At 41.5% G+C, this 72,089-nt stretch overlaps 1 protein-coding gene across 4 annotated transcripts; it reads left to right on the forward strand.

Annotated features, from left to right (window-relative positions):
* The first annotated feature begins 7,395 nt into the window (after positions 1-7,395).
* asph (aspartate beta-hydroxylase) lies at positions 7,396-38,279 on the forward strand. 4 transcript variants are annotated; one of them, XM_034105333.2, is made up of 12 exons: positions 7,396-7,555; positions 16,974-17,132; positions 18,034-18,078; positions 19,404-19,472; positions 26,580-26,669; positions 28,974-29,039; positions 29,343-29,431; positions 29,572-29,637; positions 29,740-30,580; positions 31,036-31,080; positions 31,220-31,264; positions 36,099-38,279. In XM_034105333.2, exons 1-12 carry the CDS (start codon positions 7,513-7,515, stop codon positions 36,104-36,106), a joined length of 1,566 nt encoding a protein of 521 aa, XP_033961224.1. In that variant the 5' UTR covers positions 7,396-7,512; the 3' UTR covers positions 36,107-38,279. The 4 variants fall into 4 exon arrangements, with proteins under 4 accessions (XP_033961224.1, XP_033961223.1, XP_033961225.1 ...); XM_034105332.2 differs by lacking the exon at positions 7,396-7,555 and adding an exon at positions 15,463-15,674; XM_034105334.2 differs by lacking the exons at positions 7,396-7,555; positions 18,034-18,078 and adding an exon at positions 15,463-15,674.
* Positions 38,280-72,089: the final 33,810 nt, after the last annotated feature.

Below are 72,089 nucleotides of genomic sequence, written 5' to 3' on the forward strand. Positions count from 1 at the left end.
ACACACTGTTATTTACTCACCAATAACACACAATTATCCTTGCTTTTATTTATTGGTTTAATTCCATAATCTCGGTCTTTTTTGGTGTTCGTCAGGAACTGAATTTCAAAATAAAAATAACCGGAAACAGACATAGGCCTATAAGGGCCATTTCGAGCATCATTGCGATTGTCAACATTTTTGAGTTTAGGATGGCCGAAGACACTACACTACCCATAATCCCCAGCTATCGTTTAGGACTACAGTCCCCGTGATTACTCTTCAAGGTCTGGGATTGGATGTTGGAGTGGCAGTGTGCCAAGGTTACGCAGCGTCAAACAGCTGTTTGAAATGGAACGAAACCACGCCAGACTATCCAAAACTGGAATCGAACGCCCCCCAGAACTACACACTACACTATTGTGTTTCGCAAAATGTTCTATGGGACGTCTCTCCTGAACGTTTTCGTTTTTCCCACAATTAGAAGTTGCCAGTATTAAACACATTGGTGTTATCAAATGTAAAACATATAATTAATAAATGGGTGAAAATCACTGTCCATAATGCGCAGCATCAATATGTAGCATTAATATATACCCACATGACAGCTCATTGATACTTTGTAATTCTACTCCACTACAATTCAGAGGTTAACCTGGTATTTTTACTCCACTACACTTATTTGAGTTACTTTGCAGATTCTAATTAATGATGTGAAATATAAACAACCCTTAAATCAGACTTTAGTTACACCTGAGTACAACACGTTCTCACTCCCATCCCGTCACATATTGATGGACGGTCAGGGCCCCTCCCCGTCGCTATATTACGTACAGGGTACCCCTTGCCCGTCAGGCTTCTACGGACAGGGCGTCCCATAGACCTTCATTGCGGACAGCGGACCCCTTGACCGTCGTCAGGCTTCTACGGGCAGGGCGTCCCATAGACCTTCATAATGCCTATTTTAAGGTTCATTTGGCCATTAAAATGCGTTTTGATGTCATTTTATGCGAGTAATGAGTTTTTATTTCTGATTATTTGTGCAGTAGGCTACATGTACATGATGTTTAGTTTGCTAGTTATGACGAAGATTACTTCATGAATGTGTACACATTCATGGTTGCTAAGGTGGTTGCTATGGACGCTGCAACAGCTCCCAGACCACGTGATCAACAACAATGGCCGACCTTCGTGTTATTCTCGGTGGAAAATGCCTATTTTAAGGTTCATTTGGCCATTAAAATGCGTTTTGATGTCATTTTATGCGAGTAATGAGTTTTTATTTCTGATTATTTGTGCAGTACATGTACATGATGTTTAGTTTGCTAGTTATGACGAAGATTACTTCATGAATGTGTACACATGAATGCTAACGGTTTTTTGGTGGAAATGTGTTTTTTCACAGCAAAGTCACCCTCTGTACTTGGATTTATTGGGAGAATCTAAAGGCAAGAACATCCTAAATATTCATTTAGGTCTTTATTGTAGACCTTTAGTGTTGACGTCTGTGAGGAAAATACATGGGGCTCAGAGCCTCGTATTTTTTAAATCTTTTTTTCCTTCTAATTTGTTATTCTTTTCAAAATAACACACTGTTATTTACTCACCAATAACACACAATTATCCTTGCTTTTATTTATTGGTTTAATTCCATAATCTCTGTCTTTTTTGGTGTTCGTCAGGAACTGAATTTCAAAATAAAAATAACCGGAAACAGACGTAGGCCTATAAGGGCCATTTCGAGCATCATTGCGATTGTCAACATTTTTGAGTTTAGGATGGTCGAAGACACTACACTACCCATAATCCCCAGCTATCGTTTAGGACTACAGTCCCCGTGATTACTCTTCAAGGTCTGGGATTGGATGTTGGAGTGGCAGTGTGCCAAGGTTACGCAGCGTCAAACAGCTGTTTGAAATGGAACGAAACCACGCCAGACTATCCAAAACTGGAATCGAACGCCCCCCAGAACTACACACTACACTATTGTGTTTCGCAAAATGTTCTATGGGACGTCTCTCCTGAACGTTTTCGTTTTTCCCACAATTAGAAGTTGCCAGTATTAAACACATTGGTGTTATCAAATGTAAAACATATAATTAATAAATGGGTGAAAATCGCTGTCCATAATGCGCAGCATCAATATATAGCATTAATATATACCCACATGACAGCTCATTGATACTTTGTAATTCTACTCCACTACAATTCAGAGGTTAACCTGGTATTTTTACTCCACTACACTTATTTGAGTTACTTTGCAGATTCTGATTAATGATGTGAAATATAAACAACCCTTAAATCAGACTTTAGTTACACCTGAGTACAACACGTTCTCACTCCCATCCCGTCACATATTGATGGACGGTCAGGGCCCCTCCCCGTCGCTATATTACGTACAGGGTACCCCTTGCCCGTCAGGCTTCTACGGACAGGGCGTCCCATAGACCTTCATTGCGGACAGCGGACCCCTTGACCGTCGTCAGGCTTCTATGGGCAGGGCGTCCCATAGACCTTCATAATGCCTATTTTAAGGTTCATTTGGCTATTAAAATGCATTTTGATGTCATTTTATGCGAGTAATGAGTTTTTATTTCTGATTATTTGTGCAGTAGGCTACATGTACATGATGTTTAGTTTGCTAGTTATGACGAAGATTACTTCATGAATGTGTACACATTCATGGTTGCTAAGGTGGTTGCTATGGACGCTGCAACAGCTCCCAGACCACGTGATCAACAACAATGGCCGACCTTCGTGTTATTCTCGGTGGAAAATGCCTATTTTAAGGTTCATTTGGCCATTAAAATGCGTTTTGATGTCATTTTATGCGAGTAATGAGTTTTTATTTCTGATTATTTGTGCAGTACATGTACATGATGTTTAGTTTGCTAGTTATGACGAAGATTACTTCATGAATGTGTACACATGAATGCTAACGGTTTTTTGGTGGAAATGTGTTTTTTCACAGCAAAGTCACCCTCTGTACTTGGATTTATTGGGAGAATCTAAAGGCAAGAACATCCTAAATATTCATTTAGGTCTTTATTGTAGACCTTTAGTGTTGCCGTCTGTGAGGAAAATACATGGGGCTCAGAGCCTCGTATTTTTTAAATCTTTTTTTCCTTCTAATTTGTTATTCTTTTCAAAATAACACACTGTTATTTACTCACCAATAACACACAATTATCCTTGCTTTTATTTATTGGTTTAATTCCATAATCTCGGTCTTTTTTGGCGTTCGTCAGGAACTGAATTTCAAAATAAAAATAACCGGAAACAGACGTAGGCCTATAAAGGACATTTCGAGCATCATTGCGATTGTCAACATTTTTCAGTTTAGGATGGTCGAAGACACTACACTACCCATAATCCCCAGCTATCGTTTAGGACTACAGTCCCCATGATTACTCTTCAAGGTCTGGGATTGGATGTTGGAGTGGCAGTGCGCCAAGGTTACGCAGCGTCAAACAGCTGTTTGAATTGGAACGAAACCACGCCAGATTATCCAAAACTGGAATCGAACGCCCCCCAGAACTACACACTACACTATTGTGTTTTGCAAAATGTTCTATGGGACGTCTCTCCTGAACATTTTTGTTTTTCCCACAATTAGAAGTTGCCAGTATTAAACACATTGGTGTTATCAAATGTAAAACATATAATTAATAAATGGGTGAAAATCGCTGTCCATAATGCGCAGCATCAATATATAGCATTAATATATACCCACATGACAGCTCATTGATACTTTGTAATTCTACTCCACTACAATTCAGAGGTTAACCTGGTATTTTTACTCCACTACACTTATTTGAGTTACTTTGCAGATTCTGATTAATGATGTGAAATATAAACAACCCTTAAATCAGACTTTAGTTACACCTGAGTAAAATTCAGGTAAGTTGATTGTCAAGTGCCAACAATCAGGAGAGATTTGATAGTTGGTGCTTGAGAAGACTAAACATGTATCTGCAATTGACATTAATGGAAACAAGTAATAAAGTATATTAATTACTCGTTATTCTCTACTAATAGTTAATTAAAGACTATATATTATGGCTATTTTGCACATCCCTTTCAAGATTTCAAGATTTTAAAGGTTTCTTGACATATCATATACACAACTACGGTGTAGTTATGCAATGAATGAAAAACTTGGGTCACAGGTTCCTCAACAGTGCATTACAAGACATCTATCAATATGTGTGTACCTCCACCATTAAACTGTCATATTCTGCACATTTCTTATTCAATCTACATCTATCTACATCTATCTACATACAGTATCTTGTTGATTTTTTACATTTTATATTTCTATCACAGACCTTCTACTTTCCCCCTATGAAAGTATGTACTCTTAATATTTTTTTAATCAAATATAACACATAAAAACAATAATTCAATATCGTGCTTTAACCACTAGGCGGTGCACCCAAGGTGCACACAGCCATAATAACTTTGTATTATTAGTGTAGTACAACATCTGAAGATGTGTAGTTTTATGCATGCTTTCACATCATTTTACAGCATATTGCTATACTATTTCAGACTCAGTATTTACATTCTTACATTCAAAATTCAATCCAATTCAAATCAGTAATATCTTTAAAAACTACAAGTCCTTTTATATCAGCTGTGCACCGTTATGGTGTAAATATAATCTATGAATTATATCAAATGTAAAAGTCAGCCGAATTAGTGTTGATACTGCAAGGAGACGTATTGTGTGAAGAGAAATTGAAGATGTTTTTTAATTGTTGATAAATGTATGATCCACGTCAAGTATTCAGTTTCGGCGGCATTTCTTCAGTTTTTCCAAAGGTCTTCTCATCAGGGCGCTATAAATAAAGAACTACGGCAGATCTGTAATATTTAATGCAGCCGAACCGTGTATTACAATGCCGTTATGTGATGACTTTCAAAGAGAAAAGCAAGAGCACTCCGAATTAAGTATTATTTTTATTCTTTTAAAATGTTTTCCGGATTTCATATAATATAAACACCAAATCCCAGCATGCATTGCGGCTAAAACATCCAATCAGCATTGCTGAGGATCTTGGGTAATCGCTCGAAATGCCTACGTCTGTTTCCGGTTATTTTTATTTTGAAATTCAGTTCCTGACGAACGCCAAAAAAGACCGACATTATGGAATTAAACCAATAAATAAAAGCAAGGATAATTGTGTGTTATTGGTGAGTAAATAACAGTGTGTTATTTTGAAAATAATAACAAATTAGAAGGAAAAAAATATTTTAAAAATACGAGGCTCTGAGCCCCATGTATTTTCCTCACAGACGGCAACACTAAAGGTCTAAAATAAAGACCTAAATGAATATTTGGGATGTTCTTGCCTTTAGATTCTCCCAATAAGTCCAAGTACAGAGGGTGACTTTGCTGTGAAAAAACACATTTCCACCAAAAACACGTTAGCAACCATGTGTACACATTCATGAAGTAATCTTCGTCATAACTAGCAAACTAAACATCATGTACATGTACTGCACAAATAATCAGAAATAAAAACTCATTATTCGCATAAAATGACATCAAAACGCATTTTAATGGCCAAATGAACCTTAAAATAGGCATTTTCCACCGAGAATAACACGAAGATTGGCCATTGTTGTTGATCACGTGGTCTGGGAGCTGTTGCAGCGTCCATAGCAACCACCTTAGCAACCATGAATGTGTACACATTCATGAAGTAATCTTCGTCATAACTAGCAAACATCATGTACATGTAGCCTACTGCACAAATAATCAGAAATAAAAACTCATTACTCGCATAAAATGACATCAAAACGCATTTTAATGGCCAAATGAACCTTAAAATAGACATTATGAAGGTCTATGGGACGCCCTGCCCGTAGAAGCCTGACGACGGTCAAGGGGTCCGCTGTCCGCAATGAAGGTCTATGGGACGCCCTACCCGTAGAAGCCTGACGGGCAAGGGGTACCCTGTACGTAATATAGCGACGGGGAGGGGCCCTGACCGTCCGTCAATATGTGACGGGATGGGAGTGAGAACGTGTTGCGCGCACACACACACACACACACACACACACACACACACACACACACACACACACACACACACACACACACACACACACACACACACACACACACACACACACACACACACACACACACACACACACACACACACACACACACACACACACACACACACACACACACACACACAACACACACACCCGTCCAGGTGTTTAGATCACTCCTCATTTAGAGCCATACAGTATGTGAGAACCCCCCCCCCCTCTCATGCATACCCCCTGGGCAAGGAGTCTGTGTGAGCTGACCATATGTGAGATAACAAAATGGTCAGAGCTCTGTATTCTCCAACATATCACACATCAACTGAAGCCATCCAAATGACTGGAAGACAACCAGCTTTGGAAAACTATAACTTAACCATGCTTACAGAAAAAGAATAAATCGTGTCCCAATCGAAGAAAATGACCGTACTTTAAGAAAAACAATCAGGGTAAGGTAGATTATAGTTGACAATCAGAACTTAATTCCTTTATTCGTCCCACAGAGGGAGAAATGTTCTTTGTTATGGCAGTATAGATAGACAAATAATGAAAAGAACACATTATATAAAAAGCCATGTTGAAAATAAAATAATAATAAACAAATAAAAAATCTTTATAGCGGGAAATATTTTTGAGAGAGTAGGAAAAGCTAAGGAGTAAGTAATAAAGTGAATGACGGCAGATTTGAATGTTGCTGCCCCTGGGGCCAGGTGAATGTGTTCAGACCATAGACTGTATAGGTTCAGACCCATGAAGACAGACCCATGAAGACAACCCAGCCGCCGGTAATGTTATCAGCAACCATGGGAAGCCTAAATGTGTGCAGTGAAGATTTGGATATGTTGAAGTTTGCAGGAAACTGTTTCACCATATGTCTTTTTTAGTATACATCTAATGGAAAGTTATCTTATAGTAGTGTACAGTATAGTATTTTTCATTACAACATCCCAAAGACAATTTGAACTTCGCCTAACTTAAACCATAGCCGATACTGCATGCCAATATTAAAATTAGTTTGACGATAGGAGGGTTATTGCCCTGTCAAACTATCTTGTTACGTTGTGACATGTTTGTGCGTGGATTCTGATGTTTAAATAAACATTAGTGTGGAGAGAGAAAGGGTCTTCCATCTTGCCACGTTCCAGAGGAGCGGGAGGGGGGGGGCAGGGCAGAGATAAGACCCATGGGTCGGAAGTAGATGGGCGGGACTTGGACTCTCTATCCACACGATTGAATAAGTGAGACGCCTCTTCACATCGACTGGTTCAATAAATCTCCTGCTCCGCCCATTTGTGTTGACCGGGTCTTTCATTGGTTTAGAGAGCTGTCAGTCCCGAGGTTGACGGGTGGCGCTTGGTTTTATGCTGCAGAAGATTTTTTTGTATTTCTTTTCACTGCTAGAAGTAGAGCCTCCGGCCGCTGTTGTGCTCTCCCTCAGACGTCTATCTGCCCTGCGAACTGATATCCGCCATGGCTGCTAAGAAAAACGCTAAAGTGAACGCGAAGCCCAAAGGTAAGTTGCTTTTGTTGTTCGCGCAGGGTACTGGTGGGAAGATGCTGCAGCCGTCCGCTCTCACTGCAGACCTCTGAAGTGAATCTGTTAGCAAGCTGTTCTTTCATTCAGGGCCCTGGTCCTGCTAGCTAGCTTCGTCTACCTTTAGGAACTGTTAACGACGTGCTAGCTGCTCCGTGCGAGTGAAACGGTTTAACGGGAACGTCACTTAAGCTGGGTTTATGGAGCACGTAAACACTGTCTCTAAGCTTCCTGTTATTAATGCGTCCACAAATTAACGTAACATTAACCGTACAGGGCTGCTACGTCACAGATTAGAGTTTACCAACGTTAGCTCTGCCTACTTCTTTCAAACTGAGTTCTGTATTAGCAAGACAAGCTAGCAGGGTCCCGCCTCCCTACTGAGCACACTCTCCCTGGGTCTGCTGCAGCCTGCCGGGAGAGTGGGCCACACTGCCGGGCTGACACCGGGACGTTAGGCCCCTCAGCTCCAGCAGTGGGACCAGTTGAGCCAGCATTGCGAGTCTGTGTGCCCCCCGGGCACCACGCCCCCAGTGTAGGACGAGTCACTCTTCTAAATGCTCACGTGTCAGTATGAGAGGCTTCGGTGGTGTAGCATATACGTCGGTTGTGTAGCATATACGTGGCTCTTTGGGGGTCCCCATTGTACCCCCGTATATGCACTCTTTCTGTTCTGCTGTTCTTGGGTAGAATATTGTACACCGTTCTAAATACAGTGAATCTTTAATTACCTTGCACGTATCTTAAGTCCATAACAGACTCGTCATGTCGCAGTTTATTCCCATTATAGTATCCCTTTTAAACACCGGCTGCAGACATATTGTGTAAAAGCTCCTTAGGAGGGGTTCCATTTTTGCATTCTTATTGTACTTACCGTGCTGATGTACTGTGTGTGTAGATGAGTTCATACTTAATTCAAGAGGCTAGTATGGCCAACTTGGTACACTATGTCCTGTAGCCACACAGGACTGTAAAGTCCTCCTATACTACAATACAAGGTGACTATCCGGATACTACAGCAGTACTATGCAAAGCACAAATAAAATATTAAAAAGTTAGTTATATTATTATATAACAAATCATGGTTTGTGAAAACATTTGGCTGCATGTGTTGACGACGTGCAGCGCGCTCCACAGCACACTCAGATACACGGGCTCATTATGGCACACCGACGGTAACACAGTGCTAATGTATTCACAGTTTGCTGTTTGACTGATTGTAGCTTTATCTCAGATGTCATAACGTCTCCTGTTGTAGCGGATCAAAGGGCAGTGTTGGTTGGAAACATCCAGGGAACAAAATGTTCAGTTTTCCGTCTTCTCACTGGCCACGCCCCCTCACTTGGAGCACAATGAAACCAGCAGCAACACCAACGCTCGTGTGTGATATATTAAATTAAACTTGTATGTACGTGTGTGTGTGACACACAATTCAAGGACGATTAACGCAAGTATTCACGTGGAAGCTTAAAGTCCTAAATTTGGTTCATATCTAGTCTTGTTGCTGCACATGGGAAAATCGCTGTTCTGGGGCAGTAGTGGGTTAACTAACCCACTACTGAGAACGAAAGGCCTATGATGCATGTGTTTATTTGAGTTATACCATTTGATCCAACACAGAAAGTGGCTTATCAAATATTGGCTTTGGCTCTAACGGAACATCTTGATGGAGTATAAACATTGAATTGTATGCCAGGTGTTTTTGAACATCCCAACAAACCGTTTAGCGACATTCTTCTTGAATATCTGTAGATGTGCTGATTTTATGCTTCATTGAATCCATTGATCTGTGAGAATACAGGAAGGATGGGATTTGAATCATTAGTAGATATTTGCACTTTAGTCAAATCTTAGCTTTATTTGTCTTAGCCGATTTAACCTTTGGCTTTTACCTTGTTACATCTTTCTTTATTTTCTACTTTATACATCAATTAAATCCCTCAGGCTCCCCACCCCCCTCCAAAGGCCTTGCTGTGGCTAAGAGGTGCACAGCTGAAAGGGTACAATCCTGATCTATCAGTCTTGGATTGATGTGTGATGCTGTGTCGTGTTCTTGGCATGTGCAAGAGTGTGTTTTTAATGTAATCATTTAGATGGAAACATCCCCATGTGTTGGCTTGGTGCTACAGTTTTTGCAAATGAAGAGGTACAATTATACACGAGAATTTTTATGGATTTTATTAGGGATGCTCCGATCGCCAATTTGTGGCCGGAATCAGTATCGTCCGATCGAGTGGGTGGGGCCTATAAGGATCTTCCATTTAAAGTGATGTTTAAAACTCAGCTAATGGGGCTCATTCACTGGAGCTTCCACAAACAACAACCAACATAATTATTACATTCAAATGAAGTAAATGATTCAAGTTTACATTAACTTTGGATAATAACACGGGAGAGATGAGTGGAAGCGCTCTCTTTCCCTCTCTCCCTCTCTCTTCCCCCTCTCTCTCCTGACAGCCTGTCAGTATCTCATGCAGCTCACTGATCCAGTAATGAGTGACCCAACAGTGAAGAATAAATATATTTATAACTATTTTCAATCAATGTTTATTTATATAGCCCAATATCACAAATGTTACATTTGTCTCAGTGGACTTCACAGTTTGTACAGAATATCAGTATGACAATACAACACCCTCTGTCCTTAGACCCTCTGTCCTTAGACCCTCTATCCTTAGACCCTCTGTCCTTAGACCCTCATATCGTACAAGGAAAAACTTTCGGAGAAAATCCACAGTTTAAAGGGGAACATGGGAGAAACCTCAGGGAGAGCAACAGAGGAGGGATCCCTCTCCAGGACGGACAGACGTGCAATAGATGCCGTGTGTAAATTGAAAAGATCATACATTTGCAACATAGGTAGTCCAGATGTTTGGAAATGCATGTGTGTATAATAGGAAGATGAATCCACGAGGATATCCATCCAGGACTTATGATCCAGGACCACAGCCACGACTCAAGATCCAGGGCTCGCGATCCAGGACACAGGACCGCAGGATCATCCATGACTCCGGATCCCGGCGTATATAGACACCAAAAAGAAAGACATGTGGGGAAGCTGGGTTAATGGGAACATGAGAGAACACAGGTACAGACAGAGAGAAGGAAGAAGTAAGATGTCCCCCGACAAACTAAGCCTATATCAGCAAAACTAGGGGCTGAATCTAATCAGCCCTAACTATAAGCTTTATCTCTGCCTCCACAATGAGTTCTGAGCCACACAGAGAATACGCTGAGCAGAGAGGCTTCCATTAGTTTGAAGAAAGTGTGCACGTGCTTGCACAGTTGTGACTTGGCTGCTGTGGTCCTAATGAAGTGTGTAGAAGAACAGAGTGGTATGTTATTGCATGGTGTTTCAGGTGGTGCATGACTTCTTACTTTGTGTGTGAGATGTGTTGTTCATATTAGACTGAGCCAGTGTTGGTTTGTAAAGGTACTCTGTTTGATACAGTGGGAGTTTAGCATTCATTCATGTTTATGAAATCAGTAGACTTGTCGAGCATTCCTTGTCAAATTGAGCCATACTAATTAATCTAGTTTTATGTATTTATTAGTTGCTTGCTGTTGGACACATTTAAACTGAGAAAATAACAAAAACTTTTAATTATTATTCTCCTTTCCATCACTATACCAAGACCTGAATGTGTAAACCTGTCTTTCTTGTTGTGTCAAATATGTCACTATACAGGTGTTTCAGAAATAAACAGCCCTGAGGTTTACCTTGTAGCTCGAGTAACATTTCTCTGGTCGACTTCATCAGAAAGCATTGTATGCGAACTAGGGGTTTAACAGTTCACATAAGTCACGGTTCGGTTCATACCTCGGTTTGGGGGTCACGGTTCGGTACGGGTTCGGAACAACAAGAAAAAGCTAAAAAAGTCCCAAATGCATAATTACAGGTTTGTTATTTATGTTTGAACAGTAGTGCAAGTTTCAGTTTAAAAATATGGAACTCTGACATTTTGAATAATTAACTGTATTAAACAGTTAAAAACAAACCATACACACTCAGATGGCCATATTATCTATAATGGCTGATGTCAAACAAAAAGGTTTCATCAAGCTGTAAAACTAAAAAGAATGTCTTGAAAATATTACATCATAAATAATAACGTGTTTCAAGAGCGCAAAGTCGTTGAAAAACATATGCCAAAAGCTTCAGTTATTTATTTTGGTCTCTCGGCTCTCATGTCTCTCTTGGCTTCTTAAAAACAGCGGGGATCAGCTGTTGAACTGCTGTTGTCTTTTGCCGGGCTCCGGTGAGTGGCAAATCTGGGTGATGCCTTCTGATATGATTTAGCATGTTTGGCGTGTGTTCCCATTAGCATACCGCACCGCTGTCTAACAACGCCGACACACCGTCCTCGTCCGATCCACCACTCGTCCGATCCACCACTCGCACTCCATCGTTATTGTAGTCCACAGGGAACCCGAAATGTTCCCACACAGCTGATTTAAAAGAAGCAGTGTGGGTTCTAGCCAAGCCCCCAGGGAGTGCGCCGGACTCAGATGAAAATATTCGTGCTGGCCAAACGGCAGTACTACACTTCCGTTTGGTTGCCAGGCCCGGAAACACTTTTTCCCATTGACTTACATGGGGAAAGAGTGGTCTGTAAATCGTTGGATAATTTTTTAAAAACTAAATAAACTATCCAGTATGAACACTTGTATAGCCCTTATTAAAAACATTAGTTCCTCAAGTTGTAATAATGTGCTAATAACGTTATTCTGAGAGTTATATCCCTCGACATTATGAACGCGCATCTAACCCACGGGGCCGCGCCGCCCGGCATGTTCATGTTACGTGTCCCGACCAATCAGAGCACACTGTGCTCACAGGGAGGGTGGGGGCTGGAGCTAGTGAAATTCAGTGAATACACGTAGTTTACAGAGATGCTGTTTGAGAAACCAATGTGAGTTGCGTTTGTCTTTACCCATGGATGCACAATAAGAACGGACCCATATCGTCTTACTGCCATCCCACGGAGCTGTAATAATGGATATATTGCACATGTTTGCTGTAATTCATTAAATAAAGTTAATATTACTTATTATTATAAGTGTGTGTGTATATATATATATATATATATATATATATATATATATATATTAGGGGTGTAACGGTACACGTGTGTACCGAACGAATATAACGTTAAACGTAAAAAATTGAGAACGTGAACAACTTCTTGGAAGTAATCTCAGGTGCTGCGTCGCAGCATTCAGAGTAATTTGCTCCCATTGGGCTCATCGCGTCATAGAGCGAGCAAGTCATTTCATTGGATGAGAGGGCATGCTATGAGAGCTGGTCAGAGGGATGCGTTCAAATGTAGTCAGTAATTTGAGGAACTGTCGAAAATGAATGGCGAACGCAGATAAAGTTGAGCTCGAAAATCCTCCAGCATCATTGAAGTCTCCGGTTTGGGAACATTTTGGTTTCGCAGTTACATACAAGGATGACGGACAAAGACAGGTGGACCGAACCAAAGCTGTTTGTCGGCATTGTTCAACTAAAATTGGTTACGCGGCTGGCAATACATCAAACTTGCACACTCTTGAAAAGGCATCACCCGAACGTGAATATCACCGGTACCAAAAGACTGAAGTGCAAACCCAACTCCCGCTAGCATTTGCGCCTCCACCACCCGCAAAAACTTCAGACCGAGCCAAAGCTATTACAAACGCCAAATATCCTTATGTTGCCATGTTAGCAAAGCGCTACCTGGCTGTATCTGCTACCTCTGTCCCTAGCGAGAGGGTTTTCTCCACAGCAGGAGACATTGCTAGTGCCAGCAGATCTGCCCTTTCCGCAAGCAATGTGGACAAGTTCATTTTTCTTTAAACAACATGAAAATACAATGACAAGCAAGTCATAATGTCAAACTGGCTGCTTAGGTACTAGTACAGTTCAAATACAGATAATTTCAGTTCATCGAAATGCTGCACCTTAATGTTCATTTGATTATATTTTGTATTTATTTGAGTGAATATTCACAGTTTAATAATAATTAAAAACCCAAAACTAATAGTTTATGTTTTGTGAGTACTTGTACAGTAAAGTTCAAATATAGATTATTTCAGTTCATCGAAATGCTGCACCTTAATGTTTATTTTATTATATTTTGTATTTATTTGAGTGAATACATTATTCACAGTTTAATAATAATACAAAAATATATATATGTTTTTGTTTTGTGAAAAAAAATTCTGCTGAACCGAACCGTGACCAAAAAACCGAGGTACGTACCGAACCGAAATGTTTGTGAACCGTTACACCCCTAATATATATATATATATATATATATATATATATATATATATATTTATTATTATATATATATATATATATATTAGGGCTGTCAAGTTAACGCGGTAATGCAAACAAATAAATAACGCCACTAATTATTTTAACGCATACGTATTTTTTTCCTCGGCCGCCCCGTAGTTTCAGAGCGCATGGAGTTTAAAATACCATCTACAAGCTAATGCTGACAGCCCCGCTCCTGCTGCCCGCTTGCGGCAGACCACACTTCCACGCTCACCGGCAGGCACCGACTGGCTATTTGGAGGACCGGGAGGGTGTGTGTATGTGTGGCCTGAGCGAGAGAGAGACCTTACGTGCATTGTTGTTGTTAGCATCTGGTGCTAGCTAGCTGCGCTAACGGATATAAGGAGCTGTTTAAATGAAAACAGAGGAGCGACTTTTCGCCACAACTGCGCTGAGCACTTTTACATTACATTACATTGCATTTAGCTGACGCTTTTATCCAAAGCGACTTACAATAAGTACACTTGACTTTATGCAGGCAGCCAGACAACGGGACATTGTACGAAAAGTCAGCACACTCAGCACGGATAGTGCAACATGATTGCAGCGTCCAGACAGCTCCCGTTCGAGCATATGCCTTGAGTTGCACATAGCTCCAACGATCCAGCACACACATACACACACGCACACACACACACACACACACACACACACACACACACACACACACACACACACACACACACACACACACACACACTATTGTATTAGAGAGGTTCCAGGTTGTTGTGTTTAATATTCATGAGAATTATTTGTCATTGTTCAAATGATAATAAACATTAGCATAAAGCATATTTGTCCACTCATATGTTGATAAGATTAAAAACTTGAAAAATATTCCTCTAAGGTACATTTAGAACAGATAAAAAATGTGCGATTAACTACAATCATGCGATTAAATATTTGAATCGACTGACAGCCCTAATATATATATATATATATATATATATATATATATATATATATATATACACTCTACAAACAGGCGAACACCTACCAGTTTCACCCACTGTCCTCTGGTTTGTATCCCGTTAATAGTTCTGGTCGTAAAGAACCGGGTGATTTGCTACCGTAATTTCTCGTTTGGAATATGAGGAAATTAACTGCGGTCTGGTTCTCCCTGCTTACACGCGGTTTGATTGGCTAGCGCTTCTGTCAGATTTGCATAAACGTGATTTGATTGGCTGACGCTTCCAGCTCAGCTTCAAAAGTTGAACATTGCTCAACTTTTGAATCCTGGAAATCTTCGCTTCGCTCCCCCACAATGCAGTTCGGCAAAAAGCGAGGCAAAGTGACGTCATCCCCATTCAAAGTCAATGGGCAGAGAAGCGGTGGAAGATTCTTCTGAAGCTGCTGTGTGGACGTACCGTTAGAACTGATATACTGACGGTGACATTCCTAGGTAGAACTGGAAATCAATTTATTTGGTTTTATTTGACTGTAAAAAGTTCTGGTGCTGGGCAGCCTGTCCCTCCCTCCCTTTTTGTCAGGGCCAGCTGGTCCAACAGCACTATATATAGCTGACTTTGACCTCCAGAGCTGAATTGGGCTCATAGAAAAAAGTGACGAGTACAGGGATAACTGACAGATGAGCAGGAGAAAGAAAGGCAGTCAGACAGAGAGAAGACGACGCAGAGCTGTTAGCTGTCTTTGCTGCCAGTTTGCGTTTATTCAGTTAGTGTGCAGTGATGGGGGATCCTGCCATCCTGCTTGAGTCAGTTACATCTCCTGTTGTCACGGCGATCCCCACGTTGATAGCTGGGGTAACGCAAGGTGAGGGCAACTTTTGTTCAAGGGCTTCTAAGGAGGTTTCTTCGATGGCTGAAGTTCAATGTGGGGGGGCCTGGCGGTTGGTTATAGTTGATGGATTCAGTTAGGAACATATTGCCGTTTTAACTTGAACTTTCTCATGTGGACGTCTGTCTCTTTAGCCCAGTGGGTATTAGTCAGTAGACTACACAATATTTGGATGGTAATATGTAACCAAATAATGGGTTAACATTTAGGTTAGTTATGATATTTAAGTAGTATGCTTTCAAATTGTACATGTTGTACATTACTTATGGGTCCATCTGATCGTATTATTTTTGATGAACTTTAATTGTAATGATGGAATAATAAAGAAGTGTTAATGTGTTAATGCAAAATACCAGAGTCCCTCTACTTATGTGTTCTAAAGCAGAAAGATGTTTGTGATAAAGTGAGGAAGCCAGTCTGATTTATATTCTCAGCCGACTCTAGGTCAGATGACGCATACAGATTCCCCAATATGAATTTAAGATTCAATATTCCAACTCTATTTTGGGTTTCTTTTGTGAACTTTAATCTTAACAATACAATTACTAAAGTCTTACTCTAACTATGATCTCGCTGTATGCGTTTGTCAGACTGAGGTTAAACTGCAATGTTACAACTGCTATGCCAAGTACTGTGAGCTACGTGTTGAAGTCTGTTGCATAACGCTCGACCTCGCTCCATGTAACAGACTCCAACACCTGTTCATTCTCTTTGCTGCTGTCTTTTTCACATTTGCATTGTGGGACTTCAGCACCCATGGGACAAGTTGTTTTGGCTTTGTTATGTTTCCATCACCTCATAGCCTTTCCCTCAAGCCAGTTCTGATGCATTATTGCAGATGCAGGTGATGACATGATGATTCCTTATAGACAAGCCACGTTTGAATGTAACACTTCCCTTATAGTCCACCAGGTCTCTCCACCTAAGCTTGGTTAGTTCTCCTCCTGTTTGAAAGCAAGGAAGGGTTTTAACAATTATGGTGGGAAAAAGGTCGAGAGATGGCGGCGCACAGGTTAACCAATCAAGCTCATCCCAGATTAACAATATATTTATTTTAACAGGTTTATTTTTGGTAAAACATCGAGCCTTTTATATAATTGGTAGTGTTCCCTCTGATGCAACTAACATTGGCTGCCAACTTAAACATTTAAAAACTGTTTATCTGAAGATGTGCACACTAACACGCGCGAGGGATTTGTGACGTTATCTTGAATGTACTGCATGACTTTGAGTTTAAATGTGACCCTGACATCATCTACTGGCTTTTGGTTGCAGAGGCTACCAAAAGCTCATCAGCCAATAAGAATGGGAAGAAGGCCGACTCTGGGTCCAGCAGCAGCTGCTTCACCTGGTTCATTGTCCTGGCCCTGCTGGGTGTGTGGACCTCGGTAGCTGTGGTCTACTTTGATCTGGTCGACTATCAGGGAGTCCTCGGTGAGTATTGGCTGCCTCACAAGTGTGTGTGTTCAAGAGTAGCTGACAGTGTCTTTCTGTAATATCTCACACCTCATGCTGAAAAGGTGTGGCAGCAAGTCCTCTGGCATTTCTCTCCCCTCACTTACAGGTCTGTCTACAAACATGTGCATCCGTCACGGTCTGAATAAGAACCAGTCTGACTATGATTCACCATTGTCACATAACAAGCAGTGTTTCCAACAGTGTTCTACACATGTACAGTCGTTCACACGCCTGTGCAGCTCTGTGCATAGGCGTGTGAACGTTTGACCTCCTACTAGAGTGTTTTTGTGTCGCTAAAGTGCTTATCCGATCCTCAACCCCCACCCTTCGTCAGCTGCCAGCTGAAAGGATCTATTTCTGTGAGAAACACTGAGCAGTCATTCCCAACCTGACATTAGTCTACTTCAATACACCGGATTTATGAAACTGGTTCTCAAATCTGTCTGAAAAATGATAGCAAGTGAAGAAAGAAATTGGTCGAACACCAGTCAATGTTAGTTTAGTCTTTGAATACACGTGGGCATATACATGTCATAGCTTATATAACATCGCCATTTTCATCTTATGATTGCAAAGTTTTGTTTAATTTGATAACAGTTGCATGGTAACATTAATAGCACCATTGCAGAAACACCAAACACTGTTATCCCTCAGGTCTTTAGCGTGTGGACCATCAATTAAAACCTCATATTTCCTGATTTCTGCGGTGGATGCATGTCTGTCATTTCTTATCACAGGATACTGTCTCACTAATCGGCATCCTTAATTATTAATTTTCAGTTTTCAATTATTTATTTGTGAATTATTGATCTCTTGTGTCTTATTTCTTAATCTAGCTAAGGCTCCAATATGTATGTTTTTTTTTTGTTGCATGCAGACAAGGCTAAGGGCTTACAAATTAACCTGTCTGAAGCCTTGCAAGGTAAAAATCACTGACATATTTCTATTACCCGTATTTACATGAATGATTGTTGTCTGTGTTGAATATCCTCTAAATGATTGTCCTCACTCCCTTACACACTTCTCAGAGCCCTGGATCTAAAAATGAAGACGCTCCTTTTCAACAGTGTTAGTTTATGCTGGCTGGTAGCAAAGGAACTCTTCACAGGTCTATTGTGTTGAAGTATTCTTAGACGAGGCCAGTCATAAAAGGTTGAGGGTCTACATTAGAAACCAATTGAAGTGACGACAATGTGGCTGCCATGGATCTGAGCTTCGTGTTATGTACATGTTAGAGTATTTATTAGTAGCTGTAAAGACAATTGGAGAGGAAAGTCCTATCCCTGTCCTGTAGGGTGCGCCTATCGCACATGTTATGTTTGTCACTTACGCAACATCACAATTGGAGGTATAATAAATGTTAAAGATGTACCATTCTCTTAAGAATTGTTTTGAAATGGAGTTATTGATGACTATTTATATTAAACTAACTTTTCTTTGTGCCTGACAGTAATATAATAAAGAGAATGACAATTAAAGAAAATAATGAAATGTATGGTTTAGACGCCCACACGTTCAGCTGGGTGACAATCTACTGCATGGATCTTAAACTAGCCATTTGTCAGTTACTGCTTTAGATCCAGGGCTTCTGTTTCAGCTCTTCATAGAGTGGTGCAGGAACGAGTCCTAAACCAGGAAGTGAGTTAGCATTTTACTTCCTGTTCCCTGGTCTCAGAGCCAATGGGATTTCTCCATAGGATTTTGGAAAATAGCTGTAAATCAGGTCTGTGGTCGAGACACATTGAAGAGACGGGTCACGTTTTGTTCTACACCATTAAATCCCTCAGCAGTGACCCCACAGGTGACTTCTGAAGAGTTGACGTGTCTGAAAGACGATGGTTGTTACCAAGTGGCTGAACAGGACTACAGAAGTTGTCCAGGCCGTCCCTGCACCGCTCTATAACACACTGTTTATATCCAACAGTGTCATATTGCTTTCTGTTTACTCTCAGACATGTCTAGCATGACCCCCTTTCTGTTGCCTCTGGTTTAGTACCCTCTGTCACTACATCTTGATCCCCCGCACATTTAAAGACATTCACCAAGCTGCTTGTAACCTTTGCTGATATGCCCATTGAAACAGAGCACAGCCACACAGAATGTGGTTTAATGACTGATGCTGGAGTTAAGATAAGCTTGGTGCATGTCTTTGCGTGTCTGTCTGTGTGGAATGGTGCATGTCAATGTATAGTAAAGCTGTGTCTTGATTTTTCAAACTAAGTCTAAATGTGTTTGTTACCGCTGTAGGTAAACTGGTCGCATACGATACAGATGGCGATGGTGATTTTGATGTCGAGGATGCTAAAGTTCTGCTAGGCAAGTTGATTCATCTCTAATTTACAACTAATGTTGGTGTTTACGATCAGTGCTTTGCATTAGTGGGATCTGTCTCCAGCACCTGGAGCCGCTCAGGGCATTATGGGACGAGGTGCACGACCCCAGTCATCGTGCAAGCGGAACATACTAGCTTGAGCATTGCTGGCCACATGATGTTCCTTAATTACATGTAACAGCCATTTGGGTTTGCCTAGCATGACTGACTACTAAAAAGCTGGCAGGTATCAGAGAACATCTCATCGATGAAAAGCCAACTCCTCAAATCCTTCCTACCTCGGTACCTCTGTGCAAGGCACGTTTATTTATATAGCACCTTTCAACACAAGGCAATTCATAGTGCTTTACAAAAAACGAGACATTAAGAAAATGGCATTTAAAATCAGTCATTAAAAAGAAAAGATAATAAAAGAAACATTAAAAGTTACAGTGCAGTTTAAGATGTGAATAGTTCAATTAAAAGTGCAGGGTTGCGTGTTTCTGTAACTGCTTTGTTATCTTAATGAACCCACTTTGAATGTCTCTAAAGTCCAAATTGGTGTAAGATTCTTAAAGCTAGAAGGCCGGTGCCCCTGTCCCCTTTCTAACTAAAGCTAAATGAAGGCCACCTGAGGAGTGTATGGCTAACGGTTTCCTCACATGTACCTAATGAGTTCCTCTGGCTAATTGTCATTGTGTATAATTCATGGCACGTGAAGACGACTAGGAGAAGATGAAGTGTAGGTCTCAGCGTGTCCTGGGTACTGGGAGTCCCCACGTGGTGCCTGCTGCATGACACATTCCTGCGTTCAGTTGACATGACTCCAACATACTGAGTGCTGTACACTAGCTTAACATGTTGGACCAGAGCTGTATGCAAATGACTTCATTCCAATAGAAGAGTCAACATGTTGAACTGCATAGAATATAAAACTGTACCACTATTTAATATGAATATGTTGTGCCTTGTATACTTCTCTCTTTCCTCTGGCTCTCTAGTCAGGCATGAGAATCAGTTTGTTTTTGTCTCAGTCTTTACATCTCACACGTGTCCTAGGCTATATTTGAATGTACAGACAACACTTTGTGTACAACTAACTATTACTCTTAAAGAAACATTTAGAATGCTATCATTACGCGCAGGAATCTTTGCTTGACTCTTCCCTTTCGGAGGTACTTGCATTCCAGCTTTTGCTCTGTTTTGTCAGTTATTCTCATTCTAGGCAAAAGGTGGAACTTAAGCCCCGCCCACTTCCAGCCTTTCTATCCCTCCAGCAATCCATCATCCATACCACCCCTACACTAATAAGCTCTACCAATTTGTAAACACTTCAATCTCACAGCTTGCTTCATGGCATTGTTATGCATGCTCCAATACATATATTCTCTTTTGTTCACATTTATTTTGAAACCTTTTGTTTCCTCTTCTTTGTCTTGTGTATGAGCCCGTCCCTCCATACATTTAAAAACACTTGTTATAGAACCATAGGAAATCTGTGTAATAACTCACACTTATGGCAATGGCTGGTACACACGTGGCTGTACAGTAAAAGTACATTTTTAGCTAAGTGAACCTGTCTATGATTTGTAGGCTGTCTCCACATGATAAAGAGTGTGAGCTGAACTTCCGTATTCATAAGAGTACATTTAGTCAGTTTGTCAGTTAATTTGACCAGTGATGTGTCGTCAGCTAGACCCAGCTGCTTGTTAGCTCCCTCGCTGCCTAACATACGCCTAAAACTTCTCTTACCTTCTCCTCTTGTTTCTTTTCCACCTCCCCTCTGACATTATATCATTACATGTCTTTTCCCCCATATATTTTCCTGCCATTTTTATTTTGTTCTAAAGTTTATTCCACTTCCTTTCCATCACACTTCCAAACGTTGTGCCCACAAACTCTACCCTCCATCCACACATCCCCCCCACCTCCCCTTTTGTTTGCGTAGGCCTGACCAGTGATGGTCAGGGGGAATCGGAGGTTCTGGATTGGTTAGAAGAAGTGGAAGAGGGCGGCTCTGATTGGTTAAACAGTTTCTTCACTTTCCTGTACGGTCTGATAAACCCCCTGGAACACCTGGAGGAGCAGGAGGAGCACCGTGCCTCAGGAGGACTCTACGAGGCACAGGAGGAGGACGAGGAGGAGGACGAAGATGACCGGGGGGTCAGAAAAAGAGAAGCCCATGATAATGGATATCAGGGCCAGAAGATTGTCATAGTCGGCTTACACAACCAATAGCCTCGACTCAACTGCAACAGCCCGTTTATGCTCGGTGCCAACAGCCCAAGACATCGACAAAATCATTTCCCTGCTGACTTTAGAGTTTTGGAAACTTGACCAATCTAGTCTCTTTAGATATGAATGTCCAGTCCAACATTGTGTTGTAAGCTCAACCAATGCAAGGTTTAAAAAAAAAAAAAAAAAAGATATTGTCAAATTTGACAAACGAGCTGCATTCTTGTATCAGCAGTGTTGAGAGTGAATGCCCTTTTCTAAAGGAGTTCTCTATGATGTTGACCCTGTGCTGGGATATGGACACGATACTCAGGAACACTGTTTTTTAGAACATATATTTCTTTGGCACAAATGGGTTGAAACTATTAAAAACATTGAATGCAATTTCCACTTGGACAGCTGCGCCACTGTCCCTTTCTCCTATTGCTGCATGCAATGAACACATCCTCAGCCTGCCCTCGGATGTCTGGATGAGAACACATTGGATTTATAAACTGACCTCCGGCCAACATCTGGAGGTGGACTAGTGTTTATAGTGATGGTTCTCTGCCACAAGTCATTGATACAATCTATTTTAAAAGTCAAGGTTGAGTATGCAGGCTTATTCCAGGAGGGAAATAGGGGCCTTGGACTCATAAATGGCACAACGTTTTTTTTGTAATATAGTCAAGCTTCATATTTGTCTTATGCCAATACTCTGCTAGATAACAGCATATATAACTTATTTTTTTAAATGGCAGACATTGGCATGCCATAGAATTTTAAAAAGTGATTACATTTTAGGGCCATTCTGCATTCCACAAAATGGTACCAAGCCATTGTAAATGTTTTTAATTTCATGTGCTTTTCTTACCATGTCTTAATTCCCACGCTGCCTAACGTATGCCTGAAACGTACCTCCTCTCGTTTCTCTCTGACTAGTCACAATGTTGATTTGATTTAGATCCCTTGGTTCCATTCTTCCTTTTTACATATAATGCACATGTCCTACTCCTACAATAGTTATCAGTCATGAAGCCAACTTGTTTGTGGCTGTGCACAAGTAGAATACACTCGTGTTCTATTGGTACCCCTCCAGTTGGTTTCTGTTCTGTGTGAACAACGAGAGAGGAGAGGCATGTTTGATCCATTAAGCGTCACGCTGTCACGACACAGGGTGGGTGTGTAATGAACTTGATGGCTGTTGAGTGCATGGAAGAACTCTGATTAAGAAACAGCTTCTTCCTGCTCTGGATTCGAGCTACAGCTTTTCTAAAGAATCATCTACATGATGCTATTGATGCACAAAAACAAACACTGGAAGATGAGTGACAAACATAATTCCATATCCACTCTAACAAGACCCTAACCCATTCCTTTTATAACAAAAGAACAAGCTTCTAAATAAAGTATTTATAAGGACGATGATAAGCACATGAACTGTGCGCTCCTTCATGGCACAGAAACAGCACATGTACTTTTCTTTAACGCTGACAGTGAGAGCATCGTCTCGAGGCTTAGGTGAGCTGCTGACTGTCCTTTTCATGTGAACCATAGTTCATATTATTAACACAATTCTTGGTCCTGGTAATTGCCATGACTGCTTTATGATAGAACTGAGGCATCCTATGAAAAAGGACTATACCATGCGGTCGTCAGAGTCTGCACAGCTGAGGTTGAGTTTATCTCCTTGATGTATGGCCAAGTTAAGACGACATAACAACAGTGGCTTCTGCGACAGAATCAGTGTGGTTTGCGTCAGCTCGAGGCTGAAGTATGCTTTATTGTGCAACTGGTGGCGACTTGTGTTAATGGACTGATCTCTACAAACTGTGTGACCACCACAAAGGTCTAACCTGGAGACTATCCGTGTTGTAACGTTTTGTTTGTTTGCAACATCAGACGAGAAAGCTGGAGGAGCAGCAGCCGGGGCGGGATCAGAGCGAGGTATCCTCCTGCAGCATGTGCTCTTACACTGGGCCACACTAATGGACTGAGATCCAACCTCTCACAAAGCACGTTCATAATCATGGAGTGATTAACCCCATTTCTCAAGTGATGATTGACTTAATGTCTGGTTAGAACACCACTAGGGTAAACATGGGTTTGTCTTCAGTTCATTAATGTTGGTCATATTGTTAACAAACCGGTGCAAATCCGATTTTGCGAGTAACATACCAGTGTGATGTAGAAGTCTACTCACTGCTTGGAGGTGAACACAACGGGATGGAATGAACTGATTTCTGGTTCTGCACATGCCTGTTTTTCAATAACTGAGTGACTTTGAGCATGGTCTTGGTCAGTCTGGAAGTGGTGAACATCCAACAATTTGTTGCCCATCCATTCCCAGAATCCAATCCAACTAAGGATGTGGGCAGGAAGCTTCGTGAGGCTCTGAAGCAGCAGCTGACCATCATCCACGAACGTGTGGAGGCCAAGAAGATCGCCAAGCTGGCTCTGGCTGAGGTCAGACAGCTCCTGGCCAAAGAGGAGGAGGAGGAGGAGGAGGAGGAGGAGAAGAAGCTGGAGCTAGGGAGAGACAAAATAAGAGCCAGAGTGAAGGAACGAGTTGCAACGAGACTGCAAGAGGAAGAGGAGAATATGGAGAAAGAAGAGATGAAGAAGGCTCTGGAGAAACTAAGGAAGGAAAAAGCAAAACAAGTGGATGAGGAAATCAAGGAGGAGAAAGAGGAGAAATCCGAGAGGAATGGGGAGGTAAAGAAGGCACAGGACGAAGACAAGTTGAGAGGGAGAGAGAATGCCAAAGACAAACGGAAGGGGAGCAAAGCTGAGAAATCTGCCAGAAAGGCCAGAAATGAAGAGCGATGATATGGTGGTCGAAACACTGTTATTGGCACTATACATGTTTCAAATGATGCCAGAGCTGTGCATAAGATCCTTTGTTTAAAAGCTTAAACAAAGTACTTTTCTAGCTAAAAAGGCTTGTGTTGGTCAATAGACTAGCGGGAGTGACTTTTAAGGGACTGCAATAACCTTTAACAAAGAATAAATAGGCTGTAGTGAGCTGGCACAGTTGCTACACGTTTGGGGAATTATTTGGGAATAAGTACTAGTTTTATTTTTATTTGTTTTGGTCTGTACTTTTTGTTAAAGGGTTGGTAAAAACGAATGGGATAGGATAGAAACTGCATAATGCAAAAAACAAGCACTGACATTTTTTTTCAGTATGATCTGTAGTTCTAATGATGATTACATTTTGAGCTTTTCTAAATGTAGGGGGATTTATGTTCATAACCAATTATGTTTTATTTTATTTTGTCAATAAAGTTTTCTGATCCCTGAAAGTGCTTCCTTTCTAATGTGAGCTCCAAGCTTCTGTCTGTGGAATCGCTGGAGTGCATGTTGGGAAACTATGGACCCGCATGACCTAAGGCCAACAGCCAGTTTAGGCAATCAAAATAACTGTTGAAATGCAACACAAACGTTGAGCCTAAGCCTATTATAATAACTACTGAGTTCATGAGATGTCTGATTAAACTAGATTCTGTCAGCTTAAGGAACCCAGTGTCCTATTGAGAAGCTTCCGAAGGTTCTTCTAAGGTCCTGTACAAGTTCCTCTCTGATACACCACATGTCCCACTATTTTGTTTCTTCTTCATAAGTGTGTATCACCATCATACATGTGGCATATTTAAATCCAGATGAATTAATAATTAATTGGGGATGTACCGATGCTACATTTCTTGGCCGATGTTAAGAATAACAATTTGGCCAATACCGATGTTTTAATGTAATTTTGTTTTCACTGTTATTCCACTTTCTGCCAGGAAAAATAAATTCTCGCAAAATCGTTTCAGTTTCAAAGGCTGAGCAAGTTCGTTATTATAACATCATAGTACGCTGTTTAGAAAGTACGCAGCGGATCAGCTGCAGCTCTGCCCACTGTGAGGGGACCGGTGAGTGGAGCAAAACACCTTTAGAGTTAGACCTGTATCCCACCTAGCTATTTTATCTACCTCTGAATCTACCTACAGTAGTTATGAATATATTTATTCTTTACTGTCGGATCACTCATTACTGGATCAGCCAGCTACATGAGACGGATACTGTCGGGAGAGAGGAAAAGAGAGCGCCCCGTTTATTATACGCGGGCCGTGTCAACGGAACACTGCAAATCGTGGATCTCTGGGTGAAACAGTGAAATAGTCCCCCACTGCCGACATGTTTTTTATTTGTATTTGTTATATATAAACGAACTACGGGTGCCGCAGATGTTATGACGTAACGCGCAAGAAAATAACAAAAGCATCATCGACTGCCATCGGTGAATGTCACCTCCTTTGCCGATGGCAGTAAATAAGGCGAACATCGGCCGATACCGATGTCTGGCCAATGTATCGGTGCATCCCTATAATTAATATGATCTGATATGTTTTCAGTAGGACCGAAGACTCTCTTATGGCTATGTATCCTGTGTCTATAATGTACATGTATATTGTGGCAGCAACATGTGCATTCATCTTTGAACCAGTCTCTGCTGTCCTGCCTGACTCACCATACTACTTCCCTGATGGCTCCCACAAAATTGTTGACATCCTCGTGGATTCATCTTCTTATTATAGACACATGCATTTCCAAACATTTGGTCTACCTACGCTGTAAAATGTATTATCTCTTCGATTTACACACGGCATCTATTGCACGTCTGTCCGTCCTGGGAGAGGGATCCCTCCTCTGTTGCTCTCCCTGAGGTTTCTCCCATTTTCTCCTTTAAACTGGGTTTTCTCTGGAAGTTTTTCCTTGTACGATGTGAGGCTCTAAGGACAGAGGGTGTCGTATTGTCATACTGATATTCTGTACAAACTGAAGTCCACTGAGACAAATGTAACATTTGTGATATTGGGCTATATAAATAAACATTGATTGATCTCATGTAGGGCTGAAAGAGAAGGCTGTGGTGATAACCACCCGTAGCGAAGAAGCTGCCGCCCCAGTGAAGATTCCGGAAGCTGAATTCGCCCCACCAGGTACCTCACATGTTCTTTATACTTAATGTTCCTCACAGGAAAATGTTGATAGGACATGGTCACAGGTGTTGCATGGTGACAGGTTTCAACAGCATGGCTGGCTCATCAGTATCTGTTATCTCTAATGCTACGTTCACACCGGACGCGATGCAATGTTTGCGGGCGGCGCGATTACATGTAAAGTCAATGCAGAGACACGATCAGACGTGAATTCGCTCCGACGGCGCGCATGAAGCGGTGGACGCGACGCGATTGAGGCGATTGAAGGGGGCCGCGTCAAACGCGAGAGTTCCATTTTTTTCAACCTGGGCGTCAAATTCACGTGACGCGTTCTCGCGAAAGCCAATCAGCGGTGAGGATCTCAGCCATTAGCTCTTAGCAGTTAGCACACAGAGATCACAGCTCCTCATATCTGTTCAGAAACTACAAAAGTTAAACAAGAACAAACCACAGACTGTCTGTGTCATGGTGAATACAGTCGCTGGTTTATTTATGTCTGTAGGCCGTTTTTATGAGTGTGGAGTGAGCATATACAACGTTAGCTTAGTCAGGGCCATGCCAAGGGAAGCCAGAGGCGGCTGGCTTCCCTTGCCTCACAATCCAATCAAATCGCATCAACTTAGTGTTGCAGTGACGCGTCCTAAAACCCGGAAGTAAGCTGCGCTCGGGTTCCCTCGACAAAAAAGCAACGAGATTTCTCCATAGGATTTTGGAAAATAGCTCGAAATAAGGTCAGTGGAAAACGAACCTGTTAGATAAATGCATGTTTTGTTCAGCCGGATAATATCCACATGTCTACCCTACTTTTATAATTTTCGAATCATAAATCTAATCGATAGTGTCACTGCACCACTCTCACCGCCGTTAGAAAGTAGCAAGCAACTGAAGCAAGTGCAATTATGGAGGGTGGAGATTTGGAGTGTTTAATCAAAAATAATTGTACTAAACTTCCGCTACAGCAGCAACAACAAATACAATCTGATGACAGGCCAATGCCCAAACTGGAGCTGTGTACAGCGAGGGAAAAAAAGGAGCGAGTCGGACGTAAAATGTTAAAGGTCTCCTGATTTAGTTGTGAATGAATGCTTATTAGAGTTTCAGCTGGAGAGTGCGTGCGGACCTGTCTGTTAGATAACAGGCGTGTGTAAGTCCTGCATCTGTATGATACAAATGTGTGTAAAATGATACCGGGTAACTCATCTGGTTACGTTATTACATTGACCACCACACCCCCGACCCAAAAGAAAGGAGGTAATATTGGCTTCCCCTAATTTTTTCCCCACGCCACGCTACTGATACAACGTTAGCTTAGCCTGGTCGACCCAATCTCCATTCAGAAAACAAGCATTTTAAAAGGTTTTTCGCCCGCCGTCTGGCTGCAGACTTGTCAAGCATTAATTCATGGTTTTTACTAACCGGTATCAGTATGTTGTTACTTCGGCATCATTTAGTAACGTGTATTTCAATTTAATCACGGTAAAATGTTCATTTTGTTGTAGTTGTAGCTCCCGAGCCAGCGCGTCTTGTTTGAATGACGCAAGTAAACACAGCTGGCAGCCACGGTGAAACTCGAGCTTTCGAGCGAAGCGAATATTCGCATTGCGTCCGGTGTGAACGCACCAACAGCCCCTACACATGGCGGCGTGCGTTGTCGCTTGCCGGCGGGGGCTGAAACTCGACCAACAACCAATCACATGAATCTCCCGCCCCAGACACACAAGCACGCGGTTTGATTGGCTAGAGCTTGTACTGGCATATGATTCGATTGGCTGACTCGTCCGTCGAAAAGTAGAACATTGCTCTACTTTTGCAGCGATCACCGCGATAGAAGCTACGCTTTGCTCCCACAATGCAGTTCGGCGAATCGTGACGTCACCCCATTCAAAGTGAATAGGCAGAAGCGTTACATTACATTGCATTTAGCTGACGCTTTTATCCAAAGCGACTTACAATAAGAATATTCGCATCGCGTCCGGTGTGAACGCAGCATAACACTGAACACATATGGATACCAGCACAAATGCTGTGCTCTGGCAATGTAGGGTAGAGAAGAAGTTAAATGATGTCCCGGTGGGTTGTGTCTAGCAAAAAGATATGCTGTTAGATGACATGTTTACAGTTCTACTGAGATGTTGGCTGTTAAAGCTTCCCTTGTTGTATATCGATTATTGATGATCTTGAAACATCTCCCATGTTATTAAATGTATTGTCATTTCCATTCAGTGACATGTGGCCAATAAAGGACCACTCTTGAGCGTTGAGTTTGATCGGACATAACGTAACATATCCGCCCCCTCTCCACAGCTGTTTTTGAGCCTGTGGATGTAGTTGAAGCTGCTGTCGCTGAGGACACCTCTGCACCTCCAGCAGGTACCTCAGTGTGAATGGGTGCTAATGTTTGCATGTGACAAGAGTTAGAAAATCATCCCTCAATTCAGGCAGTTAAAAAAAGCAGATATATATGTGTGTTTTCACGAGAGAATAGATGGAATATTCTGTTCTCTTTTCTTGATATCGTTTGCATGAAGTATCGTCTTTGGGAACTCTATAATCATTGAGTTTTAGATCCAGGTGTGGAAGGAAGCATTAGGCAGTGAGAAACATTTTCAGAATGAAGGCTGGGCTTGAACTGTGACGTGTGTAAATCTCTCCTACCCTCTTATCCTCCTCCAGAGCCTGAACCAGAGGAAGCACCCGAGGTGGAACCTGAACCAGAGGCTGAACTGGAACCCGAGGCTGAGGAGGCTGAGGAGGCTGAGGAGGTTGGTACAGGCCAAGTCTTATTTTATAAAAGGTTTAGTGATTAGTGTGGCCCTTCAGGTAATCAGTTCTATATCATACTCCTATGTAGTCTGGTCACTACAACCTGTTAATGGCATTCGGGGGATGATTATGTTTTCAGGTTATTGAGGAAGATCCAGAGGTGCTAGAGGAGGAGCTTCCTGCTGTGGAAGAGGAGGCCCCTGAGGTCTGTAGCTATCATTTGTGTTCCATCCCTGATTGACAGATATATGCTGATGTTTTTCTAACAGATAAAATAAACATTCTTTGACAATATTGCTTGATCCAGGCTGAACTGGTGGAGGAGGTGGAAGAGATGATGGCAGACCAGCAAGAAGAGGAGGCAGCAGCTGAAGAGGAAACGGAAACAGAACCAGCTGGGGAGGAGGAGGAGGAGGAGGAGGAAGAGGAGGCCGCTGAAGAGGCTGTGGAGGAACCTGTGGCAGAGGTGGAGGCTGCATTTGAAGACGCCGAGGAAGAGGCTGCTGCTGAACAGGTGGCATCAGAAGTTGAAGAGGAAGCTGTTGAGGAGCCTGCTGAAGAAGATGAAGCTGCTGAAGAGCCCGCTGAGGAAGAGGCAGCACCTTTAGAGGAGTCTGCAGAAGAAGCTGTTGAGGATTTAGCCAAGGAAGAGGAGGCAGCACCTACAGAGGAAGAGGAGGCAGCACCTCTAGAAGAAGCTGTTGAAGAGGAGGCAGCACCTCTAGAAGAAGCTGTTGAAGAGGAGGCAGCACCATCAGAAGAAGCTGTGGAGGCAGCACCATCAGAAGAGGCGGAGGAAGAGAAGGCAGCACCTCTAGAAGAAGCTGTTGAAGAGGAGGCAGCACCATCAGAAGAAGCTGTGGAGGAAGAGGCGGAGGAAGAGGAGGCAGCACCATCAGAAGAAGCTGTGGAGGAAGGAGAGGGAGCATCATCAGAAGAAGCTGTGGAGGAAGAGGCGGAGGAAGAGGAGGCAGCCCCATCGGAAGAGGCGGAGGAAGAGGCGGAGGAAGAGGCGGAGGAAGAGGCGACAGCACCATCAGAAGAAGCTGTGGAGGAAGAGGCGGCAGCACCATCAGAAGAGGCGGAGGAAGAGGAGGCAGACGCAGAGGCTGCTCCAGAAGAAGTAGAAGAAGAGCAAACAGAGCCAGGTAAAGCAGGAGTATTTGATACTGTCAAGACATCCAGTGTGTGACTGTGACTCCCTTAGCTCATTAGATTAGAGGGGAACTCCTCAGACTAGTAAAGACATTAGACAGATCATTCTATACAATACCAAAGTGCTTTAAGAGGCTGTGGCTTCCTTGAGATGACACTTAGCGTCCCCCTCTCCGTCATCCCCAGTAAGGGGTGTATCTCTTATATATATTGATGATCTAAAAGAAGAATCATCTGTTTGACATTTTGAGGCTCAGTGAAATCTATGGATTTTGGTCCATACTGAATTGTGTGGAAGTATGCCAGTGTACATTATTATCTTTGTGTAATACATTGCATAGGTCCAAGAGATCTCCTCTTACTGAGCATGGTGTGTGGCGGCTGTTTGCAAGATGCCTCGTAGCAAACACTTGGTTAATGGTTTCAAATGTCTTTGTTCCACCTTCAGAGGCAGAAGAAGACGCACAGGAAGTAGAGGAGGCAGCAGAAGAAGGTGGGCACAATCGCACACACCTTCCAACCGTAGGATGGATGCACTGCATAAATGGGGCCACAGGCTTTGTGAGGGGATAACATTACAATATGTTTAAGATCTCGTGGATTTACTTGTGCGTCTGTGTCTCTTTCTGTAGCAGCTGTGTTTGAGACAGAGGAACAGTTCCAGGATGAGCCCATAGGTAAACATTGTTTTTATTCACATTCATGCTCATCGGGAGGATTGCTATTGTATGTGTCCGCCACTGCTGAGTGAACAGGACACAAATCTATACCTTAGGAAGCTGGAAGGAGAGAATGTTTGGTATATATGAATAAACATCACAATTACTGGTGTCCATCGATCCATCTTCTATAGGCGCGTTCACACTGCGGTACTTTTCCCACAAAGGTTAATGCGAACTTAGTTCATGCAAACTCTTTAGTTCGCATGAACTAAGTACAGATCGCGTTCACACCAGAAAAAGTCCCTGGGGTGGATTAGGCAAATGAAGCCGCTGACGTCACTTCTTCTTCTTCTGCTTTGGGTTTACTGGCAGGCCGCAAACCACTTCACGGCGTATACTGCCGCCCAAAGTCCCCGGAGTTGGGGAAGGCTTCAGTAGAAGCTGCTGGGAGTCCCAGCAGCTGCACCTGCTCTCTAGCATCTATGCATATTGTTCTAGTATTTGTTCAGGCTGTTACATACAATTAGCCTCTGTTGCTACCTGCTGGTGGTGAGTAAATATTCAAATTGACAACCGGTCCGCGATTTTTTTTTAATGTATCTGCTGGTCCTTGGCACAATAAAGGTTGGGAACCCCTGAACTAGAGGATGTAGGTTGTCTTGACAACACTGGAGGGCCATCCAAAGTGAGAGCTGTGTACGGGACAGGGCAGTAAGATACGTGTTTCACGTGAGGCTTGGCCTCCACCAGGGCTCCATTTGTCACCAATCCTGTTTCTGATTTTCATGGACAGGATCTCTAGGCATAGTCGGGGGAGGGGGGGTTGCTTTTGAAAGTCCCTGCTCTCTAGCAGGGACTTTCGAGGGGGTAAAAAGGTTCGCATGAACTACTTTTAGTACCGGCTCTTTTTGGTGTGAACGCGATCATGAACTAAGTTCGCATGAACCTTTGTGGGAAAAGTACCACAGTGTGAACGCGGCTATTGGCTTACCCAAAGTCGGGTCGCGGAGGTTAGCAGTTCCAGCAGAAGGCCCCCAACTTCTCCGTCTCAGCTCTCTTCATCATAACGGGGTAGTAGAGCTTGTGCTGCTCGGATTCTCCAGCATCCCCTTACTCAAGAAAAATATCCCAATAACTTGAACTCATTAAGGACTCATTCACTTAGGGTAAGGACACCATTCCCTACGTGGAGTAGACCATACTTGCCAACCCTCCCGATTTCATTGCCCTCTCCCGGTTTCCTCCGGGGTCATATTTCTCCTGCATTTCTCCCGATTTCTGACAAAATCAGATTTACTCAGGACTGTTTCCACTCTGACTTTAATACAGCTACACCATTGTTTGGTTTCCATGGTAGCGCGTCTCTTTAGTAGCGCGCGCAAATGAAAGTCTGAGAGGATGAGGAAGATATATCACAGAAAACAGAACAAGAATCGACAACTCGACCACTCGACCCTCTGCTCACTCCTTTCCAGCCCACACATAAGCTCCATCAAGGATGGTGCTTCAGGCCGCAAGGCAGTGCACTTACAACTACAATAAGCATGTTAATGTTAATCTAATACAGCTCCGGCGATCCCCCCCCCCACCCCCGCGGTGGTTTTGAAATTCTCCCGATTTCTGAGGTCTCAAGGTTGGCAAGTATGGAGTAGACAGTCAGTTGGTTTCCTGCTGAGACCCATGGCCTCTCTGAAGGTCACAGTCCGAAGAAGCCATCAGAAGCACATCATCAAAAGCAACCCCCCCTCCCCCGACTATGCCTAGAGATCCTGTCCATGAATATCAGAAACAGGATTGGTGACAAATGGAGCCCTGGTGGAGGCCAAGCCTCACGTGAAACACGTATCTTACTGCCCTGTCCCGTACACAGCTCTCACTTTGGATGGCCCTCCAGTGTTGTCAAGACAACCTACATCCTCTAGTTCAGGGGTTCCCAACCTTTATTGTGTCAAGGACCGGCAGATACATTGACCGGTTGTCAATTTTAACTGATTTTAATATTTACTCACCACCAGCAGGTAGCAACAGAGGCTAATTGTATGTAACAGCCTGAACAAATACTAGAACAATATGCATCCAAAACATATTAACAACGTTTACAAAAGAACCGGTGTCGTTTTTTGGTTTTTCGGAAAACTAAAAAACCGACGTTATTCAGTTTTTAAACCATCCATCCATTCATCTTCTCCCGCTTATCCGTGGTCGGGTCGCGGGGGTAGCAGCTCCAGCAGAGAGCCCGAAACGTTCCTTTCCCTGGCGACATCAACCAGCTCTGACTGGGGGATCCCAAGGCGCTCCCAGGCCAGCGAAGAGATATAATCCCTCCACCTGGTCCTAGGTCTACCCCTTGGTCTCTTCCCAGCTGGACGTGCCTGGAACACCTCCCTAGGGAGGCGCCCAGGTGGCATCCTAACTAGGTGCCCGAACCACCTCCACTGGCTTCTTTCGACGCGAAGGAGGAGCGGCTCAACTCCGAGTCCCTCCCTGATGACCGAATCTCTCACCTTATCCCTAAGGGAGACACCAGCCACCCTGCGGAGAAAACCCATGTCGGCCGCTTGTATCCGCGATCTCGTTCTTTCGGTCATGACCCATCCTTCATGACCATAGGTGAGGGTAGGAACGAAAATGGCCCGGTGGACAGAGAGCTTTGCCTTCTGGCTCAGCTCCCTTTTTGTCACAACGGTGCGGTAAAGCGGCCCATCTCACGCTCCATTGTTCCCTCACTCGAGAACAAGACCCCGAGATACTTGAACTCCTTCACTTGGGGTAAGGACTCATTCCCTACTTGGAGTGGACAGTCCATCGGTTTCCTGCTGAGAACCATGGCCTCAGATTTGGAGGTGCTGATCCTCATCCCAGCCGCTTCACACTCGGTGGTGAACCGATCCAGTGAGTGCTGAAGGTCGCAGACCGATGAAGCCATCAGAACCACATCATCTGCAAAAAGCAGTGGTGCAATCCTTAGTCCACCAAACTGTAGACCCCCTCCCCCCACGACTACGCCTCGAAATCCAATCCATGTATATTACAAACAGGATTGGTGACAAAGCGCAGCCCTGGCGGAGGCCAACCCTCACCGGGAATGGGTCTGACTTCCTGCCGAGGACCCGGACACAGCTCTCGCTTTGGGAGTACAGAGATTGGATGGCCCTGAGTAGAGACCCTCTCACCCCATACTCCCGCAGCACCTCCCACAGTAACTCCCTGGGAACTCGGTCATACGCCTTCTCCAAGTCTACAAAACACATGTAGACCGGATAAGCATACTCCCAAGCCCCCTCCAGGATCCTTGCGAGAGTAAACAGCTGATCCGTCGTTCCACGACCAGGACGGAATCCGCATTGTTCCTCCTCAATCTGAGGTTCGACAATCGGCCTGACCCTCCTTTCGAGTACCTTAGAGTAAACTTTCCCGGGGAGGCTGAGATGTGTGATGCCTCTGTAATTGGCACACACCCTCTGACCCCCTTTTTGAAAAGGGGAACCACCACCCCGGTCTGCCACTCCTTCGGTACTGTTTCCGACTTCCACGCATCGTTGATGAGACGTGTGAAAAAAAAAAAAAAACAGATAAATCAACGTTTTGGTTTTGTTTGTATGATTTACAGAAAATCCTGTGTGTGCGTGTGTGTGCGTGCGTGTGTGTGTGTGTGTGTGTGTGCGACTGGCATTTGTTTTCAGAAGATATTATGATAGTGTCGTTCGTTCCGGTGCACGTCCGACAGCATTTAGCACTACATCGAGATTAAGATTAAACTAATTTACTTTGGGAACACCCGCATATAGGCTACCTATGTGTGTAAATTACTGTTCATGGTCATTTGAAAACAAATGCCGGTGTCGGACAGGCACAAACACACCGAACACACAGAGCTGAGCAGAGCACACTCTCACACACACACACACACACACACACACACACACACACACACACACACATCATGCAACACGTAGCAGCCTGCAGTCACTCTTAAGCTGTTCTGATGAAGGTAAACACAGCGAAGGCGGTGCGTAAAAAGGCACAGCTCTCGGCGCGCTGGTGCTGCACTTCTCAGAGGCGGAGTTACACGTCCCGCTGCCTCCTGATGCTGCAGCCATTTCATGAAGTGAAGGAGGTTTTCCTTCTATAAAACAGCTGCGGGCAGCAGATACCGTGAGAGTCCCGGACATGAATTCATAGATCAAGGCAGACTGGTTTACAGACTCTCCTTTTTTGCCAATCCGGTGCTTAAACACATAGCTCCTCACCCCTGGCCGAAATGTCCTTAAAATGAAGTCAGAGTATGAAATATATCTCAAATAATGTATGCACTGCATTTCCCCACATAAACATAACAGTCTGCAATGAAACGGTTGTCTCCTGTGCGCTCCTCTTCCTACTTGGCGCACCGGTAACTTTCTCGTGCGCACAAGAGGCTGAGACCTTATAGGCTGAGCTGCCGAATCCCTCGGAACATCATAAAAGCCGTTTTCAACAGTTTTCTGGTGAAAGATTAACCAGGCTACTGGATGAAATAATATGACTGGTATAGGTGCGAAAATTAAACACTTTTTGAAAAAGATATGATAAAATATTTTTATATATTTATAATTCTGCAAATATTACGATAACTCACAGCTATTTCGCGGCCCGGGGGTTGGGAACTCCTGCTCTAGTTGATACATCTGAGATCAGCTGGTTATGGATGCTAACAAGAATGTTTTAATTTTCAATGAGCCTCAACCAACAATGTTTTCTTTCTTTTTATTGTGGTTATTCTAAAGTTTGTATTAAATGTTATTCTATGTAAGCTGTATGAACCCTGGTTGCATCAGTAGACTCAACGTCCTGTTTGTGCTCTCCATAGAAACGTAGAGCCTGCCGTGGTCGTCGTGGTGACGGAGAAGGGACCCACTGACCTTGCGTCAGCACCGTCTGAGCGCGATGATGCACCTCTCCACCTCCAGAGAAACAATTGAGTCGTCATGACAACACTCTCCCCATCCCTATGTTTTCACACCTTCCATAAACTTTCCTTTTGCTGTTCATTTGTGATGATGTATGAATTGTTCCCTGATCTGGTACTCCTGATTTACCCTTCTTTTCTTTTGAATGAACATTTGTTTTTCTTTCAGTAGATAGTCCATTTCTTTTTTGTCAGGGGGGGTTCAGTTCAGTGTGAACTCGGCTCAGTCTGCAAAGTCCAATCTAGAGCTGGAACTTTATTTTGAAGTCTCAGTGATGTAGTCTGGCTTCCTGCATCGCAATTCTGTTGCCCAGTAACTGAGGCGGTGTTTAGCAGTCAGACTGACCCAGCTCTCCGCAGTCAGCTGTTTGACATAGCAGGATCAAATGTGAAGCTCTCCTCTGGTTCTGAACGCTGCAGCCTCCTCTGTTGCAGTGCTGATCAGAGAACATTCCACTCTGCTCAGTGTTTCTATGCAAAGCTGTGTCTGTACCCCCCCCCCCCCCCCAGCCCTTTATTTACCACTCAGTATGTGTTGAATCCAGGATGAGCCGTGTGCTAGCATGTGAAGAGAGCGTGTGTGTGTGTGTGTGTGTGTGTGTGTGTGTGTGTGTGTGTGTGTGTGTGTGTGTGTGTGTGTGTGTGTGTGTGTGTGTGTGTGTGTGTGTGTGTGTGTGTGTGTGTGTGTGTGTGTGTGTGAGCATGTCCTTGTGTGTTGGCAAGTCTCTTTTACTAGTCAGACCTTTGTGTGAGCCGTTCGTGTCATGAAGTCGTTTTTGAGAGCTGTAAACTTTTTCTTCTGGTGGGTTGTACATCTCCCTTTACCTCTCTGTGTGTCTGAGTTCTGTCGAATCCTAGCCGTTTCTTTTTTCTCATTTCCAGATATGAGTACCACGACCATCTAACGAGACTGACAGATAATCTGTTTGAATAATTTCTAATTAATGTTGAGCTCTTTAGTTTCAAGCTGATGTTAAGAATGGATGTGAGGAGCGTGACATGCAACGTGTAACCCTGTGTGAAGGCCCTACAGCTCACACAGGGTTACACGGATCAGACGTCATGTTCCTGTCAGCCAACCCCAGCTGACGGTTAATGACCCAGCCCTTTGTTTTCATCCTCAGTGGCTGGTGTTCAGCTCAAAGGGAAACTTTCTTTAGTCCCCGTTGCCCTTTCCTTTGTGAGCTCAGAATGTGTTTCATTGATCCATGGTAGCGGAAGATCACAGATCAAAACTTCCTCTTGCGTCATCGTATGGCAGAAGTGTTTTGAAGCTCCTTGAGTGTTGGCACCTTACTGTCCTCAGGGAGGGGTCTGTCTGCAGGTACAGCTCCTGTTCTATCACAGCAGGTATGATCTGGACACTAACAATGGGTGGAAACAAAACCATTTCTGTAGTGATACTGACCATTAACAATATGTAGATCAACGTTTACAGTAACAAAATGTAAACACTTCTGTGAAAAAGATACCTCTCAGGGCGTCTGTCGCCTTCCCACGTTAGTTGTGCTCCTGACTCGTGACACCAGATTGTTTGTCTGGTGTGCAGAAGTGTTTTTTGTAGAATGTCTTGCCCACTAGCTGGTCTTTTCTACTTCCTGACACTTTGTAAGTCAATGTGAACTGTAAAACCTTTTTAACATTAAAGATTACAATCTTTACCAAGAGAGAGCTTCTAGATTTTTAAAAGGAAAATTTTTTTAAAAGGACATGTAGAAATAAAATTAAAAAAAAGTTTTTTTCTGAAAATGCTTTAAAAGCTTTTTGTAAAGCCATAAGCTATTTTGTGACGGGTTAAAGGAGCTGTGCTACTTCAAAAACAAAATCCACACTACAGCAACCTGGTGAAAGAGGGTGATCATGTGAGATCAGCAGGGAAGGCTTGTGATGACAGTGTTGAAGCTCCGCCACAGCGCTGCAGTAGACAGGCTGCTGCTGGTTAAACTGCCCCTCTTCGCCTCAGTGTCTCAGAACATGTTCTGTACACACTGATGACAGTGAATAAATTATTATGAAGTAATGATGGATTGTCAGTTTTCTGTAAATGATCTGTTGCTTTAATAAAAGGTTTGGGACAACTCATCAACGACTCCAGTCTTTTTAATCTTGAGTATTTGTCACTCATTTCCACTTAAGACCCGCATACAGTTCATCGTGTGCAAAGTTGCTGCATCCTCGTAGCTTTCCAGTGTCCTTAAGGTGTCCTCACATTTGTGCTGTGGACCTCCATCATCCCCACATGTCTTTCTTTTTAATACTTTGCTGTCAGAGTGCTGCACACACACTGCAGCACTGCAACAAGAGACAAGCATCACCTTCAATAAAAGCTCATCAGCTGTGGCACTAGAATGGTCAGCGGAGAAAGAAGTATTCAGATTGTTTACTTGAGTAAAGTACCAATATTTAATTTATTCAAAATGCTTAATTACAAGTCCTCCATTCAAAATCTAACTGGGAGATAGGGAACAGGGATTTTAGCCTTTGCAGACCATTTACATGCACACACACACACGTATAGAGCACACTACAGGAGAGGGGACACCACCAAATGAAGAATAGGGTCTCTTCCATACAACACGTATTGTATTGGATGTATAAGTCTTTAATTTGTGATTTTTATTTATGATTTTTAATAGTCATAGTTTAAGGCAGGCATCCTCAAAGTCCGGACTCCGATCCGAACCACTACTGACTCTGAGCAAATTATACTTTTCATATGTATTATCTGTGTTATCTGCGAGACATCGCCACAACATAACGAGTCAAAATTCTCCGCTATGTCCACTGCAAACAGCGCTCTGCATGTCCGACTGTTCCACTGTCTGTGTCTGTGTGTCTGTCAAGGCATTGGTCCAATCACATTCAGCATCCCGTCAGCGTTTTTACCCCACCAACAGTCTGCGAATCAGAGGCACATTAGGGCGGAATGCCGGTGGGAAAAATGCGTGTGTCGTCTCTTTCAACCTGTCTGAGTCAGAGCGAGAGTTTAAAAAAAAAAAAGTCAGAGCGAGAGTTAACAGCTCATCTAGTTGCATCTGTACTGTAGATAGTAGCCTAGTTTCACCTACTGGGGTGGCATGGGGTGGCAACTGCCACCCTAAAAATAGGCCTTGCCACCCCAGTTGGCAGCTTTGTTTGAAAAGAAAAGTTGTGGCTCATCGGACATTTGAGAGAAAGTCTCTAATGTCCGAGTGCAAGTGAATGCAGCACAAGATGCACGTCTTGTAACCCGAGCGTGGAAATATGATTGGCGGTGATTTCATTTGAACGGGACGGTGCAAATCGAGAAGCATTCTGACATGGGCGTAGGAAGCATCCTGAATGTGGGGGGGGGGGGACATCTTTAGCGGGGGGAAAAAAATAATAGATTTCCTGTATTCTGGTGCATTTTAACAGGTGGTTTGATACTTTTATGTGGCTATACTAGCATGAGGAAAATGATGGGTACATTTTGTAATTTCATCCAGTAGTAAAGAAAGGAAAGATATTTGATTATTAATTCAGAGCTGTCTTTAAATTAATAAAAAGCAGTTTAAATGCCCATTTTTTGTACATTTATATACAACAATAAATATTTATGAGTGCATTGAGAAATATTGTTGTGGAGAATCATTTATATATAAATCGCAAAATACATTTGTGAATCCTTCTGTGAGCATTTATTAATATTGAGACTGATCTGACTCCATACAGATGTTAAGTTCACCTAGGAATGGTATCATTGACTTAAATGTTCAAATAAATGTTGCTCTTCTGTCTATATTGGTCATATGATGCCCCTTGACTGAAATGTTTCCTGTTCAATATCCCCACTGATTTCCTTAACATTCTGGGATGAGAGTCCACATCACAATTTACTCTGAACTGTAATTTCCCTTTCATCACTCACCCCAGCAAGGGACCTCTCTCCACTGTCCCTGTGTTCTGCCTCTGACTCACTCTCAAACGCCTAGATGACAAGAGAGGTGGTGAAGTGATCATTATTTATTGAGCAGTATACTCTTTCACATTGAATCATAACAAGTCATACTGAATGTAAATACAACTGACTCTAAAGTAAGTCCCAGTCTGTGACATTGGACATTTTGAAGACTCAAAGTCCCAAGCAGTAGGTAGAATATTAGCTAGTCTATGTAATGTGCACAGAAAATAAACAGTTAACTGAATACTGGGATGGAAATGGCCTATAAGCACTCAGTAAAACATAAACACACACAAAAAGCTTCTGAATGATAAGAAGTATAATTAAAACATAATGCACATTATCATTTTGAGAGAGAGTACCGAAGTTAAAGAACTCAGAAAATAGTCTCTTATCGAACTGAGGCTCCAGTAAAACACACTGACTGCGTCTCTACATGGACATCATGGTGTTTACATGAGCACAGAGAGATCGGGTTATTCATGTTCCCCGTTTACATGATAAATACTAGTAACCTGGCATTTCGATGCCTTTTCTAAACTATTCAGTATTTTTATCTCTCTATCATGACATAAAGACGAAACTCCTCTCCAGAAGTGAGACGCTTTTGCCGCCGCCGCCGCCATCACTGCTAATACCAGCTGAAGACTTACTTTCCTCTTCTTTGAAAAACATGTTCTTATGTCCATGTTGTCTGGGGGAGAAAACATATCAAACCAAGAGATCGTCAGCTTTGATTTTCGCTGTATTTGAAAAAGTGGGGGGGGACTTGTCCCACCCTCATATAATGGCTGCGACGTTACCCAAGCACTGAAGGAATGAGATATTTGCGGTCTACAATGACAGAGAAGAGACTGTCAAGTTTGGCTGTACTCAGCATTGCATCAAAACGCACTAAAGCTGTTGATCTTAATCAGTTTGTGAGGCGTTTGGCTGAACAAAATGGTAATCGCCGCATTCAGCTGTAATAGCAACACACTCTCACTCCCTAAGCGTCCAATAGCGACGTTTGGTCAGTGTCCGTGGCATCCAATTGTGACGCTCCTAGGCTCCTTCAGCGTCATAAAGGGACGCAAATAGCTTTCAACTGATTGCAATGTATTCCCATCTGCGTCGGGATTTGACGCTCATGGAAGCACGGCATTCGTTTGTGTCGGCTGCCCTTAAAGGTAATGTGAGCGTCCATTCCCAGGAGTAAAGGATGGCAGAAGACACTACACTACCCAGAATCCCCAGCTATCGTTTGGACTACGCCATGTGCTCTGTTTGACAAACCCCGTGATAGTCCTCAAGCTCTGTGATTGGAGAGTGTGCTCCGAGGGTTAAGCCGATTCTCGAACAGCACTTGAAATGGGATGGAACCACAGCAAACTGTCCAAAACTGGATTTGAACGGGTCCACCGCGTCCCCCGTCCCCCACCCCGTCCCCAGAACTACACATGCTGGCTATTCTGTTTCGCAACATGTTCTCTATGGCACGTCTCTACTGGGAGTTGTAGTTTTAAAAGACGTTTTCGTATTTCCCATAATAAGAAGTTGCCAGTATTAAACTGTGTACATCCCTGGAGGTTTAGGGGACAGGAAACACTCACATTTAAAACATATAATTAATAAATGGGTAAAAATTGCTTGTGCCCATTATGGGCAGTATTAATATATATACCCACATGCCAGCTAAGGTCAGAAGAGCTTTATTTAACAGCTGGTCTTATGTGTGTGACCCCTGTGATAACATTACATTACATTAATTGATAAGCCTGAAACATGCACTTGTCAAGGTTCAGAGGCACATTTTGCAAATATGGCAGTAGCCATCGATCAGCTTAAGATAAGATATACTTTATTGATCCCAAGTTGGAACATTTGCGTTACATCAGCATGTGTAACAGTTAAATATGCAGTTGTGTTTATTTGAAAATCATTTAGTATAATCACACAAATTCTGTGTTTTATATTCAACAATTCTGTGTTCTTTATTTATTGATTGTTCAATACCTGACAATGCCGGAGATGAAATATCTACATACATCTTATAAGAGTATAATACATTATGTATAATATCAGTTAAAATAAGTGCTTCAACATAGTTAACATTGCTGGAGGTATGCACAAATATTGATAGATGTCTTGTAATGCACTGTTGAGGAACCTGCGACCCAAGTTTTTCATTCAGTGCAGAACTACACCACAGTTGTGTAGGCCTATATGTCAATAAACCTTAGAAAATCTTGAAATCTTGAAAGGGATGTGCAAAATAGTCATTACATACAGTCTTTAATTAACTATTAGTAGAGAATAACGAGTAATGAATATACTTTATAGGGATCGTATTAATATCTAATAATAAAAATAATTAAATTCAATAACATGCTTTAACCACCAGGTGTCCCTTTATATCAGCTGTGCACCTTTATGGTGTAAATACAGCCTATCTACCAATTGGATCAAATATAAAAGTGAGCCGAATTAGTGTTGATACTGCAAGGAGACGTATTGTGTGAAAAGAAATGTAAGATGTTGTTTAATGGCTGATATATTTATGATCCACGTCACGTTTTCAGTTCCTCATGTTTGTCTTCTCATCAGGGCTCTATAAATACAGAACTACGGCAGATATGTAATATGTAATGCAGCCGAACCGTGTATTACAATGCCGTTATGTGATGACTTTCAAAGAGAAAAGCAAGCACACTCGGAATAAAGTATTATTATTTTTTTTTAAAAATGTTTTCGGTCTGTTTCCGTTATTTGTTAATGACAATGTGCTGTGAGATGTGAGACTGGAATTGCACAGGGGGGAAATAACGTAAGCTATCTTTAGATGCGGATTTTGTTAAACTAATATGTTTAGGCTGTGGACCAACACTATACATTGACGGGGAAGGGGGTAGCAATAAAGATAACACCATTAAACAGTTACACAACATAACAGAAATAATATCGATAGCAGCGTCCCTAGCAACCACCTTGGTAACAATGAAAACGTCGCGATTTAATCTTCGTAATAACTAGCAAACTAAAGATCATGTACATCCACTGCACACATAATCTGAAATAACAACTCATATGTCTCGCATCAAATGACATCAAAACGCATTTTAATGGCCAAACTAACTTTAAAATAGGCATTTTCCACCTAGAATAAAACGAAGTTCGGCCATGTTTTCTTTTTCTGCAGGGAGAAATGTGAAGATCATGTGACATAGACGCCAGCCATCGGAATGAATGGTGAAAAAAACGGGGTTTGTCAAACAGAGCACATGGTGTAGTCCAAACGATAGCTGGGGATTCTGGGTAGTGTAGTGTCTTCTGCCATCCTTTACTCAGAAAAAATATTTGTTTCTCCGAATCGAAGGGGAAAAATACAAAATCATTGCACACAATTTAAACCAATCAATGTTGTGTAATTAACAAGGATAATCTGGTGTTTTTTAGTCGATGAGTAGTGCAGATATCACTGTAAAATCAATCGACAGTAAGAGGAATACTTACTTCCGGGTGTACAATTCTCCGTTATCCAATGGGAATAGACGCTCACATTGCCTTTAAGGGCAGCCAACATAAACGAATGCCGTGCTTCCATGAGCGTCAAATCCCGACGCAGATGGGAATACATTGCAATCAGTTGAAAGCTATTTGCGTCCCTTTATGACGCTGAAGGAGCCTAGGAGCGTCACAATTGGACGCCACGGACACTGACCAAACGTCGCTATTGGACGCTTAGGGAGTGAGAGTGTGTTGGTAATAGACATGTCAACTTGATGCTCTGCTCACGGATGAGCATACAAAACTATTAAGATGATGACCTTACGTGTAAATATATATTTTTTTTTTCTGGGGTCTGCTCCCAAAAAACGGTTTTAAGTCCCGAGAAAGTCAAATAAGACGGTGTGTAAAACTTCACTGCCCAGCCAAACAAAAGTAACCACTTTGATTTAACTCAGCCAGTAGGTAAGGGCATTCCACTGGATCATAACTGAAGTATAAAAAAATGCATGACTGAAGTGATGGAGACCATGTGAAGGCAAACAAAAAGAGGAAATAACATGTAAAATTAAGCAAATCCCCCTCTCAGATTCCTCAGCAACCAGAAGAACATAAAGACTGGCTGGTGATTTGATTCATCAGCTTTGTGATGAAATAAAAAATGCACAGTGCATTTCCTTAGCTGTGGATGAGTCCACTGACACCACTGACAATGCTCAGTTGCTGGTGTTTGTGAGTTGTTATGATGAGGCAAAGGGGGAGTTTGTTGAAGATGTATTGGGCCTGACGAACCTCAGTGGACAAGGGGGCAAGACATAAAGCTATTGCTTTATAAATGTTGAATGCTGAATGAAAGATGGTGCAGCTGCCTTTATTCATAACTGTGCAGCTCTTACACTGCGACTCTGAAGGGTCAAGCACAGACACAATAACAATTAAAACTGCGGTCACAGACGTGCAAGCAGTTGTGGGCGGGCCTTCGCGTCTGAGTGCCTGTAGGGGAGGGTCGCCGGTCGTCCCGGCGTCAAGCAGACGCGCGCGTGTCCTCCGAAATGAGCCGTTCGTAATTTCTCAAACGTTCGCGTCCCGGACTCCCAGGTCTTCCGGCAGCGACCGGGAAACGTATGTGGGCTCGCCGCCTCGAAGGATAACACATTTCTGTAAAGGCTCGTCGACGATCGATTATCGCGGAGGCTGTCTGGAGGAGCCTTAACCTGTTAAACCCCGAGCCTGTTTTTCAGGTTTCAGGCTCGAAAATGACATTCCCAGAACAAATGACTATAACTTAATTTCTAAAAGGTTGATATGAATAATTGTTTTTATCAAAGCAAGGTTACATCTGTGAGTTGGATGTAGAAATGTCAGAATCAATATAGATTGTTCTGTGTCAGAGTAAATTCAGATGGAACATAGCAAAATAATGTAAATTCCTGTCTCCCCCTAAAGAAAACCCATTACTTATAGTGAAGACCAACCTTGAATGATGGGTTAGTAGCCTAAAAGCTTTAGGAATCCAAAGTATAACATATAATAAGCACCCTGTATCAAGATTGAGGCAAAACAAGAGACATTTGACCTTTTTAGAGAGGTTTATGAAAATAAAGTCCAGACGGAATAAGCTTTGGGCACATTTGGTTCCATCAGTGCCATTTGACCTTTTTCAGGTACCAGACTATAAAAATCATTGTATTACATTGAATCATCGCTATAGGTATTCATTCCACCCAAAACAACAAGAAAAAATATTTTTAAAAATATATATATTTTTTTTTAAATAATGTTTTTTTTTTTTTATATTTTTGTGTGTGTGAGTGTGTGTACTAGGTGTGTGTAAGTGTAGGTGTGTGTATGTGTAGGTGTGTGTGGATGTGTAAGTGTAGCTGTGTGTGTATGTAACTGTACCAACACAGTATACAATAAAACTACACTGTAGGTCATTGTGTGTAAGTGTACTTGCACAATAAAAAAAACGGAAACATAGGTAACATTTGACTCCAACTGGGGCAGATTTATTTCAAACATTTTACCAACACACTATAGGCATGTAAAAACAAACATTTTACCAACGTACTATACAATAAAACAACAAATATTTTACCAACACACTATACAATAAAATCACACTAGGTATATAAAAACAACAAGTATTTTTTTTTAAATAAACACTCGCAAAATGTTATACCTACCTGAACTTTATACCTACCTGAATGTTCCAGTATTTAGGTCGTGCCACTCCCTCAAACAGTTCTTTTTGACAGTGAAGCACAGAGGGACCTGGCACTTCCTGCAGTACACCGGTGTCTTCACCCTTTTGAGTCCAGCATCTAGGCACCTCCTGCAGTTCTTCCTGACCTTGGTGGCATCTTCCCCATAATACTCGGGCATGCATGTGAGTGGTGGAGGAGGGGGTGGTGGAGGTGCAGGGCCTTCAGCAGGGCCTTCAGCAAACTCCAACAATTATGCAGCAAGCTGCTCCCTGAAAGTCTTCTGGGTGTGTGGCTTTGTCCTGCTGTGGTCACTCCTCATCTAACAAATGTGGAAAAACAAAGAGATTAGATTAATTCACTGGCTTATACTTATAGGATAATATTGGACTATAAATGAATAATATTACACCAAATAAACAAGTAAGTAAACATGTATATTCATTCACTGGCCATTCATTTAGAAAATGTAACTCCAAAAAGACAAGTAACACTATTTAGCATTTTGGCTAATCATTCCTGTTGGCTAAGCTAACACTGTGATGAAGTTCCACCAAACACAAAAGTAATATATAAAAAGGATAATATTGGACTATAAATGAATAATATTACACCAAATAAATAAGTAAACACATGTATATATTCATTCACTGGCCATTCATTTAGAAAATGTAACTCCAAAAAGACAAGTAACACTATTTAGCATGTTGCCTAATCATTCCTGTAGCTTCTTGGCTAAGCTAGCACTGTGACGCAGTTCCACCAAACACATAAGTAATATATAAAAACAGAGAGATTACATACCTTTCCCGTGGTGGAAATTCAACATCCGAGTCACTTCTGTCCGGATCCAGGTCTGGCTGGAGGAGATCTTCATCATCCGACGAAGAGTCATCTGGTATGATCATAGCCCCGCTATCGTCAGTTAGCATCTCTAGCACCCGCTCGCCTCGGTGGTGAAGCTCTCCCTTCTGGCTGCGTAATGCGTAATGGAACTGGGGCGGGCGTAGTTTATACCACGCAGGATCATATATTTGGAACCCATTGGTCGATTTGGGTGATTGACACCTTTTCTGAACCGTTAGAGCCAATAGAATCGAGTAACAGTTAGCAAGTCCCGCTAAACACTTACATCAAGTAGAGAGAGGTTTGCATAAACAGCACGTGAGACAGCATTAGCTCGGGACTGCGAAACTTTATACCTACTCTGCTGTCATGAATGTAATGATAGATTATCAGGAACAATTCTAAAGTGACTAAGAGACATTGGATTAACTTTAAGCAGAGTTTTTATTCCCTTGAACAAGAGCTTTGATCACAAAACAGCAACGGTAAGACATAATTATTGTTATGGTTTTGAAAACTGTTTTTTTTCTTTTTCTCTGTTCTGGCTGATAGCTCAGTGAGTTTGTGTCCTACAGTGATGATACTTATAACAAAAATAATCTGTGGAGTATCAGCTTTCAGATGATATCTAGTTTGTGCAGAAAATATTAAGTTTTAAAGATCGTTTTTGCTAGTTAGCACCGGAAGTAGCATCTGCCTGTTTTAGCTAAGGGCTAATGCTAACGCTTCTTGTGAGACTTTTGTTTTGTTTCGGTAAAAATGATTCTTATCGTCAGTTAGCTGAGATTCTTCTCGTTAATCTGGTATAACACATTAATAGGTTTTTAAATATTAAGATACCCTGAGACACAGTATCGTGAAAAAAAAAACAGGGTCCCCGCCGGCGGGGACCTTCGGGCTTAACAATATTGGCGTGCGGTGCAGTGGGTTGTGCAGACGTTCTGCCCTTGACTGTTTGTTTACTCAATAAACGCATCTCCTCTTGATATTAGGCCATGTATGTTCCATACCAGTGGAGTTTGCTTTTTGTTGTTGTGTTTATTGATCAAAAAGCAAACCTTCAATACAGCTGTTATGTGGTCAAGGTAAGTAAAGTAATAATTGAAGCTGTGTATTGGTTAATATTAGCGTATGACTTAAAATGAAAACACAACAGCATTTCACAAAACCCCACAGCTTTTAACAAAACGCTACAGCATTTCAGAAAACGCCACAGCATTTCACAAAACGCCACAGTATTTCACAAAACGCCGCAGCTTTTCAGAAAACACCACAGCATTTCACATTGGACGGAAAGGGTATTCCTTTAGGGAGAACACTTCTTGTTTATGATTGGACAGAGCCAGCCAGACAGCACTGCAGTGATTGGTTCTTTTTGCTGCCAGTGAAGAAATGACCCTTCGTGATTGGTCAACGTCCGACAGCGCAATATGTCCCAACCGGTCCCTCCCAACACATCAGCCGTTAGCACACACTCAGAGCTCATAGCTCCTCATATCTGTTCAGAAACTGGACAAAAGTTAAACATGTACAAACCACAGACTGTCTATGTCATGGCGAATACAGTCGCTGCTTTATTTATGTCTGTATGACATTGTTGTGAGTGTGGACGGAGCAGCTACAGGTTAGATTAGCCTGATGGATCCGATTCCATTCTGAAAACACGCATTTTAAAAGCTTTTCGCCTGCCGTCTTGTCTGCAGACTTGTCAAAGCATTAATTCATGGTTTTTACTAACCGTTATCAGTATGTTACTTCGGCATCACTTTGAAACGTGTATTACAATTAAATCACGGTCAAATATGTTCATTTTGTTGTAGTTGGTATCTCCCATTGGATTTACATGGAGATACTTCCCGCCCCCTCTCCAGCGCATCTTGTTTGAATGACAGGAGCAAACACAGCTGACAGCCGCGGTGAAACTCGAGTGATTAGAGTGATGCGAATATTGGGTGGTCTACGATAGTATTTACATGGAGATAAGCCCCTTAAAAACCATGAATTAATAAAGCATTAATACTGTGTTTACTCCTGTGATTCAAAAAAGACGCTGGAGAGGGGGCGGGCCGTATCTCCATGTAAATCCTATCGGAATCGGATCGATCAGGCTAAACTAACCTGTAGCTGCTCCGTCCACACTCACAACAACATCATACAGACATAAATAAAGCAGCGACTGTATTCGCCATAACATAGACAGTCTGTGTTTTGCATATCTTTAACTTTTGTCCAGTTTCTGAATAGATATGAGGAGCTGTGAGCTCTGAGTGTGTGCTAACAGCTAACAGCTAACGGCTGATGTGTTGGGCCAATCACAAAGTCATTTCTTGATTGGCAGCAAAAACAACCAATCATAGCAGTGCTTCTCTGGCTGGTTCTGTCCAATCACAAACAATAAGTGTTCTCCCTAAGGAATACCCTTTCCGTCCAATGTGAAATGCTGTGGTGTTTTGTGAAATGCTGCGGTGTTTTGTGAAATGCTGCTGTGTTTTCTGAAATGCTGCGGTGTTTTGTGAAATGCTGCGGTGTTTTGTGAAATGCTGTGGTGTTTTGTGAAATGCTGCGGTGTTTTGTGAAATGCTGCTGTGTTTTCTGAAATGCTGCGGTGTTTTGTGAAATGCTGCGGTGTTTTGTCCGCCTAAAAAAAACCCATTACTTATAGTGAAAACCACCCTTGAATGATGGGTTAGTAGACTAAAAGCTTTAGGAATCCAAACTATAACATATAATAAGTACCCTGTATCAAGATTGATGCAAAACAAGTGATATTTGACCTTTTTAGAGAGGTTTAGAAAAATAAAGTCCACCTCACCTCTGGGTAATTTGGGAACCATCAGTTCCATTTGAACGTTTTCACTGTAAAAATCATTGTATTACTTTGAATTATCACTATAGGTATTCATTCCATCCAAATACAACTGTTGTGAAAAAATAAATAAAATAAAAATAAAACATACTCTGTTATCCTCTTAGGCCCCACGGACCCGAAATCGCATCATTTGCAGGAAACAACGTCTAAGGAACCTTAATATTTAATAAACTATGAATATTTGATATCCATAGAACGGGAAAAAAACTAATTTAACTGATCTTTTTCATTTATTTTTTCACAAAAAACACACAATGCTAACAGTGAGCCTCTGAATTAGCCCCGAGCGAAAAATGCTAACCTATTACTGCACCGAAAATCACTCCTAGCTCCCTTATTACTTATCCTAGCTCCACATCCAACACATTGTTTATGACCGTAAAGACACAGAATCTAACCGTGCCCACCTCAACACTGAAAGATACAAACTAGCGAGGTTACCAACAAAAACGTACATCAAAACAAGTGGCGCTAGGTATTAGCATTAGCACTTCACACACCCACTGCTTGTTCCAATGAAAACCAATGTCAACACATTTCAGTATAATACACCAATTGCGATATTACTCACGTTTGACGAAGTGGAGCAGGGTTCTATGTACCGAGAAGTGGGTAGTTTAATGAGTCTGTTGACGACAAAACCTCCGCGCACACAGACAGCCAAGGCATTAAGTCTCTCCCTAAACCGGTGTCAGTACCAGATGTGTTCGGGCTACCAGATATGTTCGGGTGTATTTCCGTCGCCTTCGTCATCCGTCATATCCGTCTACTCACCTCCCTCTGCTCCCAGCGCTCTGCTGCCACACACCGGCCGTCTGCGGAACTGCAGCCGGAGGAACTCTGTACAGCTTGTAATGTGTGTGTACTTGTGCACATAAATAATGTTTGCATCCGGAGGAACTCGGTACAGCTTGTTATGTGTGTGTACTTGTGCACATAAATAATGTTTCTAATTATTTACAATTCAAAAATATATATATTCTGCGTTACTTTAGCCAACACTTTTATAAGGCCACGAGATTAGATAATTACGAAATGTGTAGATAGAATACATATCTTTCAGGTTGTTATTTTGTCATTGTTTAATGTTTTATTTACCTTTTAGTATTTCTATATAGTATCTGAACTTTGGAGAGGAGTTGGGAGACACACGACACATCAAATCACATCTTAAGATCAAGACGAAGCGAATGGAAGTACTCCTAGCGTGAACATGTTTGTGAAAACGTGTGCAAAGTATCCGAAAATCCTAATAATAATCTCATATTTGAATTCCCCATAAAAAAACACATCATTCAGTAAAAACAAGGCCCCACTGATCATCTGCTCCCTGATCTCTCTGCAAATTGAAAGTACTTATTGCCGGAGATCGCATGCTGTGGTTTTATTAAATGTGCCAAGTGTTAGGACTGTCTTATGGAAGTAGTGTTCATTTCGTTGACTAAAACTATGACGAAATATGTTCGTCAACGACCTTTTTTTCCATGACGAAAATGAGACGATGACGAGACGGCACCGACGGCAGTAAACAATAACTGTAACGAAATCATCATGCAATATCGTTAACGAAAAGTGACGAGACGAAAATGTAGTTTACTAAATAAAAACTATGACAAAATCTCTCTTTACTTTCGTTGACGAAAAATGAGGAGACGAAATATTATCAAAGATAACGTTACATCTCTGATAGTCAGTTTTTCTCCCAGCAGTTCCATTTCCGGTGCTGCGGCAGAGCAGCAGCTGTTTCTGTGCTGCGCGCAGCGGTACATTTGAATTACACCGGGCAGCGGCACAATATGAACTGTCAGGAAGACTCGGGTCTAACTCATGGTCTAACTAACCTTATTTAACAGAAAATAAAATGGCAACAACAGGGCTTAGGAGCAGTGGTCGCGTTAACCGAATACCCCCCCGTCAGCGCGAGTGAGTAATACATTGTGCACTCGACGGGTAATAATGGATTATGACGGAAATGTTACAATCCTGTCCGTCAAAATGACTGACAACGAAAAAGTCTAAAGCCACCACTGCTTGGGAGAAAGAAACGATGTGATATTTGGGCCCATTTTCGCTACAATGAGGCGGAGAAAAAAAGCGAATGCATTGTTTTATCAGAAGGGAAGCAATGTGGCCATAACACAGCTGGTAAAACCACCACAAATCTGACCAGATACTCTCTGCAAAGCTGCATTCTTAAATCATTCAACCTGTGTTTTTCATCAAATAAGGACAAGATAATCTTATTTATTTATATACTAAAATGACAAATTATTGGTTTTGGCTAGACTAGTTTGACTGAAATGTTCTATATAATCTGATGACTAAAAAAGACTCAACAGTTTTCATTGACAAAAAGTAGACTAAAATAAGACTAAAATGCTCAGACTTTTAGTCGACTAAATCTTGACTAAAATGCTCAGACTTTTAGTCGACTAAATCTTGACTAAAATGCTCAGACTTTTAGTCGACTAAAACTTGACTAAATAAAAACAGGATGAAGGTGACTAAATATGACTAAAACTAAAAAGGAAATTTAACACAGGACTAAGACTAAAACTAAATTAAAAAATAGCTGACGAAATTAACACTATATGGAAGAAAGCTTTTAGATGTGCAGCTCCACTAACATGGAACAGTCTGCAAAAAGAATGGAAAATTACCAAGCTAGTACCACTACATGTGTTTAAAGCTTGGTTGGATGCTACACAATCAGATGCTGTTGGCATCTGTACATGTGGATAGATATGTTGTTCTGTTGTTTATGTTTTGCCTTTGATGTTATTCCATCCCATTTATCTCAACTCAAGTTAGTATTAAATGCAGACAACTCCAAACTCATGATATTCTCAAATAGCAAAAAGTTAACTTCTTTTCTCCCCAACATTTGTACTGTTCAAGGGACTGACATTTACATTGAAAGGGTCACTACATACACATATCTAGGTTTTATTATTGATCAGAACTTATCTTTCAAATCACACACTGAAAATGTTGTTTTAAAAATTAGGTTTCTCCGTTCAGACAAGGAAACATTTGATCTCTGCAACGTTTTTACCAGTATTGGATTCAGTATCTGCTTTACATGAATGTCTCTGACCAGTGCCTAAAGAGTTTGGATACTGTGTACCATCGTGCATTGTTTTATTACATATATATATTGTGAATTTGGAATAAATATGCACTTTATGAAAATTATTAGTTGGTTACTGTTAGTAAAAAACAGTAAGGTGAATACTGGATGTTTGTTACACTTGGATATGTTTTCATTGGATTCAATACCTTTATTTATCCAGGTAAAATCCCATTGATATCAATGATGTCTTTTTCAAGGGAGACCTGCAGCAGTAGGTTCCACATGAAGACATACAAACATAAACAACAGAACAACATATCTATCCACATGTACAGGTACCAAGAGCATCTGATTGTGTAGCATCCAACCAAGCTTTAAACACATGTAGTGGTACTAGCTTGGTAATTTTCCATTCTTTTTGCAGACTGTTCCATGTTAGTGGAGCTGCACATCTAAAAGCTTTCTTCCATAAGACAGTCCTAGCACTTGGCACATTTAATAAAACCACAGCATGCGATCTCCGGCAATAAGTACTTTCAATTCGCAGAGAGATCAGGGAGCAGATGATCAGTGGGGCCTTGTTTTTACTGAATGATATGTTTTTTTATGGGGAATTCAAATATGAGCTTATTTTTAGGATTTCCGGAGACTTTGCACACGTTTTCATAAACATGTTCATGCTAGGAGTACTTCCATTCACTTCGTCTTGATCTGTAGATGTGATTTGATGTGTCGTGTGCCTCCCAACTCCTCTCCAAAGTTCAGATACTATATAAAAATACTAAAAGGTAAATAAAACATTAATGACAAAATAACAACCTGAAAGATATGTATTCTATCTACACATTTCGTAATTATCTAATCTCGTGGCCTTATAAAAGTGTTGGCTAAAGTAACGCAGAATATATATATTTTGTAATTGTAAATAATTAGAAACATTATTTATGTCCACAAGTACACACACATAACAAGCTGTACCGAGTTCCTCCGGCTGCAGTTCCGCAGACGGCCGGTGTGTGGCAGCAGAGCGCTGGGAGCATAGGGAGGTGAGAAGACGGATATGACGGATGACGGGTGCGACGGAAATACACCCGAACATATCTGGGCTGAAGTCGAATAGTCCATTTAGCTTAGGAACCTTCCTAAAGGAGTGAAATAACCCGGAAGTCCCTCAGTGGCAGCCATGATAAGTGCTGTTCGAATTCTCTAGAATGATGAGAATGAAAGGAAAGGAGGTTTCAAACTTCCTTTATAACCTCCTTTAGCTTAGGAACCACTGGACCTCCCTAACCAACAGGAGAAGCAAAAATGCTGCCCCACAATGCCTTGCAGCCGCAGCATTTGCCGTCACTCAACAGTCGGCCGTTCACGGAAACAACCGATTATGACCGAGAAATTATATCATGAAAGTTACGGTGCTTATTAAGCATTTTAAAACATAGGTGGTAAGTTGCCAAAGTGCTTTGTTTTGAACGTTCATCAGTATTATAATCAAAAAGAGAAATATGAACGTTAGTTTTCACTGAAATGATCAAATAAAGTCAACATTTCAGTCTTTACTGAGCTGTGTGGGGTTTGTTCAACTTTTAAAAGATGTTTGAATGGTGATATACACAGTGATAGATGTTAAGGACTAACATTTATAATAAATACATCTGTATTGATTTTAAGATCTTTAGTTCATACAATCATACGTATTGGGATCATTTGTATTAATGTGGACCGGAGGGAGAGGGTGACGAGCATAAGTTTCACTTTCCTTTTTTATTTCAATTCCAACTTTGGTCATGAAGAATATGTTTCTCTGTTGTCCACGTTCATAAAGCAAAGCAGCAGCATCAGAGCACGGTGCAGAGTCTCTAGATGAGTTTACAGTAGTCCCTTGTTCTTATTAAACATCCATGTTGTAGTCCGCTGTATAGAAAACTGTAGTTTCCATAGTTTCCCCACAGCAGCAGACGCACACAATGACGTCCGCTGGCGCATCATAAACACGTCGGATAGTGAAAGTGCATTCGGATTCTCTAAAGTACCGCAGTCTCTTCTCCTAAGTCCTTTTGAATTCTCCTATCCACTATCCCTTAACCCCGTGATGTTTCACTCAGAGGTCAAGGAATAGACGATAGGGTTAGAACTTAGGAGCTGATTTTTAAACTATCCGACTGCAGCCCTGGTACCCCGAACACATCTGGTACCTACAGCCGCAATATCGGAAATGTGACATCCGGTTTGTCCTTCACAATAAAGTTTTTCAAAATAAAGGTACATTTAATATTGACGTATCAAATTGATTCAAATGTCTTACACAACACATGTATCGAGACAATAAATGAACTGTTTATATAGTCGATCAACACCGTGTATGTTACTCATTACAGGATAATCACATGGCACTAAATCAGACCGGCTGTTCTCCTCTGTTTACATCCTGCTGGTTTAAATTATGTGTTCTATAGGCTCTGTGCACAAGATGGCGTCTATCAACTTCCGGCGGCTGGGTGTGCGGCTGAGTACGTCCGGTTTGAGTACAGAACTTTGACAGCTTGACAGTTTATGTCACACCGAGAGCAAGAATTAGCGGATTTCGGGATAAAGTAAAGCGATTGGCCTTCCAGCCAGAGCCATATAATAGAAGAGTTACGACAACGGAAGTCCAAAAACGGTTATCGTCACGTGGTTCATGTAGACGAGGATCGTTCCCCGGAAGTTCATGGCGGGTAATGTGAATGCAATGATAACAGGAGATAGAACTACGATTTTTGGTCATTATTATTGAATAAAGGTTTTGATTTGCAATATGTATACAACAAATGGATATGTGTATGTATTTACATCAATATGTTTTAAAAAATAAAATAGAATTTGCTAATATTAAGTGATAATATTAGGATTAGTGTGAACAACTAGTTTACATGTTACTAACAGTGCCTTGGTTAAAGAGCCTGTTGTTGTTTATTTATAGCTTTGAATTCTTTAAAACCAATATTATCTTCTTAAACTTGTATGGTAGTCAGGAGCATCACTTTCTAATGTGTATTGATATATTTAGCGGGAGGGGATCTAAAGTAATGCTTTCAAATTCAGATTAAATTAATTTCTACCATTTTCTTAAATTCATGGTAGTTTCAGTAATCCCATGGTAATTGAGGACACAAGTTATCTAAATGACTAATGTCATCTTTATGGCTTTCAGAAAGGACAGGAGACCGACAGGTGACTATCAAAGGACTAGCAGTAGCAGCAGCATGATGATGATGATGTTAAATGTGTTGCTTTAGGAACATCCATTGCAAATACATGGAATTCAATAAACATTGAATAGCATATCATGCAGTTTGTCAAATGCCACCATGGTTTGCTGTGCTGCCTGGGGATGCTCCAATCGCTCAGAGAAAGGAGTACGAATGTACGGCTTCCCCACTGACACAGAGCGGAGGAAGCAGGAGCAATTTCACGACCAACAGCAAAACAATATGTGATTTATATACAAACACTGCATTTGCACTTTTTCACACAACGAAAACCACTCCATTGGGAAAGCTTAATGTTTTGTTTAATACAAAAAAAAACAGGGAAAGGCTTGAAAAACACAGAGTTGAGACTCAGGGTGCAGGGTGAGGGTCTCAGTGCAGGTATTCAGGCTCCATTGAATCCCCCTCTGGTTCTTGTGCTGAAAGAGGGAGTAACAGACAGGAGAAAGGGTTATACACACCTATATAGCACACCTATTGGATGGGAAATTGCCTTGGGGAGATAAGGTGTGGTCTCTGTTCCCAACTGAAGTTATGGAACTTTATTATTTGTGAGTTTAACAAAGTATGACAAATGGCATCAGTAACAGATGTGATATGAATTTCTATAAAGTTGTCTCACATTATTGGTCATATTTTATAGACAGTATATAATGAGTATAACATGTCCAGTAAGTATAAAGTGTTTCCTAATACTGTGTATTCAACCACTATGGAATATGTATGTGGGCATACAAAACTCAGTTGTTCTGTGTGTGAAGTAACCTCAAGTCACTCGTTTATCAAGACAAAAAAGGGCTGAGAGCAGAGGCCATACCCACCATCTTCGTGCATCGCCCTGTGGTCAAAAAGAGAAGGGCCCCTGTATCTACAAAGCCCATAGCTCATGATCACTGCGATAGTGTGAAAGGTGACACAGGTTGTTGAGATCTCCATAACAGGTTGAATACTTAAAACGAAAGTTAGTTATAATCAAATATAATCAATCATATTCTTGTATGAACCCATAATGAAAGTACTTCTTGATGGTTGATGAATATGTATGTATGCTTACAATTTTAGTTGTTGCTGTTTTATAACTTTGCGTTTTAAAAAGTGGGTGTTGAGATCTCCATAACAGGTTGAATACTTAAAACGAAAGTTAGTTATAATACAATATAATCAATTATATTCTTGTGTAACCCACAATGAAAATGATTCATATTATATGCTTTTCTATATTTACAGTATAAACCAAGTGGTTTGTTAAATTGAGTGTAAGACTTATAATGATTTATGGGTGTCACTGATAAGAGAGTAGGCAGTTTCTTCCCTCTCCTCTCACAGCAGGCAGGGGGACTCCGGACTTAAGGAGAAACACATTGAGGCCTCAAAAAGGTGGTTATGTCATAGTCATAGAATATGTCTAGTCATGTTTTGTTTTACACAAACTTGGGAAGGTGTGTCTTATGCCAGAGCCAATAGAATATGTTGGTTGGGTATAGAGGAGGTGTTTGTGGGTTTTCTATCCGGTTTTTTTGAGCATATAAAGACTGGCTTTTTTGGTTCTTCGGGGAGAGAGGGGGAAACCCCTGGTATACTCTCTCCTGGTAAGCTCTGTCCTTCAGAGCTGGGTTAATAACTCTCGGTAAGGTTCTCTCAAACTTGGTAAATATCTCTTGATTTTCTTCATTGAAAGCTGAGTGAATGTCTTGGTTGAAATGCTGAGTGAATTTCTTGGATGAAATGCTGAGTGAATTTCTTTGAATGCTGAGTGAATTTCTTTGTTTGCTGAGTGGAATGATTTGAGGGGGAGAAAGGGGGAAACCCCTGGTATACTCTCTCCCGGTAAGCTCTGGCCCTTGAGAGCTGGGTTAGATGGCTCTCGGTAAGTGGTCTGCTGGAAGATGTTATTAGAACGAACCAGAATACATGATTAGACTTTTGCTGGAAGACGTTGCTAGAACAACCAGAATACATGATTTGGGTTTTCTGCTGGAGGATGTTATTAGAACGAACCAGAATACATGATTAGACTTTTGCTGGAAGACGTTGCTAGAACTACCAGAATACATGATTTAGGTTTGCTGGAAGAAGTTGCTAGAACGACCAGAATACATGATTTGGGTTTTCTGCTGGAAGATGTTATTAGAACGAACCAGAATACATGATTAGACTTTTGCTGGAAGATGTTATTAGAACGAACCAGAATACATGATTTGGGCTTTTGCTGGAAGACGTTGCTAGAACTACCAGAATACATGAATTAGACTTTTGCTGGAAGACGTTGCTAGAACGACCAGAATACATGATTTGGGTTTTCTGCTGGAAGATGTTATTAGAACTACCAGAATACATGATTAGGTTTGCTGGAAGATGTTGCTAGAACTACCAGAATACATGATTTGGGCTTTTGCTGGAAGATGTTATTAGAACTACCAGAATACATGATTTGGGCTTTTGCTGGAAGATGTTATTAGAACTACCAGAATACATGATTTGGGCTTTTGAATGAATATGAATTAAGGTTTTAGATAAAAAATATAACCCCAGCATGATATGTTTTGTATGATTATAATGTGTTAAAAGGTAAAGACTCTGTATTGGGTTGGACCTACTTTTTCTTCAAATAAACTGATCTCACCTTTTGGATTGGGACAATAAAAGGGAAAATCTGTGCTCTCCTCTCCTGCTTCAAAGGTAAGACCTGCACCCTGCCACACACATGTTTAGGTAGGAACACACCCCATTTACTGATACCAAAATCCTTCGGGATCGCTTAAACAGATTAAAAAGAGTTGTCTGAATAGAAACAGCAGTTAATTGAACCTGGTTCTTCGGGGAGTTACTAGAGGTGAGATCTTGCTGACGTTTGGTGGATCTGAGCCAAGCAGTAAACTTACATAGACTCAGTAACTTCGGTCAGGTCAATTAGTAGGTCAGAGTAATTTACCGGAATAAATTATCAGGACCTCACCTATACTCTAAACATGGCGCCCAACGTGGGGCTCTGTGAAAAGTAATATTTTTACAGAGTCAAAATACAAGAACCAAAACGACCTAGTGAAAAAAGTCGATGAGTACAAATCAGCTAAATACAGGCTGAAAGTCTTGTTAAAATACCTACCCGAATCCTAGAATATATATTTTAACTTAAAGTGTAGTAATTTAAGTGATACTATTGCACCGGACTGAGGGTTATATTATATCGGATATTGCTGTCTGTTAAAGAAGCTAAAGTAGGTTCTTCTTCCCCTAGCCAAATTGAGAAGCCCCTGTGGTCCCTTTAACACAGGTTTGTTGGCTAGTGAAGTCAGCCGTAGGAGCACTGCTCAGTATCTGTCCAAATTGCTTTGAAACTTATAGCTAGGGCTTGTCAAAGAGCTGCGGTTTGAACTTTTGCGTTAAAACATAACGTGGGGAAGAGTTAATAGGAGATTTAACATAGGTCTAAAGGTACCTATGCTGTTGAAACAGCTCGAAGCTCGATACATAACACTCTTAACTGAGGTGTCCGCATGCACTAGCTGAATCCAGAAGAGTAGCCTAGAATCAAGTGACGGTATAGTCGGACTGATCCTCTGGCGTGAGTAATAGCCTAGAAACTTGCATGTGTATAAAAGAGTGAACGAAAACCCTTGAATAAAATAAAAAATAAAATAAAAAGAATGGCTGATGAGGTTAAAACGCAATTTAATGACTTAGAGCCAACCACACAGGGAGGGATACACAGAAGCAACATCCGGAGCTTCTGCTCGCCCTGGTCAGCTTAGCCCAGACCCACGGGCGTACCGCGACCTAAATACTTTCCTGTCAGACTACCGTTTGGACAGAGAGCAACAAGCAGGTGGTATAATGTCTGAGACCCTACCTTCACCCTACAGGGATAAAAGCTAAAAAATGCCATTTATGAGTATCTACTAATCCTAGAAGAAAACACATTGTTAGACATGATATTCAGGGAAAAGGAATGTTGGAAATAATAAATGTCAATTATTGAAACTCTTAAACTAGTCAACAAACCATGTTAGTGAACCCTGCTAATAGGAAGCTAAAACATGCAGGAGGAATAGCAGCAGCTCTGGCAAAGAGAATAGGTCCTAGCATGAAAGCACAGTGATAATATGATAAGGACTGTTAAACTGTCAGAAGGCAAGGTGGTGATCAGATGACCCACAAATACTGGTTGTTTTGCATGTACTTTTAAGAGAAAACCTAAGTGGGAACAATCAGCAGATATCAAACCCCAACAATATCTTCAAAACTAATATGAGGACGTTTTTTGCGAAGCTAAAGCTCAAATACTTTACCAATATCAACTAAACTATTTTTCTCATGAAGAAGCTTGCACTTTTGGAAAAAAAATCTCCCCCTTTCTCTGCTCCCGAGGTGCTGCAGAAAAACCCAGCACACGGGGTCAGATACAGGCGTGACCTCTGGAGGAAAAAAAAAAAAAAAATCTGAACAGACCACGGAGCGACCCATTAAACGTTTTATGGCCTCAGCACAGAGAGGAAGATGGAGATAAGAAACTCTCCCAAAGCAGGCTATCCACCCCCACCCCCACCGAGCACAAGGGGAATAGTGTTCCTCTCACCAAAGAACAAATCACCTCTTAACCAAGTCAGATCTAAAATAGACATAGCTCCAGTTGTTAATAAAAGAGGGAAATTCAAAAAATTATCTTAACACCAGAACAAAAATATCAATATAGAGAGAGAATAAGAAGAGGATGATGTCTGATCCAGATGTGGAGTTTAGGACCACAGGAAGTAAGCCACACAGGGAAACATTGAAACCCTTAAAGAAAACCGCTGCTCCAAAGGTAACACTGTTTACAGAGGGGAGTTTGCGAAAAGGTGACCAAGCAGCCACTTGGGCCTTTATAATGAAAACTAATTCAGGTGAAGTACTTTGCAAGCAAAAGGGTGCAACCAGGTACAGTACAAACTGCTGAGGCAAAGGCCATTTGTTGAGGGACTTCTTTTTGCTAAACAACGTAAAATAACACACATCCGTATTGTTACTGATTATTGTTACAAAGCGGGTAAAGAAGAGCTTAATAACTGGGAATAAAGGCAGTTTACCAATGTGAAAGGTGAAGCGCTGACACATGCAAATCAATGGAGTCTAATAGCAGAGTTAAGGGCTGGCATGAACTTAGAATGGAATCATGTCCGAAGTCATACAGATAAGATTGATTTCGACTATCAGGGAAATAGAGAAGTTGATGCGCTTGCTAAAAGCAGGGGAAGAGTTAACCATCTAACTGCAATATTCTATAGTATATGGAAAAGGGATGGAAGCATTCATGTACCCCCTGAAGAAGCTCCTCAGTTTGTACTTGAATTACACAGCAGTTTAGGCCATGTGGGCTTAGTTCGAATGAGAAAATATTGCCTCAACAATACAATTCTCATACCAAAACTGCGAATGCACCTACAACACACACGGTCAACATGTCTTCAATGTGCAGAGGTGGATGGGTTCAAGAAAATTCATCCTGAGCATCTTAAAATAATAGAGGAAGAACCAATAATCAGTTTTAGTGCTGACATAGCAGGTCTTTTTCCAACCCGCACTCCCAGTGGGAACAAGTATTTCCTTGTGATCTGTGATAATGGAGGGAGTCATAAACATGTTTATCCTCTGACCCGAGCAACTGGAACACAGTGTCTGCTGAACTGGCAGAGCATATCAGTAATTTTTCCAAAACTAAGAGAATAAGAATGGATAATGAGACTCACTTTAAAAATGAGAAAGTTTTGTCACTCTTGCAAGATAATGGAATCACACCTATCTGGTCGTTACCATATAAGTCTCAAACCAATGGGGTAGCAGAAAGAGGTGTTAGAGCAGCCAAAGAGTGGAGTATAAAAACTGTAAAACAAATTGGGACATTCCAATCAATTTGACAAGGCTGAATATATTCCTATATGTATGGAAAAGCTACCTAGGGCAAAGGTCAGGTCATATCTAACTATCACACCTTTTCCGTTTAAGTTCAGAAATCGTGTATGGGTGACCAGAAAGGGGCGAAGTCCAGATAAGGGTTAGCTTAAAACTAAATCAGAAGGTTTGGATACAGTGAAGTCAATCTCTGGGAACATAGTTTCACTCCAGAAGAGAGGACCGGTTCACCCGAGCCAACTGAGTTTAGAATCCAGATAGGAATATGACTGCGGCCTACCCAATCCACTGTTGAAGCTATCAGTCTCACATCACATGACATGTTTTGCACACACCCGTGGCAGTTAATGTGCTTTCTTCCACAGGAGAGGATGGCTTTTTGTGGGATCTTCCCGCAAGAATGTAGAATTTGTCTTGGGAAATTCGGTACCAAGGGATATTTTATAGAGCAAAAGAGGGAATTTAAGTCTGAGTAACAAGTAATAGCTCAAATGCAAAGGATTTAGCAGTAGAACTGTTAGAATCTTTAGTATTATGCAAAGAAAGATGGCAAGAGGAAACTCTGTCTATTAGCATATGGATCATTGGAGCTTGAATGGAGAATACCTCACTATCAAAGAGGAAATGGGAAATAACCTTTGTATTATTTTTCTCATGGTTTTTTAATTTTACACTATTAGTTTTCTTTTCAGTTATTAGAGCCTGAGCACGTAGTGCAAAGACCTATTGAAATCGTCAGTATTATTATTCTTCTGTTACCGGTTCTGCACTTTCGACCTGTTTTTGAGGGGGTTACGACACTATTCATGTAGCGACATTTGGCAACGCCGCCAGGACCGGTGAAAATGTTAACATTCTGGATTCGATGGGAGAACATTTTTCAACTTGCTCTCTAGCGCCACCTGTGTAAATTCAGTGTTTCGAAAAATGTACAAAGTCGCAGCGTAAGTCTGACGGACCTGACATTTTGCACACTTATCCGGGTGAAGCAGCTCTACATATTATCCTCTCATATCCCGAAGCTCCGCCTACTTTGATTTTTTTAAATTAGCATAATGTGAAAAACATTGAAATATTAACTTAAATTCCAATTTCTTGATTTTCCAAACCAAACAAAGTGCACAGCATCAATGGAGGGGCAGACACATTACCGTAGAAAATTAGCACGAGGTGTGGAAAAATGTGGCCGACATCAATCAAAACGTATTAGCAAAAGGGTGTGGCCTACACATAAATGCTCACAATTCATCCAAAATGTATCCAAATATCACAGATTTCGGTGGATAGCTTCAGTGTGTCTTGGGGAATAGGCACAACAAACAATGTTCATTTCGAACAATAGGGGGCGCCAAAACCACAACTAATTTATATCAAGAACCGATGGACTAAAACAAAATATATTGTCATAGACATACTGGCAGGGTGAGTATAAACTGAGATTTAAAGGGTCGCAACCAATGAAAAATGTGGGCGTGTCCTATTCAGTTTTTTCTCGAAATCGAAGGGTTAAAAAATGTACCGAGCCATAAGTAGGGGAGAAAATGAGTTACGGCCTTTAAATTCGGAACGCATGTCACAGCCCACAACCTTTTCCAGACTGTAGAAAAAAATCGGACGTTTTAGCAAATATGTCTCAGTAGCGCCCCCTATTGTGCGGTAGTCAAATATAGTTTCTTTGAACTACCCGAAACTTGGCACAGAGATTCCTCATGGAAATGCGGACATATTTCAAAATGGCTTCCATTATCTCCGCCCCCCATGAAGTTGGCCATTTTGAAATATGTCCATTTTAAGCGCATTTTCGCATACTTGTCCTAGGAAAATGATCGGAAAAATTTCAAACCAGGACAAGATCAGCCCATATCCAATGTGATGCTAAATTGCGAATGAATAGTCGACTGCTCAAACGGGGAGCTCGTAAGCTAACGGAACATGTAACAATTTTGACGATTTAAATGCCACAAAATCGCTAAAATGACTTTCGGACGCAAAATTTGGAACACACGTCACAACCCACGTCTTTTTCCAGACTGTACACAAAAAATGTACATTTTTGTACACCAGCTCAGTAGCGCCCCCTATTGTGCGATAGTCACATATAGTTTCTCCAAACTACCCCAATCTTGCCACAGACATTACTGATGGAATTCCGGACATATTTCAAAATAGCTGTTATTCATGCATTTTAAGCGCTTTTTCGCAAACACCTCCTCGGGAAAAGATCGGGAAAATTCCAGTCCAGGACAAGTTAAGCCCATATCCAATATCATGTTAAATTGCGAATAAAATAGTTGCTAGCTCAATCGGGGCGAACGTAAGCTAACAGAGAATGTACCATTTTTGACGATTTACATGTCTCAAATGACTCCAAACTACTGGCATATAGTTTTCCAGATATTCACGAAACGCTGTATACACATTACTATTATGATGGCACACAAATTTACCAGCAACAGCTCTGCTTATTAATTTCCCACATTAACCATAAACACCCAATACATATAAAACTCCTAAACAATGTATGGTGAAATGTTTTCCATCTTTGTTTTTCTATCTACGACTACAAACAGTATTTCCACTACAAGCACAACAGTAACACATCTTTCTATGCAATACAATAGAACAGTATGTGTTCACAGCCAATCCATGATTTAATGAGTATTTCCTTTGTGCCAAGAGCTGATTTAGTATATTGCATCAACGACCTTTTCAATTAAATTGACAATTCTTTTGTGTAATTAATAGTGTGTGAAACCAGGCAGAGTGAGTGACATGGTGTTCATTTCCACTATGCCAAAGCAGTTTACAGTTGCTGACGGTGTAAGGTAATATATATTGTCCTAAGTAATTGTAGCTGTGTTCAAAGGAGTACACGTTACAAGGCCGTGCGGGGGGAGCTGCCAGACCCAGATGTCCTCAAAGTCAGCGAGGTATACAAGGACCTCTCAGCAGACATCTCACCATGAAAAAAAACGAATGGCTCACTACTCAACTCAATCTTGTGCACAGAGCCTATAGAACACATAATTTAAACCAGCAGGATGTAAACAGAGGAGAACAGCCGGTCTGATTTAGTGCCATGTGATTATCCTGTAATGAGTAACATACACAGTGTTGATCGACTATATAAACAGTTCATTTATTGTCTCGATACATGTGTTGTGTAAGACATTTTAATCAATTTGATACGTCAATATTAAATGTACCTTTATTTTGAAAAACTTTATTGTGAATGACAAACCGGATGTCACATTTCCGGTATTTCCGGTTTAGGGAGAGACTTAATTCAGGTAGCTTGCCTTGGCTGTCTGTGTGCGCGGAGGTTTTGTCGTCAACAGACTCATTAAACTACCCACTTCTCGGTACATAGAAACCCTGCTCCACGGTCAAACGTGAGTAATATCGCAATTGGTGTGTTATACTGAAATGTGTTGACCTATACTTTATACTTTATTTATATATATGTATGCTTTTCATTGGAACACGCCGTGGGTGTGTGCAGTGCTAATGCTAATACCTAGCGCCACTTGTTTTGATGTACGTTTTTGTTGGTAACCTCGCTAGTTTGTATCTTTTAGTGTTGAGGTGGGCACCGTTAGATTCTGTGTCTCCTTGCGGTCATAAACAATGTGTTTGATGTGGAGCTAGGATAAGTAATAAGGGAGCTAGGAGTGATTTTCGGTGCAGTAATAGGTTAGCATTTTTCGCTCGGGGCTAATTCAGAGGCTCACTGTTAGCATTGTGTGTTTTTTGTGAAAAAATAAATGAAAAAGATCAGTTAAATTAGTTTTTTTCCCGTTCTATGGATATAAAATATTCATAGTTTATTAAATATTAAGCTTCCTTAGACGTTGTTTCCTGAAAATGACGCGATTACGGGTCCGTGGGGCCTAAGACGATAACAGAGTATGTTTTATTTTTATTTTATTTATTTTTTCACAACAGTTGTATTTGGATGGAATGAATACCTATAGTGATAATACAAAGTAATAAAATGATTTTTACAGTGAAAACGTTCAAATGGAACTGATGGTTCCCAAATTACCCAGAGGTGAGGTGGACTTTATTTTTCTAAACCTCTCTTAAAAAGGTCAAATTTCACTTGTTTTGCATCAATCTTGATACAGGGTACTTATTATATGTTATAGTTTGGATTCCTAAAGCTTTTAGTCTACTAAACTCATCATTCAAGGGTGGTTTTCACTATAAGTAATGTTTTGTTTTAGGCGGACATTAGAATTTACATGTTTTTACTATGTTCCATCTGAATTTACTTTAAAATAAAAACATCTCTATCGTACAGTGGCCCTGAAGTGCAAGAAACCACAGCATTTCACAAAACACAACAGAGTTTCACAAAACACAACAGCATTTCACAAAACACAACAGCATTTCACAAAACGCCACAGCATTTCACAAAACGCCACAGCATTTCACAAAACACCACAGCATTTCACAAAACGCCACAGCATTTCACAAAACACCGCAGCATTTCACATTGGACGGAAAGGGTATTCCTTAGGGAGAACACTTATTGTTTGTGATATTGTTTGTGGACAGAGCCAGCCAGAGAAGCACTGCTGTGATTGGTTGTTTTTGCTGCCAATCAAGAAATGACTTCGTGATTGGACCAACACATCAGCCGTTAGCTGTTAGCACACACTCAGAGCTCACAGCTCCTCATATCTGTTCAGAAACTGGACAAAAGTTAAAGATATGCAAAACACAGACTGTCTATGTCACGGTGAATACAGTCGCTGCTTTATTTATGTCTGTATGATGTTGTTGTGAGTGCGGACGGAGCAGCTACAGGTTAGTTTAGCCTGATCGATCCGATTCCGATAGGATTTACATGGAGATCCGGCCCGCCCCCTCTCCAGCGTCTTTTTTGAATCACAGGAGTAAACACAGAATTAATGCTTTATTAATTCATGGTTTTTAAGGGGCTTATCTCCATGTAAATACTATGGTAGACTACCCAGTTACTAAATCAGCCTACTATCACCTAAAGAACATATCTAGGATTAAAAGACTAATGTCACAGCAGGATTTGGAAAAACTTGTCCATGCCTTTATCTTCAGTAGACTCGACTACTGCAATGGTGTCTTCACAGGTCTCACTAAAAAATCTATTAGAAAGCTGCAGCTGATTCAGAACGCCGCTGCTCGAGTCCTCACTAACACTAAGAAAGTGGATCACATCACTCCTGTTCTGAAGTCTTTACACTGGCTTCCTGTGTGTCAAAGAATAGATTTCAAAATACTGCTGCTGGTTTATAAAGCACTGAATGGTTTAGGCCCAAAATACATTACTGACCTCCTGCTAAACTATGAACCATCCAGATCTCTCAGGTCTTCAGGGACTGGTCAGCTTTCTGTCCCCAGACTACTTTTAAATCCAGGCTGAAGACTTTTCTTTTTGTCGCTGCTTTTAATTGAACTATTCATATCTTAAACTGCACTGTAACTTTTATCCATGTACTTTTTCTTGTAATGTTTAATTGAACTATTTATATTTTAGACTGCACTGTAACTTTTATCCATGTATTTTTCCTTAATGTTTATTTGATTAGCTTTTCTTTTTTAATGCTTAATGTCTTTCATTTTTTTTTTTGTAAAGCACTTTGAATTGCCTTGAGTTGAAAAGTGCTCTATAAATAAACTTGCCTTGCCTTGCCTTACCCAATATTCGCATCGCTCTAATCGCTTGAGTTTCACCGCGGCTGTCAGCTGTGTTTGCTCCTGTCATTCAAACAAGACGCGCTGGAGAGGGGGCGGGAAGTATCTCCATGTAAATCCTATAGGAGATACCAACTACAACAAAATGAACATATTTGACAGTGATTTAATTGTAATACACGTTTCAAAGTGATGCCGAAGTAACTAATACTGATAACGGTTAGTAAAAACCATGAATTAATGCTTTGACAAGTCTGCAGACGAAAAGCTTTTAAAATGCGTGTTTTCAGAATGGAATCGGATCCATCAGGCTAAACTAACCTGTAGCTGCTCCGTCCACACTCACAACAACGTCATACAGACATAAATAAAGCAGCGACTGTATTCGCCATCTGTGGTTTGTACATATTTAACTTTTGTCCAGTTTCTGAACAGATATGAGGAGCTGTGAGCTCTGAGTGTGTGCTAACGGCTGATGTGTTGGGAGGGACCGGTTGAGACATATTGCGCTGTCGGACGTTGACCAATCACGAAGCGTCATTTCTTCACTGGCAGCAAAAACAACCAATCACAGCAGTGCTGTCTGGCTGGCTCTGTCCAATCATAAACAAGAAGTGTTCTCCCTACGGAATACCCTTTCCGTCCAATGTGAAATGCTGTGGTGTTTTCTGAAATGCTGCGGCGTTTTGTGAAATGCTGTAGCGTTTTGTGAAATGCTGCTGTGTTTTCATTTTAAGTCATACGCTAATATTAACCAATACACAGCTTCAATTATTACTTTACTTACCTTGACCACATAACAGCTGTATTGAAGGTTTGCTTTTTGATCAATAAACACAACAACAAAAAGCAAACTCCACTGGTATGGAACATACATGGCCTAATATCAAGAGGACATGCGTTTATTGAGTAAACAAACAGTCAAGGGCAGAACGTCTGCACAACCCACTGCACCGCACGCCACGGTTAACCTGTTAAGCCGGCGGGGACCCTGTTTTTTTTTTCCACGACACTGTGTCTCAGAGCATCTTAATATTTAAAAACCTATTAATGTGTTATACCAGATTAAAGAGAAGAATCTCAGCTAACTGACGATAAGAACTATTTTTACCGAAACAAAACAAAAGTCTCACAAGAAGCGTTAGCATTAGCCCTTAGCTAAAACGGGCAGATGCTACTTCCGGTGCTAACTGGCAAAAACGACCTTTAAAACTTAATGTTTTCTGCACAAACTACATATCATCTGAAAGCTGATACTCCACAGATTATTTTTGTTATAAGTATCATCACTGTAGGACACAAACTCACTGAGCTATCAGCCAGAACAGAGAAGAAGAAAAACAACAGTTTTCAAAACCATAACAATAAGTATGTCTTACCGTTGCTGTTTTGTGATCAAAGCTCTTGTTCAAGGGAATAAAAACACTGCTTAACGTTAATCCAATGTCTCTTAGTCACTTTAGAATTGTTCCTGATAATCTATCATTACATTCATGGCAGCAGAGTAGGTATAAAGTTTTGCAGTCCCCAGCTAATGCTGTCTCACGTGCTGTTTACGCAAACCTGTCTCTACTTGACGTAAGTGTTTAGCGGGACTTACTAACTGTCACTCGATTCTATTGGCTCCAACTCCAACTACGCCCGCTCCATTACGCATTACGCAGCCAGAAGGGAGAGCTTCACCACCGAGGCGAGCAGGTGCTAGAGATGCTAGCTGACGATAGCGGGGCTTTGATCATACCAAATGACTCTTCGTTGGATGATGAAGATCTCCTCCAGCCAGACCTGGATCCGGGCAGTAGTGACTCGGATGTTGAACTTCCACCACGGGAAAGGTATGTAATCTCTCTGTTTTTATATATTACTTATGTGTTTGGTGGAACTGCGTCACAGTGCTAGCTTAGCCAAGACGCTACAGGAATGATTAGGCAAAATGCTAAATAGTTTTACTTGTCTTTCTGGAGTTACATTTTCTAAATGAATGGCCAGTGAATGAATATATACATGTGTTTACTTATTTATTTGGTGTAATATTATTTATTTATAGTCCAATATTATCCTTTTTATATATTACTTTTGTGTTTGGTGGAACTGCATCACAGTGTTAGCTTTGCCAACAGGAATGATTAGCCAAAATGCTAAATAGTGTTACTTGTCTTTTTGGAGTTACATTTTCTAAATGAATGGCCAGTGAATGAATATACATGTGTTTACTTATTTATTTGGTGTAATATTTCATTTATAGTCCAATATTATCCTATAAGTATAAGCCAGTGAATTAATCTAATCTCTTTGTTTTTCAACATTTGTTAGATGCAGCAGGACAAAGCCACACACCCAGAAGACTGTCAGGGAGCAGCTTGCTGCAGAATTGTTGGAGTTTGCTGAAGGCCCTGCTGAAGGCCCTGCATCTCCACCACCCCCTCCTCCACCACTCACATGCATGCCCGAGTATTATGGGGAAGATGCAGTCCGGGACACGAACGTTTGAGAAATTACGAACGGCTCATTTCGGAGGACACACGCGCATCTGCTTGACGCCGGGACGCCCAGCGACCCTCCCCTACAGGCGCTCGGACGCGAAGGCCCGCCCACAACTGCGTGCACGTCTGTGACCGCAGTTTTAATTTTAATTGTTATATGCCTACACCCTACAACAGTATTCATTTAAATTACATTTTTTTGAGCACATCTTCCTCCTTCTTTTTTGCTGGTTTTCACACAGCATGGAGGTGCAGGGCTGTCAGGTCGTTAAACTGATAAGAGTAAGTTATGGCCCAGTGCTTGAGAAAACCCTTGGGGAAGTTTTTAAACTGAAAACAACTTTTTATGAATCAGAGAAATGATTTATACTTGATCTTAGCTATATTGTTGAGATTAATACCTCAGCAATTTACCAAGAGGATTTGAACCTCCCTAGCGGGACAACTTCAGTCACAGTGCCTCAATTGAAGCCAAGTCCTGGACCCAGGAAACCTGTGCAGCATGGAGCCAGCGGCTGAGTCATCTGTACCCCTGCCAGTGGAGGATGATGTTTCTTCCAGCTCTGAGGGACAGGCTGCATCTCTACCCACTGAGCCACTCCGATCGCAGTGGATTTCCCAAAAAAAGGACGACGACTACCTGATAACTGCATGGTCAGATATCAGACGCCAGATAGCAGTAGCCCTACCTACCCCTGCCACTGGTCCACTTCACCATCTCCAACGACTTCGTGCTGGTCAAGGACTTCCGGAGAAAGAGCTGGAAATCCAACCGTTGGCAAGGACCCTACCAGGTGCTCCTCGTCACCCAGACAGCGGTCAAGGTCACCGAGAGAGCTACGTGGGTCCACGTCAGCCACTGCAAGGTCGTAGTCACAGACCGGGAGAGACGGTAGAAACAGACGACAACAAGTGACGTGCCAAGTCACCACCAGCACCACACTCACACTGCACACACAGGATGCCATGAGCGAGTGCCAGCTAAGCTGTTTCATATGCTTCTGGTTCCTCGTTTGTGCTATCATTGTGTGGGGCCTCATTGACCTTGTCACAAAGTCATGAGCGATTATTGACGAGGTCTAAAAAATCCATAACAACTGTCGGCCGAGTTATCTGGCTTTGGAGGTGTCATCCAGGGAGGAACCTCAACCCCTCCATGGTCAGGGTCAAGGATTTACATCAGATAGCAACATGGATTTAGGAGTCTACACTGGAACAACAGATACTGTAGGCCCCCGCTCCTGCAAGTGCCAGGCCGAGTGGGGGTGCGCACAAATCTATGATCATCATGACTCTTTTTACTCGGGTGCCTGACCTGTGATGACGAGAATATTCCAGTGAGGTACTATGTTTTCGGTGTTCTCCACACCAGGTTCATCAAAAGGTCGTCCTGATTACACATACTGAAGAACTTTTCATGATATTGATGCTTGAAGTTTTACGTATGTAATATGTATATGTTTTTACGATTTTATCTGTTGCTGTTTGATAACTTTGCGTTTTAAAAAGAGGGTGTTGAGATCTCCATAACAGGTTGAATACTTAAAACGAAAGTTAGTTATAATCAAATATAATCAATCATATTCTTGTATGAACCCATAATGAAAATACTTCTTGATGGTTGATGAATATGTATGTATGATTACAATTTTAGTTGTTGCTGTTTTATAACTTTGCGTTTTAAAAAGTGGGTGTTGAGATCTCCATAACAGGTTGAATACTTAAAACGAAAGTTAGTTATAATACAATATAATCAATTATATTCTTGTATAACCCACAATGAAAATGCTTCATATTATATGCTTTTCTATATTTACAGTATAAACCAAGTGGTTTGTTAAATTGAGTGTAAGACTTATAATGATTTATGGGTGTCACTGATAAGGGAGTAGGCAGTTTCTTCCCTCTCCTCTCACAGCAGGGAGGGGGGCTCCGGACTTAAGGAGAAACACATTGAGGCCTCAAAAAGGTGGTTATGTCATAGTCATAGAATATGTCTAGTCATGTTTTGTTTTACACAAACTTGGGAAGGTGTGTCTTATGCCAGAGCCAATAGAATATGTTGGTTGGGTATAGAGGAGGTGTTTGTGGGTTTTCTATCCGGTTTTTTTGAGCATATAAAGACTGGCTTTTTTGGTTCTTCGGGGAGAGAGGGGGAAACCCCTGGTATACTCTCTCCTGGTAAGCTCC

This window comes from Pseudochaenichthys georgianus, chromosome 17 (genome assembly GCF_902827115.2).
Source record: "Pseudochaenichthys georgianus chromosome 17, fPseGeo1.2, whole genome shotgun sequence".
Lineage (NCBI taxonomy): Eukaryota > Metazoa > Chordata > Actinopteri > Perciformes > Channichthyidae > Pseudochaenichthys > Pseudochaenichthys georgianus.

Coding starts and splice junctions, on each gene's coding strand:
- asph (XM_034105332.2), top strand. CDS start 15,590: ATGGGGGATCCTGCCATCCTGCTTGAGTCAGTTACATCTCCTGTTGTC. Junction 17,133..18,033: donor CGACTATCAGGGAGTCCTCG/GTGAGTATTGGC, acceptor TGTTGCATGCAG/ACAAGGCTAAGGGCTTACAA. Junction 29,638..29,739: donor TGGAAGAGGAGGCCCCTGAG/GTCTGTAGCTAT, acceptor TGCTTGATCCAG/GCTGAACTGGTGGAGGAGGT.